This window comes from Cucurbita pepo, chromosome LG12 (assembly GCF_002806865.2).
Source record: "Cucurbita pepo subsp. pepo cultivar mu-cu-16 chromosome LG12, ASM280686v2, whole genome shotgun sequence".
In the NCBI taxonomy this organism is placed as follows: domain Eukaryota; kingdom Viridiplantae; phylum Streptophyta; class Magnoliopsida; order Cucurbitales; family Cucurbitaceae; genus Cucurbita; species Cucurbita pepo.
The window spans coordinates 4,367,894-4,439,982 of record NC_036649.1 but is presented as its reverse complement, the minus strand read 5'-3'; the positions used below and the strand labels follow the sequence as shown (position 1 = coordinate 4,439,982).

Here is a 72,089-nt window from a genome sequence, read left to right as displayed (position 1 = left end):
AATTAGTATATGGATATTAATTAAAAAAGAAAGTGAAATTAGAATTTCAATTATTTATTCAACTTTTTTAATCATATGTTTGGATAATTCTTTCTTTGCTCTATTATTTTCTTCTTTTTTTTTTAAATTTTTTGCCCCCATTACCAACTTCATCTTCACCTAAATTAATAAAAATATTATTTGTTTTTAATTTATATATGGTATATTGTTGAGCCATGGTTGCACTAAAGTTAAACATCATTTCGTTTAATTTGGTTTGATTTGATTTGTTTTTGTTAGTTTACGGTAATCTATTAATATTTCACTGTATTGATTTTGAGAATCAGTAGATACTTAATCTTTCGATTTATAAACATTAACTTTTTTTCCTTTAATGGATCGTGACAGTAGGATGAAAGTCTCACGTCCAGTGATTTAGGGAATGATCATGAGTTTATAATCAAAGAATACTCTCTCCATTGGCGAGGCCTTTTGGGGAAGCCCAAAATAAGTTATGAGAGCTTATGCTAGATAATATCATACCGGAAACCATTGTGGAGAATCGTGTTCATCTAACAATGACTATCGTTAAAATCAAATTTTGGGAAGCCCACAAGTTTTTTACTATAGTTTTGATTTAATTTCCTTAAAAGAAAAATACATTTTTTTATTTTTCAAAACATGAATTAAATTTTAAAAAAATATATTTGTAAAAATAGCTAACCCACATTATATGTTTTAAGGGAGAATTTCATTAAAAAAAATAAATAAATAAATTGGAAAAGTGTCTCGAGACAAGTCTCCATTATAACTGTCAACCTATTAAGCAGATGAGTCCTAGTAGCAAACATTTATTATAGACTGCCAAAAAGGTATAAAAAAAAATGATGAGATATAATTGAAATATAATTGATATTTAATATACTATCAAATAAGTGATTATTAACATCACATGTAATACAAATTACACTGCCTTCATTCATTCACTAATATATGAACTCCACCTTCAAATTTATAACGACCCTAAATTTCTACATATTCGGAGTAACTATTAACTTCTCATTCTCATCTATCGGATAGAAATATAATCCTCAAGAGGAACTGATGGTGTTACTATAACACGTGCGGAACCAATTTGGATCTTAGGCACTCTAAGTACATCAATTATAGTAAATTAGCTAGCATGTTCAAAAGCATTAAAACTCAATGAGTTTGAATACTAACATTTTGTAGTTCAAATTCTTTTTTACTCACGAATCGATTTCGAACCACCACTAGTGTATTCCCTACTATTCTCCGGCCTTCATCACTCTATTTATAGAGTCATATTGTTCCCGCAAATTTGAGATTACCAAATTTTTAAGCTCAAAATTCCACTTCAAATTTGTGGGATTATGTGGCAAATATGCAAAGTTTGGTTAAACCATACATTCACACTCAATATTCCACTAACTCAAACATTGATTTTTAGATGGGTGAAGTCAACATTTTGACTTTGTTTATTTTAATTCAACAATTAATTTAAATAATTAATTTCAAATCAAAATAATATTAAATGATTAATTAAATAATTTAATTAATATTTAACATTAAATCAAATAATCTCATTCAATTCCAACAAATATTGATTATGAATCCCTATTCATAATTAAAATATTTAAATCTTATTTAAATATCTCAAATTCTCTCTTTTTGTTTAATTCATAATTAAAACAAAATACGGTTAGATATATTGTATATATTGAGCGTATATTTCCTAATTTGAATTCGAACACTTCAAACTCACTCGTCACATTGTCCTAAGGTTTAGTCCGAGATTAACCGGCTAAACTCATTAACCTTGTTAACCAACATTCGTTAACTACTAGGACACTCCACTATAGCCTAGTAGTCACACTCCCCTCACTATAGATATGTTTCTATCCATTTGATATAATCATAATTAGTAAGTCAATCCTTCACAGGTTGTTCGTAACTAGAGCTGGGTCAATTTACCATTTTACTCCCAAAATTACTTCTTGTTCCTTAAGTCCCACTGATCCTCTAATGAACAATTGGTTTGTGGTCCAACCACCAAACCCTCGGGCCAATGAGAGGGTGGGGCCCCTTTTCAAGACTTGGAGTCAGTACTTAAGGGAACAACATCTCTACTATCCCTAAAAGCAGGTAGGAGTGAATTCCATCTTACACCCTATATCCCCAGCTATTCACCCAGTATTACCCCTGAAATGGGAGGCTTATTGAGTCGGCGAACTCGAGCCGCTCTCACCCATGCAAATCTAAGAATAATTTCGAATAAACATGAGTTCATAGTTAGCTCAGGATTAAGATCGAGTTACCTAGGTCATCGAATGAAAAAATCAGTCTCAACAGTAAACGACATTATAAAGTGAGAGTGGTTTTCTTCATGGTCTGATCTTATGCAATACTCATTGCAAAGGACACCCCCACTCACATGTCTCCACATGTACAATTTAGTGATCACATTGTTTATATCATATACAAAAGTGGGCCGCATCCATAGTGTTCTGGGAATAAGGTACTCAGCCTTATCTCTGTACTATAGATCATTTTGACTATATACTTGAACTTTATCCACTCTTATGTCTCTGCATATAGTTCAAGTAATCATACTATAGCCAAAGTGTTCTTAGTTTATTAGATTTAGATTAATGATCGTAAAATTCACTTTATTCAATAACAATCTTTACTAAATAAACAACAATAATAACTTTATTGAAAATAGAATATGTTTTTGTTTACAAACTATGAGTTTTAGCGAACATAAAACCCAACCGGACCATTATCTTTACTATAAATGTTGGAAAACATTTAAAATATTTTCTAACTCTGGAAAACATGGTCTGCCTTAGGTTTTGCAAATGAAAACATTGGAATTCAAAAGAATAAAACCAATTATAAAATAAACTAAATTTAAATGATGAAATGCAAACATCCTATCCTAATCTTAGACTAGGAATTTAAATATGTGACTAACCTATGCACATACCACTGTCTCTATTCGCGATACCGTTGTCATTCGTACATGGGTGTCTTGCCTTTACCTAACAAATTATATGGCACACAACGTAAGTATTTCGAAGAATACTCTGTAAGTGACCCCACTATAGGATCTATGTTAATGCAAACACATGCAATCATGCTCTTGGGATCTATCTCTATCTTTATCTTTAGGGGTGGCCTCTAGTCTCAAACTACTATGGATGTGTAGTATTTCCCTCCACACGACCCACACATGCGAGTGTGAATCCCCAGGGGGCTCGCGAACCGAAACTCGAGAACCCGTGTCCAACCCGCAAACCGAAAATTTGAAAACCCCGTGACCCAGTCTGACTCCAATAGCCCAATACCCGCGCCCCATATCCCATGACCCAACCCACCTACAACAAAACCCTACAGCTCGTCGCGGTGCCAGACCCGTGATCGATGCCCTACCCGCTGACAACCCGTGCCTCGACCCGGCTTTAACCTACACACACGACTGCTCCTGGTTGCGCCACGTATCGACATCTAATGCGAAGACCCTCTCGGCTCTGGCGGCTTAAACGGCTTGGCTGAGGGTTCTCGACTCTCGTGCGTTTTTTAGCTCGAAAACTCATTTTGACCTGTTTGGCATCATTTTGACCCTCTCGGACCTGATTTCGACCTCATTGAAGGTAAGTTAGGTCATTTTAAGGTCGTATTTCACAATTTCAAGTTGGAATGTGTTTATGTTTGTGAAATACTAACAAAAGGTCTTGAACGATCCAATAAGAACCAACCACCGACGATAGCGTAGGACGTGTACGAGGAGCTAGGAGTTTACGTGATAAATTATTAGGGAGTACATCGGCTAAGATCTACCAAGTAAGTGGCCCTACCATCGTAGGTTATAGCAATTGAATGTTGTATGTTGGCACGTGCTCGTGGTTTTGCACGTGTCATAAATTGTATGTTTAGATTGTTACGATTTAACACGTAAATGTATGCAATGTGAACGTATGCGGTTTCGGAACGAATTGATATGCATTATAATGTGATGTGATATGTTATGTTTAGATCGTTTTATGTGACCGTTGAGGTAATTACTGTATAAATCGCACGTTATGAAATGTTATGTTAAAAGCATGGAATGTTATGTTATCTCCTAAATTGTATATATACAACATAATATGAATGACATGAAATCACGATAAATGGCATGAAATGTTGGGATCGATACTAGTTGTTAGNGGACCAGGTTCCATAACCTAACAATTCTCCCACTTGTCGACTGATCCAGTCAACTAAGAATTTCATTCTCAAAGGATCACTGCACCATACCAATTAAGGCTTTGCATAACCTTAATTTTCCAACATCAACACATTTTGTCAACATGTATGCTGGATTCTTTGTGCTCTCTATCTTCTCAAAACACATCACCATCTTCCACTAACCTCCGAGTGAAATGGTATCGCCTTCTGTGTTTTGAATGATAGACCGGGTTCCTCGCCAACTGCATGAGTCTCAGGAGTTTCTTGAGTACCTGCTACAACATCACTATGTGAATCTTTCAGCAACTCAACCTCAACTCCCACTTGCTTCACCTCTGGTTTCTTAGCAAGAGTCTCAGGAGTTTCAGAGTATCTGCTACAACATCACTATGTGAATCTTTCAGCAACTCAACCTCAACTCCCACTTGCTTCACCTCTGGTTTCTCAGCAAGAGCCTCAGGAGTTTCATGAGTATCTGCTACAACATCACTATGTGAATCTTTCAGCAACTCAACCTCAACTCCAACTTGCTTCGTTGTCCCGGTACTTTTCTTCAATTCTCTAACAGTCTTTGTGAAGCTAACTCGTTTATGTTTGCTCATAACACAGTTCTCACAATGACTCATAACAATCTCCGCATCAAATACACCTTGTTCATAGCCGACGATTTTTCGTACATATTTGATTGCGTCTTCAACAGACCTGACGTTGTCTTCTCCTTGATAATGTTGAACGCCACGTTTCTGGATAGCGTCAACTGAATCAGCCCTAAGGCTTGTCGATCCTTGAGCTTCCACTGTTCCGTGGTCATGGTATCCGGCTTCACCCCCAACAGAGGTTCGTGAAGATCTTTCTAGTACAGATAATCTTCAATCTGCATCTTCCAGAAACCGAAATCGGATCCATCGAACTTCTCAATTCCAATCTTTGAACTTTTCATCTTCACAGATCGTGGTGAATTTCGCCTCGCTCTAATACCAGTTGTTAGCTCTGATACCAGTTGTTAGCTCTGATACCAGTTATTAGGATTGCACAACAACGCACACGCTCGATCTAGATGAACACAAAGAACAGGATAGAGAAAATTGCAAGGAGAACTCTGGCTAAAAGAATTTTTTTTATTGATGACTTCAGGTATGTACAACAAGAGAGTACAGATAATAGAAAGTACATTGTCAAAGCTCTCCCGGATCGGATATATATATGGTTTAATTTACTATATATAGCTTTATCAGATTTAGCCATCTACTATATATAGCTATTTACCATATATAGCTTTACCGGATATAGCTTTACCATATATAGCTTTACTATATATAGCTTTACCAAATATAGCTTTACCGGATATAACCGTTGACCAAGCTATAAATAAGTATCAGGCTCCATAGCCTAACNTTACGTGAAATATAACCCTATTAAAATTATGCATGATATGAGAACTGTCAAATGAAAAATGAAAAATGATATGATATTAATTGATATGATATGAATGAAAAACGATAGTTGGGTTATATTTAATAATGTTGAAAAGGGAAAAATATTGGGACCTCATGAATTATGTGTGCTCATGCATTGGGGGATACCCCTATTCTATAACGAGGGTACGGACACGTACACCACTAGGCAGGAGAACTATCATTATGTTTTACATAATGTTGTCATGACAGTTACTAATTCTAACGGTTTTGGCATAAAGAGCTACTAGAGCATGCTCGCCTGACAAGGAAAGAGGCCCAGCGGTGTGCGAACTGACTGGTGAGTCCATACTCGCACGTATGGGCTGTGTGTAGAGTATATTATACACATCCAAGCTGCCCGTTAGGATAGTGCCGTAAGAAAATAGACTGATATGATAGGTCCCGTCATTGTATTCACATGTTCTTGTTGCATAACCCTGATATGGAATCGCTTACTGAGTATTCTTAAAATACTCAAGCCTCATGCTACTACATTCTCACATAAAGGCAAGGCACCCCTGTGAGGCCGACGGAAGCATCGCAAATCCCGTCACCTTGGCACATGCATAAGATAGATTTGCATTTCAAATTTAGTAGTATAGGTTAGTATAGGTTGAATTGTATTTGCATTGATAGTATAAGTTAGTATAGGTTGAATTGTATTTACATTAATAGTATAGGTCAGTATAAGTTGAATTATATTTGCATTTAAGAGTATAGGTTAATGTTGCATTTATAATAAGAGTCGTACTTCCGCATTAAATGAAATGTTAAATGTATAGTAATGACCGTAGGTTAAATAGGGAAATTTAGAATGGTTACAAAATCGAACATTTTGCTCAAAAATCATGATACTTCGAAATAACCCATTAAATAAACTCCGCTACATATAAAATTTTAATAAAAGGCTTATATGATATTCTAAGGGTATATGCAAATTTTGGTAGACATATGAAAATGTTTAAGGTATAAACGAAGGAGATAGGTAAAACGACCAAAACATCCCTACTATGTCCTCAAGCTTTTCATGATCCAAACCAACTTCAAATGTATTAAGATTTTATATAAGACTTATTTTCAATGATATACGGGATTAGGTGAAGTGAGTATACTTAAGACCTAAACAAAGAATAAGGTGAATAATGACTAAAATGCTGTCTGATATTTTCAAGACCTAAATAAACTCAAAATATTATGAAACTATATATGAGCTTCATTTATGACCTTAGAGATTATCATGCCATATTTCAAAAGCCTTATAACATGTTTGAGACATAAACCATAACTTAGAAGAAAAATGACAAGATTATCCCGAATATCTCTTTTATAAGAATACCGTGGTTTTTATGGTTTCAAAGTAACATGATGCCTACTTATGATAGTACGGACTTATGCATGAAAAGTTTACATGTTTTGATTCATGGCTTACCGGTTATGAATTATGCATTGGTTGTGCCTCAAGCCTTAAAGAAAGAATTCTTAGAACTAGGTACCACTCTTCCTTCATGTCTTAAAGACATTTCGATGGGCGGTGCAACATGATCTCGTGACACAGACTACGTTGTAGGGAACACATGAAGTCATAGACGTAAGTATTTAGGAACGCATGAAGCCCTGAATATAGGTATGCATAATGTATCGTAGGGAACACATGAAGCCTTGGATGTAAGGATTCATACTAGATCACAGGGAACACACAAAACCCTATGCATAGGCATGCACATTGTGTCGCAAAAGATGCATGAAGCCCTAAGCACAAGTATCATAACTCAACGTATGTCACGGGGGATGCATGAAACCTCTTACATAGACAATGTTGCGGGGTATGTATGAAACCTTAGACATATGTCAATATTGAGTTGTTCACTGATCATAGAACCCAACAGGTCACCCAAAGGAGTGTCTAAGGGACAAAAAAACAAGATCAAAGAACCAATAATAAAAAATCATAAACTAAGAACTTAAGAACACACAATCTCAGAACCAAGGTCCTCACGATGGAGTTNTGAACTAAGAACTCAAGAACACACAATCTCAGAACCAAGGTCCTCACGATGGAGTTCATAACTTAAAACAGGACTAAAGTTCTTAGAAAAGAACCAAGATGTGTATCATGAACAAGAAAGAGTACGAAACCCTAGCATCTATCATATATATATATACCATTAACAACCTACAAGTATTCACTCCATATTTTTTTTAAAAATCAAATAGTGAGCACACATTATTTTGAAAATTTGGTAAATAAGGAGAGTGGTCATTGTGATCAAAGTCCTCTCGTTTTAATTATATTTATGTTATGTGTGCAGAAAAGGAAGGGGGCAGTTCCACGCAGCGCATGCAAAGGTTTGGACAAGGACCTTTCATCTCTTAACTCACTTTACCACTCCATATTTTAATTTGTGTAATATGGTCCCTCACTCCCATGCCTGCCTTCTCATTGCTGCCCTAAACCCTAATCCTCTGTTCTTTATATCCTTTCCTTTTATCCCCATACACACAATCTACAACCTTTTCCCTTTCTTCTTTTCTCACCCCTTTCTTTCTTTTTCTCTCAATTATTTCCTATCATATTGCCTTTTGAGCCGGTTCAGCATGTTGCTTGAAAACAGGGTTGTGGGAGAGCAATACATGCGTCGTGCTGCTAGGCGAAGCAGTGGAGTGCTGCAGTCTAGATGACAAGAGTCCAGTAGCCGAAAGCATCACTAGCTTACACTCTAGCTCGAGTAGCATGGGACACGTGGAATCTCGTGTGAATTAGCAAGGACCACCTTGTAAGGCTAAATCTCGTGTGAATTAGCAAGAACTTCGAATAGCGAGTTTATCTTTACCGAGTAAAAACGCCTTACCAAGACCTTTGGATAGAAAGTTAATGGCCCATCTAATTCATATAAGTTATGTAATGGTTAATAAATTAATTTCAAGAATCAAATTCTTTTGAACTATGGGAAGAAAACACTTAAATAAAGTTATTGAATTAAATATAAGCTTAGCTGGAATTGTTGTTTTCACAAAAATGAATAAATTAGTTTGGATAATTGAATTAAAGAAATTTGCATTCTTTGGTTAATAAATATAAAATGTTTGGAAATGGCCATAGGTCTCTTGAATCGGACCTCTGTGCTGTAAACCTGTCCTAACCTAAGAGAGGGAGTGGGATCACTTAAGTAACCTACTCGGGGTCACACTTCCAGGCTCAGAGTGATTCTATTCTATGGCCATGTAGAAGGGTTTGTCAATTAATATTCCATATTCCATAGATGATGTTAAAACTATTTAGATGTCATACTATTCCAACGAATTTTATTAAGTAGTTCACCTACATAAATATCAATCATTCATTATTGTGACGACCCAAGTTGACTAAGTCAGAAGAATAATAAAGTTACTCCACCTCGAGCTGAGATTCTCGTCAGATTCTCGTCTAGTTTATCTATGACGCTAGAAATGGGTGAACCACCTTCAAACTCAAAGTGGGTTTGTGATAGTCATGAGATCCGCTCAGAACTTCGAGGCCTTTCCAGAAGCTTAGATAGATGCAAAATTAGGCCGGAACTTCGTAGAGCCTAAAGCCTCTAAAAATTCACTGAGCATTGGGTCATCTTTGTGAGATCTCACATCAATTGGAATTTTTATAAGTGACTCACTGAGAATTTTTATATTCGCCCTATTTTACATTACTTTTTCAGGTGTTCATTGGTTGTCGATTTAGGTGAGGGAGTGTTCGGGAGATATTCAATCATAAGGGGGTCATCTTTGTGAGATCTCACATCAATTGGAGAGAGAAATGGATCTCACATCAATTGAGGAGGGAACGAATGTATTCTTTACAAGGGTGTGGAAATCTCTCCCTAGCATACATGTTTTAGAGGGTGTGGAAATCTCTCCCTAGCATACATGTTCTCTCCCTAGCATACATGTTTTAGAAAGGAAAGCACAAATAGGACAATATCTATTAGCTGTGTGCTTGGGTGGCTGGGTGGCTTGGGTTAGAGCTATTACACTATAGTGTCTGTCCAATTTGTGTATTTTGGGTCTTTTTGAATTTGTATCATGATCTCGTTCCTCCTTACCAATTTGTAATTGGATTTTAATTGTGGTGTGTTTGTTTTAAATTGTGCAAGATTTTACCATATTTTATTTGTATGATTGTTTCTATCTCTAGCACAACTACTTGAAGAAATGGGGAGGGAAGTGGGACAAATAGCTGAGACAAGGATTCCTCATTCCTCTTAGATAATAGGTATGGGTATTCCTATGATTGGTGTAGTCTATATACATGAAAGTGTAAGAGAAATATGGAGTGTTCATTCAATAAAAATTGTGAAGAGAAATATGGAGTGTTCATTCAATATATTGATCAGATTCATAAAGGAAAACAAAAAAAAATAAACAGCTCAAACCTTGACGTGGTATTTATCTATCAGATAACCAAAAATTTGAATTCAAAAAGAAAAGAAAAAAGGAAACTAGTCCCACGTTACAACAGAACATGTTTGTTTGAAATATAATCGTTACAACCGCCTTTTATTAAGGTGATCGGCGGGGTAAACTGCGTCGGTTTATCGCCTCAGGGTGTGCAGAATGTACTCAGCATAAAGATCCCTGCAAATTTAGTCAAAATTTAAAAATCTTGTAAGAACAAAGATTGAAACGAAATGTAAAATGCATTGGATCTGATTGAAAGACTTACATTGAGTACTGGATAGCTTCAAGAGCAACGCCTGAATGTAAGAAGTCATTAACTGCCACCTCCTTGTTTTCATTCTTTTTATCTGTGATTCAATTATGTTAAGAAATTTGCAGACATGTATGTCAGGTCGGAGAACAATAATCTAGATTTCGTAATAGATTTGAAAGGATACAGTCTTCGAAGAAGCGACGAATCTCAGAGAGACGGTGAGGGGGAAGCTCTTTGATGTCGTTGTAATGCTTGTATTCTGGATCATCAGCACAGACTGCAATGATCTTATCATCCTTCTCTCCCTGGATCAAAAGCAACAATTTCGTTAAATTATTTGACTGAGAGAACAGGCTTTGTTTCTTTCCATTGCATCAAAAGTACCTGGTCAATCATGGGCATTAGTCCAATGGCCTTGGCTCGGAGAAAACAGCCAGGAAGAACTGGTTCCTGTACAAACAAATCAATGGACCTTTTGTAAATTGCCACAGTGAATGAAGCCAAAACTTGCTGCAGGTAGGAAAAAACAGCAACACAAATGCATAGTCCAAAATTTCTTGGATGTCTTTTCGGCTAATCCAAAAGTTGGAGACAAATTGTGATGTCTTGCATTCTAGGATTTTCAGAAATATTCAGTTTGCCTCTTACAAGAGAGATTGTAATGCAATACCAAAATTTATTTGATTACGTTATAAGATCAGTTTGAGAAGAATATCAACTGAATGAGCAATGTTCAGAGTATAACCTGCATAAGTACTAGAACATCCATAGGATCATTGTCTTCGCACAGTGTACGGGGGATGAAGCCATAATTATGTGGATAGACCACTGATGAATACAGAATTCGATCAACCTGCTCATTATGAACTGAGTCAGAACCTTCAAATAGGAGAATTTAAATCAAAACAAATTCCTAACTTTTTTGAGATCTGAAACGTTTCATGTTTTTTTTCTTTTTTGTTTTTAATATCTAAGTGACTTGTCCAACATCATCATGGACACCCCACAATTAATTTCACAAGACAAGATGTTCCAACTCTTATTAGGGATGGTATCTATTGATATCACGTCCATACCTTGATCAGCCCAGTCTTTTTATCAAGTTCATATTTGACTTTGCTTCCCTTTGTAATCTCAACAACCTGTGTAGTTCCATCAATCAAGACACATTGAAAACATTTGAAATTTTTCTGAAGAACAAAAAAAAAAAAAAAAAAAAAAAAAAAAAAAAAAAAAAAAAAAAAAAAAAAAAAANGAAAGGTAACCCCAACTAAAGTAAATGGAAAAGGACAAAAACTCTTGTCTAGAATGATAAGACATTGCAACCTACTCTCTTTGCATTCCAAGCTTCAATGCTAAAACGAGACAAATCATAAGGGCCACATACTAGAGGTTGTTTTCTAACGGATCAGCTTTAAAGTTGAACAGCATTCACAGATCCATAATTTTGGAAGAAATTGCAACCACAGTCATCCACAAAATCAAACCAAGAAAATGGTTTCTACACAACTATACTTCTGTTCCTTCTAATGCATAACCTCAACGTATAAATCTCCATAAATTTTGAACATAAAATGAGGAAGGAAAAAACATACACAGTTGAAGATCTTAGGAGCATCAGGTCCTGCCGTAAAAAAAAGGAATAACGAAATTAAATCAGAACAATGATGGCCGCAATCAGAGTAAGGTCACAACAGATATGCAAGTACCAATCTCAAGATCATGCCAAGGATGAGCAGCAACCGATCTTCGAGAGAGCGAAGAAAGAATCCGTTCATTCAGCTTCGGAACTCGATTCTTCTCACCGACGGCATTCTCATTAGAAGTCATATCTAACCAAAACACATAAAATGAAACAAAATCAGTACGCACAATCATATACCAATATCAATAGGCGATTGATTTCTCTCGCGATTGTAGAGCAGAGAATCGTGGAGTTGAAGGTCGAGAAAACGAACGAATGAACAATAACAGAAGCAATCGAAGGCGCAAACAACAAGGAAGGGAATGAAAAAGGGAGGTACCTGAAAGATCGAAGGAGAGAAAAGGGAGATTGGAAAGGAGATGAAAGAATGCGAAAGAGTTGGAATGAAAATGGAGAAGGAAGATTGAATATATAGAGAAGAGGACGAAGAGGAAGTCAATTCGTGGGGGAGAGAAGGAAGCTGCCTCTTACATCTGTTCCCTTATTAGACGCTTCAAATTTGATAGGTTTTCCACACGTGGGAAGAGATTGTCTTGCATCTCTTGTTTTTTTTCCTTTTTTCCCCCTTTTGCCCCTGTTCCACGCGGATTATAAAGATAGAATAACTAAGAAAAGTTTAAAAGAATTGAAAGTTATTACTTATACCAACCAGATATACCTCCTTTTTCAGCCGCTCAATCTTAGGTGTGTCTTACTTGGAGAAATTCTATGTCGGGTAACCTCTTACAAAAGAACAAAAGAACAACTCGTATTGGACTCGTGTTGATCTCTGGAAATAGTCTTAACTGTTAATATGTGAGGAATGTAGATAGTGTGACATGCAACATTGTCCCTATAGTGTCACAACATTGTGGATATTTAGTGTCACAAGAAGATTGTGCACATCTCTCATCAGTGTCTTGCGAAGGTTCATAATATCATGCTTCAACTGTCATTTGTAACAATGTTATGACGTTGTCCTTTAGACCAATTTAAGTCGGCAAAAATAAATTATCTCCAAAATCTTAACCGTTCATTACTAATTATAAGTAGATCATCACTACGAGGAAGATGCTGATGTTATCTATATCGCTAATGCACGAAAATTAAATTGCTTCATTCAATTTCAATTGAGTTTTCTTAATAATAACATCAAATATTGTCATTTATTCTAGTTGAAAATAAGTATTTTTAGTACAATAGACCAATTTAGACCCATTTAGACCCATTTATAAAGATTTTAAAAAATAGGTTCAAAATTTATTTATAAACATTAATTTCAGACTCTATTTGAAAATATTTTTAAAATTTAATCTAAATTTTAGAAATTAAGAAAAATTGGAATACTTATCGGTATTTAAATTAAAATGTGTATATATAAGAAAGTGAGGGAAAATAGAGACCATTTTTTTAAAATGAAAAATAGAATGATTATAAAGGAAATGACAGCTGGAATTTGAAAACAGCTTAAAAATGCGAATAATATACCAAAATAATATTACATTCCCTACCTAGTGGATCAGACGTGTCCTTCTTATCTGGAAATTAATCGTATAAGTCCGTTTTTTGTATTTTCCAGCTCAACCATATCTTTATATCAAATATACTTTTTTTTATTTATTATTATTTATTTATTTCTGGATAACTAAAAACTAAATTTAATTATAAAATGTAATTAATATTTTTTAAAAAATTAGTTGTAGATATAAAATATTATAAAAATATTTAATTTAAAACATATACATTTAATAATATTTTTATTTTATTTTCTCAATTTTTCTTTCAATGTCAATATACTTTCATCCTTAGTGTGACGAGATAAATGCTTAGGATTGAGTAAAGAAATAATTAAAATATAAAAAATAAATCAATCCAATTTCAATAATGCACGTAATAACGCGGAAGCAAAATCCAACCTTAACTTTTTCATGGTTTTTATATGATATAGGACGACAACTTTGAATCTTTCTGTTTTTATCTAAAAAAAATATCAATTTATTAATATGATGCAACTTAAAATGATCTTTCATGCATAACAACATCATCGTTAACATACACAACGCGTATGCATATTTTCATTATCATTACCATTACGTAATTTAAACATAGATATTATGGAACAATTTGAAATTTCATGAGTAAAAAAAATTAATATCAACCTTAAGACACTGCATAATACCCCACACTACCCTTATGTCATTGTGCAAAGTCATTGCAAATATTGTCGATGTGAGCCCATTATAGTGTCTTTGTTGTTGTAGTGTCGTTATACCAAGCATATCGCTCAGCCCTGCAGATCCTAGAATCAATTGATCACCATATGGGTTGTTCGCGTCGTGCTCGAGAACTGCTGCTCAGCCCTCGACGTCCTCCTTTTCTCTGCATTTTCTTTTTTCTTCCTTCTTTCTCCTTGATTTCGTCTCCCTTTTCATGGGCACTACAACTACCCATCGACCGCCACGAGCATCAGTAGCTCACTGTCATCGCCACTGTGCCTGCTGCTGCAGCCGATGCCAGGACGGCCACTAGGAAGAGTGAACAGTTAGTTTGAAGTTTGATATTTTAGCCTAATCTTAATTATGGATTCAACTTACCACTAATGATTATCTATAACTTTTAATATAGTAACCAAGGTACCAAAGTAGAAAGTTGAAGCAGCAGCAACGACCTAGGTTGCGAAAGTAGAAATTGAAACCACATATTCCATAAGATATGAGTGATAAAGTCCAATGAATTTTGGAATCGTTATGCTTAGATTGATTCGTAGATTGGGTCAGAGTTGTCCCGATATTTTTAGTAACGATCAAGGGAAGCATTAGAGGTAAGAAACTTTTCTATTGAAACTAAACTATTTTATTTTCTAAAATACAATATATGAGTTGTTATATGAATGTTTTTGTATGTTGTCATGCATATTGGGCACGAAAATAATTGTTTTTGTGATCACATGTGTGCCTGCTATGATTTTTTAATGAAATAAATTTAAGTTATTTGGAGTTAAAGTTTATATTATTTTATACAATTAGATTAGTAAATTTCTACGGTAGAATTCTAAATTATGATACGAGACTTTTTAGGTATAACGAGATTTCAAGGAGCAACTTTAAGTTAGTATCAAAGGAGCATTGTGACTTCAGCTTAAGCCAAACAAATATTAGCGTAATAAATTAGATATTTTTGGTTAGTTTGAACATAATATATGGATTTGATGGCATAAGCATATGTTCATTGGCCCACCATTTATTTGACTCATAAATTAAATACGTACCTCTAGATGCCATTTGGATGGCAATGGGGTTTTGGTTTCACTACTTGCCTGCATGTCTCTCACACCTTTACTAATAATATCTTCTTTTTCTCTACACAATAATGGATCTCATTCTTATATCTATTTTATTTTCATTTATTCTTTAAACCACTCTTTCAAATAATTTAAATATCTACCATATAATTTTTCAAACATAAAAAATTTAATAAATCACGAAAACAACTCAACAAAATTTAAAGTTGTCCCACATCGGTTAATTTAGGGAATGATCATGGGTTTATAATGAAAGAATACACTCTCGATTGGTATGATGCCTTCTTTTGGGAAGCCCAAAGCAAAGTTAAATAGAGATTTTGGATAATGCCTTCTAGATATAATATAGTTTGGGAGGATCAAATGTAAATAATACGTTTTTATCATAATTTAAGGATGTAGTTGGAGATATTTTATTACATAAACTAAGACTATATTTATAAATCTAGTTTAATGTAGATAAGATATTACAAAAATAATATTTTAAAAGTATTTACATTTGAACCAATTCAACGGTCTAATAATTACAAGTTTTATTTTATTTTATTTTATTTTATTAAATTTGGAGAGGGGTCTAATAATTTATAGAGTTTAAAAAGAATGATACGAAATTAAAAAGTCTAATAAAAATTATATATATAATTTCCGCGTCGGCGTGTTGAGTCATCCAATATGGGAGTCCAAGTCAGGCATAGGAGGAGTCCACCTGGCAGCCGCGATTTGAGCCTTAAATGTCGATTTCAGTCCAACTCATCTACACCTCATTTATGCTTCAAAAAAGCCCATACATCTACGCCATGTCCCAAAATATAGGGTTTAAATAAATAAATAAATAAATTAATTAATTAATTAATATTTTCTTAAATATACAAGTACTACATATTGATTTCATTACTCCCTTTTGAAATGATTCATGCTTAGGATTATAATTTGAATTTCGACACCTGATAGCCTCAGTATTTCTTTACATCTCCTACGACATGTTCTCGTTACTTACTTTTTACTTCGAAAAGTGAAAGTTATCCTAAAAATTCAATACGAGTCATTCCAACATGTTTTTATCCTTACTCACGTGCATCCAACGTAAAATTACTTCAAGCAAAACACGCTTAACTATGAATTTTTATGATTGATCCAAAAAAAAAAAAAAAAAAAAAANACGTGGTAACTTTCAATTATTTTAAGTATTTCTTAGTCATCCTATTTTCATGATCGCTCTTATTCAAATGCCGTTTCGGTTTATTCATGCATCTTTCTTTTGCTCAAGTGTCACATGTTCACTAGCTTCCGCCTTACTTCATTCTCGAACTACATCTTACTAGAAGAGGTACCACTTTGATACCATTTGTAATGACACATGTCCAAGATTTAGATAAAGATTCAAAATTTAGATTCAACACTTGATGGCTCCGACATTTCTTATATCCTTTGTGACGTTACTTACCCCTTGTTTTTAAGAGCGAAGTTGATAGACCAACAAGAGTTCTTCCAAATGTGGTTCCCGCTTATTTAATACCCCTCCTTGCTTATGTTTAAAAATGGACTATCTTTAATTTGTACAAATAATGAATTTAATACAGGTTATGAGGAAAAAACACGAAATAGAATTATGACAAATTAGAAGTAATGCTTTTTAAAAATGGACTAAAAATGGACTATACAAATAATGAATTTAATACAGGTTATGAGGAAAAAACACGAAATAAAAGGGCCCAACCGGGTTAGAACCGGTGACCTCTTGATCTGCAGTCAAATGCTCTACCACTGAGCTATGGACCCATGGTTGAGAACAAGTTAACATTTTATTGTAATATTTTTTAAATTTGGGTGGTGATAGATAAGTGGATCCCACATTGGTTCATAAATTAAATCCCTATCCATAATACATACTTTTATTTTAAATTTAAGAAATATTTCATGTTTTAAGTTCATTTTCTTTTTATTTAAACAAAAAAATAGCATAAGATATGTAATAAATTATAAGTCGATAAACTCTTAATTTTATGTTACAAAGTTACGTACAAAATTTAACTTCATGTTATTTAGATTTTATTCGGAAAGGTTTGTAAATCTTTAAAAATATTAAAAATAATCGAAAGTTCAAAGATTTATCAAATATAATACTTTTAAAATTGAAAGACTTATAAAACATAAAATTGCAAGTTTAAGAAATTTATTAGACATTTTTAAAATTCAACCGCCCTATCAACTTATAAACTCGAAAAGATTATAAACTAAAATTTTAAATTGAACCTAAACATTCAAATCATGCCAAGAGAAAATTATACTAATTTTGTCAGATTCATTGTTAACTCTAAATTGATCTTTTGAAATGTTTGAGCGACCATATTGGAGATAATCAAAGTCACATTTGAATCAAACTATGGACGACAAAAATGGGTTTGATCTTCCCGGCGGTCCCGAATTTTCCTCGATTCAGCTGCCAGAATTGCGGGCAGTACACATGCTTCATCGGCGTCGACATCCATGCCGATGAGTTCATCAACGATCTCTCTGCTGGGTTGGATCAGGTGAAGTTCAAAACTCTTAATTGTTAATGTTTTCTTTTGGGGCTTTTGACATCTAATGGGATTTCTTCAGTTACTTTGGACTTTTTGTAGCTTTGTTTATGTAATTTATTGTGGTTTGCTTTGGATTATGGTGCAGTAATTCCGGCTTTGGACTTCAATGATATGAGTTATTGAAGAGCCACATGGGAGAGATTGTGGCCTAAATTAATAAAGGCCTCTGTGCGTGAATATAGCTACAACCCGAATTTCAATGGTTTGAATATTGACTAAAAAGCCGAGATAAAAGAAAATAAAATAAAAGTAAAATCAACACCACAAATAAATTTTAAAAAAACAACTTCCTTGTTCAAGTTTATTACAAATAATAAACCGGTCTAAGAAACATCTATAAAATAAAAATACAAAAGAATACAAAAGACCTGAAGTACGTAGATAAACTAACACCCCAGACAACTCTCTCTATGATCACGCAGCTTTCAAACGCTCCCACCACTTTGACTTATAGCCAACGAACATTCGAAAAAGAAAAGTAGAAAGGGGTGAATATAAAAATACTAAGTAGTGTAACAACCCATCTTTCCTTATCTTGAAAAGCGAACTATTACATACGAGAATAAAAACTCCCATACTAATTACATTAAAATATACATGTATTGGCATACAATTTTTGAATCAAAATTCATTTATAACCCAAGGGTTTAACAAATGCTATAAATGTCATGAACACTTGCTCTCATGGGTTGTGACAACAAGTAGTTTGTGAGATAAAATTCAAAAATCCAAACAAAAATAACTAACTCTCCACCAACGCACGCTCTGAGGAAAAAAGGCCATATCAGACAAATCTTCGTCAACCAGTTGACAAGGAAAAACTCTACTACGATCAATCCAAAGAGTGAAGAATTCGATAAACAATCTTTAAGTTCAGATAATGATATGAGAAGATACCAAATATTACTAGTTTTGGATCAAAACAACTCCAAGCATGTTGCTTTACTTGTTGATTGCCAACACTTAGTAGCCGAGGCTTGAGGCGAGCACAAAACTCAGACTTCACAAATGAGAGGCCCAACTTGGTTGAATTTAAGCTAAATAATATCATTTAATGGACCATATTTTTATCTCATTTCAACTACCATGTCTGTTCATGCATATGCTTTTCTACAAATATGAAAGGGATGAAAACACCACCAAGAGAATAACACACTTCTACTCCCATTAATTTCATTCCTCTTCCAACTCCTAAAAAGTAAACTGGGTATTGTAAAATACTCCAGATCTGGTTCAAACACCACGATATTAAGAGCAGAACAAAGACTTTAAACCAAGAATATCAAAATATGGAGATCATCAAATGCATATTTTCTCAGCTAAACAGCCATAACGACCTGAAATCGGGATTCGGGTTCATCTTCTACAACATCTATTTTCTCCCTAATAACTAAACAGTCCAAGAATAACAGTCCAAGAATAGGTCATGCATGAGAGGATTACAGTAACAACTTACAGTCAGTCATGTTCCCAACAACACTTCCTGATACGGATCAGAGATGGGAGTCTGTTCAAATTATCAACTTCAAATCAAATCACAGAGCCTTCTATAGAGTTCTGTTCTTGCAACTGGAAAACATCCAGCCAGTAAATCAGTAATCAAAATAAGATCATAAACATAAACTGAAAGCCACATCATGAGGAATGAATGATAGTAAAGTATTATTATCATCAGCAGCCAAGGGAATGTCTTCATTACTTCAGTAGTTTCTACACGATTAATAAATCTGACACTTTAGGTTCCTAGATACTGGAACATGCATTAGAATGCTAAACTTAGACCATCTTCATTAAGAAACTAAAGTCTTGGAATAGGTAACAGGATAATGGCTACTGGGGTACTGAACAATTCTTACAAAAAGGCTAATTTAGGTAATCTTCAGTTCAGATGTATAAGTTCGAATGTACCAATCACATAATGTAGGCATTTTATAGTACACACGCGAAGAATTAAAGTGGGAAAGATAGATTGACGAGGAAGGTTAGATATACATGCAGCAGACAAAGGTTTCCTTTGCTCGTTTGCATGCTAATCAACTGTCAATTTGTGGCTTTCTGCTCCAGGCGTAGTCTTTTTTGATCTCCCTCCTCACTGTGGTTGCTGGATGTTGTCATTCTCTTTTCCTTTGCCTCCACTGAACATCTTTTATAAGGTTTGAATCCTGTTCGACAACCCTTGGGGGTTCCATTTCCTTGTCCAATTGTGAGAATTTTTCCCTCTCCATTGTTGTCACCTGTTGCTGATGTGTATCTCTCCATAACTTGATCTCTAGAAGGTCCACAAATCTTGCTGTTAAGGTCCATAACGGATGCACAACTATCTTTATCTATAATGTTACTATCTTTCTCAACATTCTCATTCTTCTCATTCTCGTTTTCTACATCATATGAAGGTGAAAAGCTTTGAGGCAATATGTCACGGGTGAAGAGAGCTTGAAAAGCCAACCGCCCCTGTATGATATAAATTACGAGAAAATGTAAGCATTATAAGAAGAAAACTGCAACAAAATACATTGAATAAACTAACATACCCTTTTTACCTCATCAGAAACCTCCTTCCAAGATTCATTTATGTTACTGATGCATCTACTGCGACGATTACTGGACTCGGAAGCTGGACAAGTCATCTCAAGCTCTTTTTCCTCCTTTTCTTCTTTATCATTATTTTCTGTCGCATCTATCTCTTGATCACTTCCAGATGGTGTATTGGAACCACATGAGGAGCGATCTACTTGTTTTCCCCTCTTTCCCTTGTTTGAATCATGAAACTCATCCTCAGCAGGTTTCTTCTCGTCATGGGCAGGTTTCACCGTAGCATTTGCATTTGCATTTGCACCTCCACTACCCTCAGAATCAGATGATGAATGAGTAGGTGACTTGGAACCTGAATGTTGAGCAGTTAAAGCTTCTGATTGTTCCGCATCAATTTGCATGGAACTTTCTGCTTTGTCCTTGGACTCGGGATTTGGACAGGTATCTGATGGTTGTGCCACAGGAGCAGATATAGCAGAACTGGTAAAGGCAGAATGAAAAGGGGCACATAAAGGTAGCAGTCCATGGGCCGCCCACCATGCAGTTGCAGCTGCTACAGTTGCTGTAGCAATGGCTTCCATACTTGGGGTGGAGTTCATTTGCTTGGTTCTAAAACTTTCCTTATCACACATGGGAGAATCTACAGAAGCTTCAGGATTCACATAGGGCCAACATGTTGCTGTCAAACTTGCTATTGCATGGGCTGCAGGGTTTTGTTGAAGGGTAGACACAACGAGATTTGAAAATGAGGAGGACATATGGAGAAGTGACTTATAATTTTCTTGGTTAGGGGGAAGTAAGGTAAATGGAGTGGGATGAACAGTTGGATATGATTGATAAATGCACCTAGGTGCATTATTTTGACGTTCGAAGGAAACAGAATCAGATGGATTCCGATGTATGTTATGCTCTCCTGGAACCTCCATTGCTGGATTAAAAGAGGATTCCTGCAGCGGAGTGTCTGTTACAGACTCTTGAACATTTGCTCCCAAGCTTCCATCGACCACATGCACAGGCACATGCCTTGGATAGTTATGAGCAACTTGCATTTCATCTCCAGACAGTACGCAGCTTAAAGCTTCTTTCTTTTCAACAGACACAATTTTTTCTTGTGAAGCACTTGCAATCTCAAATTCTGAAACCTTGCCCCTGCCTTTATCATGGAGTGGCTGTTTTGCATCAAGCTAAGGTAGTATGACATTACGATTCAATATAAGTTAAAAGAACATATAAGATACATTTGTTTCACATTGCACAATTACCTCTTTAAATGAAGGCACAAACTCCCTGAAAGCACATAAGTCGTTCAGGTTCAGTTTAACTTGCGCAGGTACAGAATTTTTGTTTTTCCAAGAAAAGAAGTTAGCTTCTCGTGAAAGGGTAAATACTTCTGAGCAATTATCGTCATGAGTATCCATTTCGCTAGTTGCTTGTTCTTCTCCACTAGTGGCCTAATAGTATGAGTAGCAAAAGTGAAATATCAATACATATTAACGCATTGGAAGAAGATAGAAGAGTGCACCACACCTCATTCAGTGGCTCTTTCTCCAAATCTAAGATTTGTTTGCTCTGTGAAGAAGACACCAAAGTCAAGAGCTTCCCATCATTTGCACCCAACTTTGATATAGGAGTTTTCCTTGGGTAAGGATTACTTGGTTTCCTCTTCGGCCGAGGTGGTGGAATATCTATATCAAGAGTTTGTCCTACAGGAATTCCCTTAATGAGTGCTTCCTTTTCCAACTGGGAAAATTAAATTAAAGAAAAAATCAGAATCTCAGAAAATAAAACATATCTTCGCCCAATATCCACTCAGAGAACATTTTTAAAGATATCCATTCTTGTAGTGGGGAGTTGAACAATTGCTGAAAAATTATATTGAACTAGGAACTTTGTACATGATCTAGGACGCAAGAATCTAAGAAACAGATAGTGGCCTGATTTGATATGTTCATATAGAAGTTCAGGCTCCAGAAGGAACATGAAAATGGTAGTTTACATGCACAGTCCTTTCAAGGATAAGGGACCTTGTAAATTTAACCGTCGAAATTGTCTTCTACTGTAAAGAGTGCAAACTTTTGCCTTGAAGTTGGCAGATAAATTATATTATTAGAAAGTATTTACAAAACAAAAAATGAGGCTATCAAAACCTCAATACACTTTCAAAACAGTTCACCTCATTTTAGCTATCCAAATAAAACATGTTGTCAAATGTCGAGAAATGCCATCTACAAATAAGAAAAAGATGGAAGATAACATAATTATTGCCAAAACTGTGACCCACTAGTATTTACAGAAAAAGAAATCCAACACCCACTCAAGCTTGAGCGAACTTATATATCAATTTGTCAAACTGCCCCTTTGAAAGCACATCCTTGTTGGCTTCGTTGCCAGAAAATAAATGATACACATAACACAGGCATTAATCTTCTCCTTTATCAAATGGCTGTCAGTCTATTATGCTTGGTCCTATATTTTATGAAATGCTTGTCAATTGCAACATGTTTTGTTCTATCATATAGAAGTGGACTATGAACTATACAGATAGCAATCTTGTTTGAAGTAAATATGTACAGGTGACTTAGATAGAACTTCCATTCTTCAAGTATTCTTCATCATAATATTTGCGGTGCCAAAGCTGACAATTCAAGTTTCGTAATGCTCCAGGCCATTACATCTCATTCCCTTATTGACATCACATCAGATCTCTTCTCACTCCATCCCTCATCTCTCATACCGTCATCACTCCCCATCTCTGGCTTGAGTCTGTCAGTCTCATCTTTGTTGGGCCTCTATTTCTGGCATTAGCTATGTCTTTGTCATCGTCTCTAGCTTCGTCTCCATCATCAATCCTCTGGGAAAGACCCAAGCATGAGCCACTCCCTCCAAGGCATCAATGACCAGATCTTCACACTCCCTCGACTCAAAACCTCTTCTTTCCCTCTAATGCCTCTTCTTTCCTCTCCCATCTCTCCCTACCTTGGACCCTCTCCATGCGTTTTTAAACTCACTATTCCTAAATAACTCCTAATAACTATAGTCAAATGTGGTGGTGGTTCTATCATCATTGATATTTTCTTCTTCTCTTAACTTAAGCTTACTCGGTGATTTAGATACTCGTACCATTACTAGCTATATTCATCTTTTTCTTCTCAATTTTCCTAGTGTTCATGTTCCACTGAGGAGTTGCGATGTGAATTTGTGGTAAGAATTATTCTGGAGCATTGACGACAATTGAGCCAAAATTGCAAGTCCAAAAAAAAAAAAATGTAACCATCGAGGCTTAAACCAAAAGATCCAAATCACTATGAATTGCCTAATAAACCCAAACCAAACGGTTTTTCAAGTAGATGGACTTCAGTTTGGTTCAAAGTTTAAAATAACTGAGAAACTCGGTTAGACTCTCAGTTTAGACTAAAATCAATATGCACCCCTAACCTCAAGTATGTCTCCAAGCACATGCTCACAATTTCTTTGCCCATCAAATTGCGGGTGGTAAGCAATGGTTGGAATCAATGGAATGCAAAAGACCCAAGGAGCTGAACCACATCTCAAACAAATGTTGCTACTATCATTTCACTAAATAATGTTGCCACACTGGTCTGAAGTGTGCATACTTTTCAACCTATAAGCCACTGTGAAGATGGCATCATTTCCATAGATTTTGAAAGGCCATCCATGAAATCCATCAAAATATCTTCCTAGATTTTAGCCAACATTGGAAGTGGTTGAAGAAGACCGGGTGCACACATGCCAAGGACTAAGGTTTAATGGAATAAAATACTTTTATTCCAATAATTCAATCATCAGATACATACTCTTCTTATATAGGTGAAAAATTCAAATCTGAAGGGATAGAATCAGGAAATAATACAATAAAATAAAATAATTATCAAAATATTTTAAACCAACATGTTAAATCAATACTGAACTCAAAAACTTAAGCAAACGGATTACACTAAATTTAACTATAACAAAATTTTAACACTCTTCACTTGTGGGCTTGGAAATTTGTAAAAACCTCAGCAAGTGGAAATCAATATTAAATGAGAAGGAAACAACTTAAAGGAGCTGGAATACAAAACTTTAAATGGATAGGTTACTGTAAATTCAATTATATTAATACCTCAATACAAGGTGTTGTTAGGCTTCCAAATTGTACAATGTTTCACATACATGTTAATATTTGTCTGCATATCAATCTAGTATAACACTCTCGTGAGCCTCGTGTAAGTACGATGTTACTCCCTCCCAATATAGAATCATGGTACATGTGTAGTACTGCAAGAAGTAAGGTCGATGTCTTCAACAAGACTAGGCAATCTTTATGGATTAAGGTCCCCTTTTTAGTGTGTATTTAGATATGTTGGCCAAATCTTCTTGAGGTTGTTAGTTATCTGAATAAGTTTTGGGTCATTTAAGACCTCACCATTAGACACTTTGATATCAAGAATGGTGAGAAACTTGCCAAGTGAATGACTGGGCAAGGCGTGGTCGAGCATAAGTGGCATTGTTTTCAAACTCAAATCATATTGAGTCTTGAAGCCATTTCCCAACAGTTCAGAAACCTAGCATTATTGACTAGTTGTAGAACTCTAAACTCTAGGAGGTACTTCAATGCCTGTTGATCAGTCCTTGGAATAAACTTTCGGCCTGGTAAGTATGTTCTCCATTGTTGAATTAAAAGGACCATCACCATCAGCTCCTTTTTGTAAACACACATCAATTGAGCTTAGTGTAACAAATTTTGAATGAAATTGTGATTATGTGCTACACCTATGATAAAACTATCTCTAATCCGGTATTGGATTGCATCAATCTCAATCATGAAAGGCAAGCTGAAGTGCAGAAGAGCCAACATAGGCAAGTTACCACCCCACTGGGAGTCTTTCTAGAGGAATTGGGTGCAAGGAGCGACAATAGTATTATAATTTGAAACAAACTGTCAATAGTATTCCATGAGATTTCAGAATCCCAAAAGCTCTTTCACATTAGTGGTCATTGAAATTGCAGCATCGACCGTACCTTTTCTAGGTCTACCTCCATTCATTGTGCTAACACCTACTCACCAAGATCCTCTATGAGCTCTCTTGCCAATCGAGACATTCTTCAAGTTCTCATAAGGATTGTTCTCCTTGTGGATTAAAAACTATAGTCGGTGATATATGGACATAAATCTAGGTTGTAAATTAGAATATCAGAAAAGATTACTAGGAAGTACTTGTGTAAGAAGGGACTAAAAAGGATAGTTGTGAGTGCATTCACGAGATCTATTAAGGTTGATATAATTAAATTTACGTAACCCATCGGCCTAAGCATTTGGGTTCAGTGGTGATAACAATGTATCACGAACACCTATAATGTCATTTCCTCCCCAATTATTTTTTAATTAATATTTATTTCCATTGGGCCTTATACAAATTTTCAAGCTCACAAGTGAGGCGGGAGTGCTAATCCATCAACTTAGGCTTTTCGGTTCAATAGTGATTTAACAAAAAACATCACAAGACATTCATAGCTTCTTTCGTCATTTGGAAGACTATCTTAGGTATACCTTCTTTAATCACTCAAATCCAATGATAACCCAACTTGATGTTGTTGAGCACTTGATAAAGCTTATCCAAAAACTCCTCAACCACTGGTATTGGAACCTATCAGGGGTAGTTGATGTTGTTGAGCACTTGATAGTTCACACAAATCCCCAACTCCCACCAATTTTTCACTAGGATAACAAAGCTTGAATACAATTTCAACCGTCAATATTTCACTTAATGAGCCTTTGAATTTTTGTTTTCTATACATGGGGTAGTGTATGGTCGGACATTAACAAGAGTATGCCTTCCTTCATCTACATGCGGTGGTTGATGTTTCTTCAGAGTGCCATTCTTAGCTGTGGTTGAAGGGTGAGCCATGTTCAGTTAATAAGGAAATCTACCTCTGGGAAGGAATAAGGTGGACTGAAGATACGACCCTCTCAAAAATCAGGTTGCCAATTAAGACTAGTAGCTCAACTAGATCAATTATGTTCTTCCTAGGTGCAAGCTAATCTTTTTAAGAAACTTATATCCTTGGTTGTGACAGGGCAAATGAAGTGTATTACCTGGCATGCTTGCTTGCACGTCCAATATCAACAACTGTCACATTCAACTAATCATTTCCAAGCAAATCAGCTCCATAGTAGTAAAATAAACTAGGATTCCAACGCTATCAACAGCTACTAACTTGAGGTTTTTTTCAGCAATGCCTTTCAGACTACACAAATAGTAACCCTTCTCTAAAACTGTTCTCACTTCAGTCAGTAACGCAAATGAAAAGAAAAAAAAAAAAAAAATGAAGATGATTAAGACCCCCTTCCATTTATGCATTATTGGGGCCTATCATGTGGAAAAAAACTCTTAAAATTTTCTGCGAGTGGCCTCTCTGTTTTTGGTTTCAATGGTTAATGTTGTTGCCTTCTGTTTGCTCTCGGGGACTGTACAAATTAAAGGGTTTCAGAAGTTCATTCCACTGTATGGCCATTGTACCAATCATAAGTTAAACTTTGGTCATATTTTTATGAATTTCTCCAAAGAGATGACGAGTTGGTGTTCTTGGCGAGAAAATAGTTTTCAAATTATGGAGAAATTCTATTTTAGACACCCTACTGTCAAGACTACTTAACTTCCAAAGTGCTATGCTCTTTTTCTAGCCATCAAACCTTTCACAAGGTTTCTTTGATACCAATTTTGGTGTGAACCAAACGAGAGAAACTTTATAAATGAAATCTGACATGTCAGCAGATAGAACACTAGTACTTATACTAGTTTACGCCAACTATATCCCTACTAACCCCACATCAGCTAGTTTATGCCAATCAAATCCTAACTAAGTCACCGGCTAGTTTATGCCAGCCAAATCACAACTAACCTAACAGCTAGTTTATCCCAATTGAAGCCTAACTACCAATATCTAAACTGGGTTGAAAATTCATGAATGTGATCAAAGCACTGTGGCACGTATATAGATATTGTCTCATACACAATATTGAGCAAGGGAGGGGAACAATATCAAGCAGGCACTAACTGTAACAAACAAAATCTTGTGGAAGCACATTTCCAAATGTAACCAGAAAACTGAAAGGTGGACTTTTTTTTCAGATTAGACAACAAAGAAAGGATCGTGTTTGGAAAAAATATCTGAATAGGTAATTAGTCATTTAACTTTATTTTGACTCGACTGTATTAGATGGCACGCTCTAAAGCATTTTTTCCCTAGTAATTGTTGGCCTGAGTACCAGAGAGAACCATCTTAAGTTTAGAAGACATCGTCCTGAGTTAAGAACTAAGAAACGGCTACTTTCTCCAGTATTCTTCATAACATTTGGCAAACTCAGCATGCCAAACATAATGAAATGGTCCCTGGAGGAACTAGGTGCTTCACTTGCAGGTATTTTTTTAATCAGTACTTCACCTTAAATGCTATTTTGGATAATACTCTCTCTAGGGGAATCTAGAAGGAGTCACTAGGGAGGGAGTGAATCCTTGTCATTTTCTATGTGAGTGGGTGGTAGAGTTGATTTACCTTAAAAATGCAATAGGGGACATGGTGACCAACACTCCTCCACCCTTGGCATAAATTGAACATACTAGTTGGCCTGCCACCCCTAGACCAAGAAAACTGCCTAAATTCAACAAAAGAGGATGAATCATTAGCAAACCCATTAGTCGGGTAGACTAGTTAAATCAAGGCAATATAGGAGAAGGGCATTCATGAGTATCCACATGAATGTGTCATCCGAATCTTGTAGGATTAGGCACATGTCCCCGTGAGTTAGATAAGGTGCATAAGCTAGCCTAGATACTCCCATCTAAAGGAGGAAGGAAAATAAAATTAAAAAAGATAAAGGTAACTTAAAATAATAAGGGGCAAGCATATACAGTGAGTTTCAGTAAGTTAAGGATTGGAGACCCATCAATAGCACATGAACTGTTGAAAGCAAGCCATCACAGACTCAACTGACTCTTGACCACTTTCTATGCAATTGGATTTACCTAAAAAGGCATTGTTGGGAGGGGGAAAACAGTGTTAACTCTCCAGTACACTTAGGGCAAGGTCAGCCTAGGTGAATCATTCAACTGTGTTAACTCTCTGGCCATTTTATGTGGGATAGGCTTACCAGCATTGTTCTCCTTCTCACTGAATGAAGGTTTCTATTATAGAAAATAGCCCCAAGATGGTTTATCTATCTAATATTGGGTCGATATGAGCATAAGTACATCCTAACATCATTTATGGGGAGCCGGACGACAAAGCCTCCTCCTCAAATAAAGATGTCTCTGACCATTTCAGCGTACCGTCCCTTCTTCTCACTAAGCCACTTCGTCCGCGCCCTATTCGTCATGTTCAAGCTTTCAAGCCCGAGAATAGCCAGTTGGAAAGACTGTATGAAAAAGTGTTTCTAACCGGTAAGGAATAAGTTCACCTTAAAGGACCTGTATCTCAAAACCCCCGGTCTAAGAAATTCTCTTCACCAGTCTGAAAAAGCAGGGGAAGCATTGGCAGCTAAGGTCTCAGTCAAGTATTCCAAGCGCAAGGGTCACTTCACGATATCAAGGATGTTCCGGGCTTTCGGTCTAGTCCAATCGGCCTAAGGCCCATCTGCTATTCCAGTTTAGCAGACCTAGCAATCATCCTAATCTTTACCACTCCTCCGGTAGCAAGAAGAAGCTGATAAAGATCATCAAGCAAGGATGGTTGGCCACTATCTGTAGATACCTTTACCAATTCAACAGTCATGAGGATGCCCTTATCCAATTTTGTAAGAATTTGAATCACTTGCCAATTATCTCCCCATGTATGAATTAGAGATGGTAAAGTGACAAAATTTAAGACAATAAGAATAAAGCGATGAGGAAGCAGACTTTACCAAGTACATCAGGAAAGTTTCACAAAAATAAGTCGGAGCAAGGACACTGAGTCCTGGAACATGTAAAGATTATGCGTATATATATTGGATAGGAATATGCAAAGATTATAATTAAAAAATAAAAAGGAAATCATTTGACTACAAATTTGATTGGCTGAACTCAAGTTTCATGCACAAAAAACCTTTACTTAAACTGCTAATAAAAATATAGTTGCGTATAGCAAGCCCCAAACTTTTTAAAGAAATCTTTTCTTGCTTTGTTTTTCAAAAGAATAAAACTATAAAACAAATCTTTACGATCACAGAAATAAATTTGAATAAACAAGACACAGTTGGGAAGCCCCAACGTTACCACAAGATCAAGGCCATAAATGAGTTAGGAAGATATATTCAATTTCATCACTAATGTGGTGGCGCTGAAAATGGCTATTGAATTTACCATGTGTACTACAGGTTCAAAAGGAGACAAAACTATATCAAATAGAAAACAAATTTGGCACATTTATACGCTAACAAAGATTTAAAAAAAAAACACTCGATCATATTCCGTTCACTTGAGTCATATATACATTGGTGTGCATAAAACTTGAGTCCTTAAACCAAAGAAGGTAAAATTACAATAAAGAACAACCAACTTGTGGACCCATGCGAACAAACAAAATGATAATCAACTTTAATATGTTTAACTCACTCATACAATCCTGATAAGAAGTACCCAAGTACCATTGGATATTTTTTTTCAAGAAGAAACTATATTTTTAATGAAAAGAAAAAAAAAAAAGTTCATGGATACAAATCCAAATTGGAGAAAGCTAAATAAAAATTAACAAGGCACAAATGCATCCAATCAAGAGAAATATTGCTAAAAGAATAATTAGCAGACAAAGAAGACAAAGAACATCCAAGAGAAGCTTTAATCTTGGCCAAATCAAGATGCTCCCTCCAAGATAAGCACATATCTTCAAGATGAGATACTAAAACCTAACGCAATCTAGAGTTGATACTTTTGGATCTTTAAACAACTCTTCACTTTTGTGAGTTGCAATTTACACATTGTTGATGTACAACATTACTTACCCCCAACATTTTTTTTCCTAGATAACAAGTTAAACTCATTTTGTTCGAAAGTAAACTCCAGACATAAATAGTTTAAACATGTAAGAGATAACATCAGTATCCTTTCCTCACGGCCTCATTGTAAATTGAGAACCTAGGTATTGTCGGTTTGTGAAATTATTAATCTCATGCTGTCGTCAGCACATCCTTTGTGCAACTAAAAGTTGTCCTTGCATTCTTTAAACCATTTGAATTGTGCATTATTTACCGTTAACTTGAAACTTTCAGTAAGCGTTTGATAATACCCAACAATCGAAAAAAAACATCAGAACTCTAGCATCCCAAGCCAGAGGATTTAGTCAAACGAAGCCATCATCTTGAGAAAGAGAAGTCATGCGACAACTTTAGGTTTGCATGTCTTGGAGAAAAGGTCTTCTTGTTCATCCTTTTTTTAGTTCTTTACTCTTTTCTTTATTTTTTTTTTTTACTATGCTATTTGAATGTCTATCTATTTAAATGAAANACAATTTCATTTATATTTGAAATTTACAAAAAGGATGTAATATCCATAATGTTTACAAAAGACTTTTTCAATTTACCATGAGGATGACATAACTATAGGAAGCAAAAATATTAAACAGTTTACACCAAGATATAGCTGGGTAAATAACATTTTCAAAGAGATTTGTATAAGTATGTCTTTTTCGTGAATACTTTTTTATTTCTTTGTTTCCACATATTCCAAAAGAAAGCCATGATGATATTTTCCATAGATGAGACTTTGCATCAATCTTGTCAAACTAATTTTAGTCTAGTACCCATACTACAGATATGGCAACATATATAATCAATATATATAATAACAAGCATACAGGATAAGGCAACTAGGCCATAATGCCAATGGAAATACCTGCTATCCTAAAAAAATGGAAATACCTGCAAGAAATGCTCAGACATTCTACTGATGTGCAAGCAAGATTATGAAAAGAAACGCAGAAGTTCTACTGATGAGCAAGCAAGATTATGAACCAAACAACTGGACCAAAAAAAAAAAAAAACACAAAAGGAAACAAGTTCGCCATAATACAATATTTCATAAAAATGAAAGCATTGAAATCAAGGAAAACAAGCCAAGAAGAAGAAAAACCAAAAAATAAGTAGAGAAGGTACACATTGACCTTTGAAAAGAACTTCTGTGCATGACTTCGTATCTGGACTGCAGTTTTGGTTCCAATATGCTCTGCATATAAAGGCATACAAAGGAGAATCAGGAGCCTTTTTGAGGGACAATATAAACTTGATAGCATTCATATTAAAGGATCCAGATCAAATTAGCTCAACAATAACCATAAATTAGTATCACAGAACATAAAATTTTTAATTGAAGCAAATTCTGATTAATGACCTGTATGGTAATTAAATTTTGCATCAAATATCAGAAAGCACATAATTCATCCAACCAAGGTTACAAACTAAGAAATCAACAAAAGTAAAAAAGGAATGCTGACAGTTGAGCAAAATATAACCTTCAATTCTCTGCCATGCTCGCCCATAGAGCTTCAGCGCCTCTAAAAATCGATTGTGCTCCTCCTCCGTCCAGCGCTCTCGTTGCTTTGTTATAGTATATGGCTTCCTGGTCTATCATATGTAGACCTCAATTATAAACAGTTTTCATTTTTCATTTCCTTCCCTTTACTTAACTTCTTCTCCTTAATTATCTTTTCCTTTTCTGTGAGAAGGGGGAATGGATTATTACCTTAAAAACCAAGTCTTCTCCTGAGGAGTTGGGTTCCATCGAAGGACCTGAGCAGCAACCGCTGCTTCAAATCCTCTCTAACGAGCAAGGGGTAAAAAGAAAACCTCCTTTCATCATTGTTAGGGATACAAAAAATTATAAATGGTGAAGCCGTTGTTTCTTTTGTCACCGGGCTCCTTGACGCTACTGCAAAATAGAAAAAAAGCGACAGCAATCGGAAGCGATCCGTCTCTTTTTCAAGTAAACAAATTAAGAGTTTCGTATTTAACTGCATCAGTAGACTTATAGTATGTAAAATTTTAATATAGTAGGAAACATCAAAATAAAACTTCATAGAAAATATTTTCAGAAGCCACCGTAACAAGATAGAGATACTTCGCCGAAAAAGAACTTAAAATGAAAATTCCTTATTCAGAATCCTCACCAAAACGAACTGGAAGACGCCAAAACCTTAGAATGTAGAAAAGAGAGAAAATTCTAATCAGTAATCAACAAACTACTTTCTCCAACTCACAGATATGCATCGTTACAATACCGATCTGGTAAAGTCAAGTTAACTATCCATTTAGCTGCCGAGAAAACATTAGAAATCGAATGATTAAAAAAAACAGAGAAAGGAAAAATCAACTAACTTAAGCAGCAGCAAGCAATTCAATCTGCAAAAACAAAAGCCTAGAGATTAAGAACTCCATCCGTTTCTAAAAATTTTCTCGGCAACCAAACTGAGAGTAAGGATTAAGAAGAAGCCCTAGAGAGAGAGAGAGAGAGAGAGAGAGAGAGAGAGAGAGAGAGAGAGAGAGAGAGAGAGAGAGAGAAAGAGAGAAAAAGAAGAGTACCTTGGAAGAAAGCCATGGTTGGAGGTAATTCGGAAGGGAACAGTGGATAGTCCGATCATGCATGAGAGTGAAATCACTAGAAACTCAGCAGAAAACCCATGGTTTGTAGAGATTAAGAAGGTGAATTGAAGGAAAAAAGTAAGAAGAATCTGAAGAAGAGGAATGAATAAACAGAGAGGGTGGGAGTAGTAGCAGAGAGTATTGTTTTTGTTGTCTGTTTCCTTTTTCTTCTGTATGAGAGACCTAACGCACCGGAAGTTACAGTTTTGGGCGTCGGAGCAATCTCAGCCACTACAATTTCTTCTGGATTTTGCGCCGTTTAAAAAATAAAAACCAGCGAGTTTTTAGTTTTTTATTTTTTGAGGCTACAAACAAGTGGAAGAAGGCAATAGAGAAAGGTCGTTGCATTGGATTTTGACAAGTGGCACAAAACTAGTGGCTGTGGATGCTAAAAGCCCACCGATGCGCTTTTTCCTTTCTTTTCTTTTTCTTTTTCTTTTTTTTTTCTTTTTTTTTTTTTTTTTTTTTNTTGTTATTTGGTCCTCCAATCTCGTCCACAAGTTCTAAGCTGAGGCTGAGTGCTTAAAAGCGTCCCGTCCAGCTGTCTTTGGTGGGGCCCGCGTACACGTGGCGACTATTGTAACCGGAAGTTGCCGGTCACGTGTGGGTTCGTAGTTGGTGGTATGCCTTTTTTTTTCTGACGTGGATTCATGAAACCGCTACGTGGCGTTTTTCTAGAAAGGGGTGAGGCGTACGACAAGTTTCCGTGGTATATGAGGGGAGAGAGCTTCCCCACCGTGTATTTCTACTAAGCTTGGGGCGTACGGTGCTGAAACCACCATTTGTTAGATTTCATTTCCTTGTTTATTTTTCCTTACAGTAGAGACCAGTAGACCTAAATTGTTTTTTTTTTTTTTAAAATAATATTCTTTAACTTTATAGTTTTAATAAAATAACAAACAATAAAAAATATTAGTTTATGAGAAAAATCCCTAATATTTTATTTTTTAAAAATATAAATATTTAAGCGGTAAGAATGAGAAATAGCATTGGGATCTCATATTCATAACCTTTAAATAACCTTTAAATACGAGAGAAGCTATCAACTAATATCTACAAATAAGAAAAATATAAACTAATTAAATATTGAGAATAAAATAAAATATAGTACCAGTCAAATATAGGAAAGAATATTAATTGATTACAGAATATCTAAGATATCCCTCAAATTGGAAAGAAGAGTTACGAATGTCTAAGATATATTTTATAACTAATATATTATAATATCTCCTAAAGAATATTGATATTAACTGATTACGAATATCCGAGATATATTCCATAACTAATATATTATAATATCCCTTAAATTGAAAAGAAAATTAATATTAACTGATTACGAATATCTAAGATATACTCTATAACTAATATATGAGATATATTTCCTAACTAATATATTATAATATCCCCTTCAATTGGAAAGAATATTAACCGATTTTAGATATATTCCATAACTGATATATTATAATATTCCCCCAAATTGGAAAGAATATTAACTAATTAGGAATATTAGGAATAGGTAAGATATATTCAATAACTAATATATTATATATCTCAACACCTCCTAAGTTGGAGAGTATAGGTAAGGTGTGTAGGTCAATAACACTTTTTTTTTTTATAAGAATGACGGTGTTCCAAATAGACCTATTGCCAAGAAGATTCAAAAGATTCTAACACTTTTTTTTTTATAAGAATGACTGTGTTCCAAATAGACCTATTGCCAAGAAGATTCAAAAGATTCAAAAAAAAATGTCAACAATAAAATTCGAACTTAGTAGATCAAATTGATTTCAAACCTGTCACATTATCCACCAAGCATATCAACATTGTTGGAAAATATTATTTTAAATTTCATAAAATATGTAAGGGTCAAATAGTCAATTTGACTTCGTGTGGAGATTAAAGGAGATCGGGAATAAATCTCGGCCACAAAATCTTTTGTGGGGAGACTATAAATACCCACAATATATTAGGTAAAAATCAGATTCGTGGATGAATGTAATTCAGATCTCAAATGAAGACGTTTTCCTTAGAAATCCGAACATCATATTTGTCATTTCTAAGTTTCTGTCAATTTTTGTCCTGAGCCATTCAATCAAGTTTGGATCAAGTTCGATTGTTGAGTGACTCAATTTAGAACAAAGTTTCCAAATCTTGCTTCTAGATCTTCGATCGTAAGAGGTAATTTAATTCGAGTCTTATCTCTTGGTTGACCCGAATTTTGTATAAGGAGGTGATAGTTACTCTCATTCAAATTCAAGGGTTCTTACTTAAAAAAGCTTGTATCGTTGGGCTGAACATTAGAGTTGCCTTATCACTTTTGTTTTCCAGTAGTGAAAATATAGTTAAGTTAAACAAGCATAAACAAGTATTGGATACAGTGCTGATGTTCTCGACACATTGCTGATGTTCTCGACATATTGGTTTGATTTTTAAACTTTCAAAAAATTATTGAATTTACAAGAAAGATGCAAAACCAAAAATAGATTGCCTTTCATTGGTTTGAAACTCAGAATAGATAGCTTTTGATGTATCTCAACAATAAGAGTGTTTCAACAATTTCTTTAATTTTTTTTTTAAATCTTTTCCATTAGTACAGGTGTACATCCAACCCGACAACCCAGACCAACTCAACCTAAATTACAAGGGTTGGGTTGGGTTATTTTTCTTGGACCCGAATTTATTCGATTTGGTTCGGGTTCATAGGATAGAAACCTCTAGTTAGACCCGAACCAAACAAAAACTTATAAAATACATTATGAAACTTAGTGTATTAATGGATGTATCAAAGAACCTACGCCCTTCTAAAAAGGGGATACAACATGCCGAACCTTTGCAATGATGTGACACAATTCACGAAGACATATCTTATTTACTAACAAGATAAAGTCAAACGGACCAAAATCATGGGACTGTTGGAACCTTTACAAGTGCCCTCTCAGCCATGGAAAACATGTCTTGGACTTTATCATACACCTTCCCAGGGGCAGAGTTTTTTTTGGTTTTTTCATGTTGTCGAAGAGTTGAACATGGGTTTTTTTGTGTTGTCAAAGATACTACTTATTCAACAAATTTGATTGATTGATACGAGTTGATTTCGAATATGGAATTCAAAGGGATCAAATAGGAAATGATATTCTGAATCATAAAGGAAAGAATTAAGACAGATACCGATGAAACTTAAGATATTAAGCATAACAATTTTTAGGAGAGATTGAGTCCATTCTAGTAATTGTGGATAGGTTTTCCAAGTATGCCACATTCAACCCAACGCAAAAGTTTTATGCTCTGTCTGCCCAATTATTCTTTCAACATGTTCTTAAGTTGCGGGACATTCCCATAAGCATTATCAGTGATTGCGATGCGAGATTTACAGGGACCTTTGGGCTGAGCTATTTAGGCTACTGGGGTTGAGCCTAAACATCTTCTCGAGCTAACATTTCCAAACCCTAAACCCTAAATACTTAATAGCATGCTTGAGGAGTTCTTACATCACTTTATTGATGCATGACATAAAAATTGGGTACAAATGTTTAACGTTGTTAAGTTTAGCTTCAACTGTCAACAAAGCTCATTGATAGAGAAGACTCCCTTCGAGATAGTATGTGGCAGACAACCACTCATGTCCCACGTCATTGACCACCCATATGTTAGGAGAAGCCCGCAAGCATATAACTTCACCAAGGAGTGGAAGCAAACCTCTTAAGTGGCACATGCGTACTTAAGAAAGTTTCACTACAAATGAAGAAGTGGGCAGACCAAAAACAAGTGGGCAGACCAAAAACGCAGACCATTGAAATTTCAGGCCAGTAACCAAGTCTTGATCAAGCTTAGACCAGAAAAGTTTAGATTTCATAGGAATAGGGATCAAAGACTAATGCGGAAATATGAAGGGCCAATCAAAGTCATCGAGAAAGTTGGGAGTGTTAAACGTAAAATAGATCATAACTGTATATACTAAGATAATCTAAGATTTACTAGTTGTTACCAAATCTATGATTTGAAGGGTTTGTTACCAAATCTATGATTTCATGGTTTGTTATCAAATCATAGATTTGGAATGTAATCTTCATTATACACATCTATAAATACATGAGGTCGTGACCCATATAGGTCATCGTGTCATTCAATCTAACATGGTATCAGAGCCAAGGTTTATTTTTTAAATGTCTACCATGTCTTCTTCCTCCTCTCCATCCACCATCTCCAACACCGTCTCAACTACCATGGCGACTTTTGGCCCAATCCCTCTACACCATGTCACAATTCGTCTAACCAAAAACAACTTCATCATATGGTGTGCCCAGCTCCTCCCCTACCTACGGAGTATGAAGCTTATGGGCTACCTCGATGGCACCAATGTTGCACCTGCCAAGCTGGTCCCTTCCTCAACTGCTGCTGGTGCTGAGCTGGTCTCTAATCCGGCCTATAATCAGTGGTATGATCAGGATCAACAAGTCCTTAGCGGCCTTCTCTCCTCCATGTCTGAGGAGATTCTTCATGATGTGGTTGCCGCTACTACGTCCAAGGAGGCGTGGGATACCCTGCAGCGGATGTTTTCATCGTCAACTCGTGCTCGCACTACTCAGATTCGTGTTGAGCTCGCCACGTCCAAGAAACGAGATCAATCTGCTGCAAATTATTTTTGCAAGATCAAAGGGCTAGCCACCGAGCTGGCCGCCGCCGGCTCTGCCTTGCAGGATGATGATGTGATCGCGTATCTTCTCGCTGGTCTTGGCCCTGACTATGATCCCTTCGTCACCTCAATGACTACCAAGAGTGAAGCCCTCACCCTTGATGATGTGTTTGCACATCTAATGACGTATGAAGCTCGCCAACTACAACACCAGGCTGAACTTCAGTTAAATCTTGGATCTTCTGCCAATTATGCTAGTCGTGGTGGTCAGCAGAAGAATCGTGGGCGTAGGGATCGCGGTCGTGGTCGTTCTCAAGGTTATGCACCCTCTCGTCCTGCTGGTGATCGTCGTGGCCCTTCTGCTCGTCCTTCCTGCCAGATCTGCGGCAAAGTGGGGCATACTGCTATCCGCTGCTGGCATAGGATGGATGAGTCCTATCAAGATGAACCTTCTTCTGCTCCTCCTACGGCACTGGCGGCTACTTCCTCTTACAAGATTGACCCAAATTGGTACAGCGACACAGGCGCTACGGATCATATCACCAATGACCTGGATCGTCTCGCTGTGCGTGAACGTTATCATGGAGGTGAACAAGTTCAAGTCGGCAATGGAGCAGGTTTGCGTGTTTTGCATACTGGTCATTCTCTAATTAATACTGCTACTCGTCCTCTTGCGTTGCGTAATATTTTGCATGTGCCTGAAATTTCCAAACATCTTCTTTCTGTTCATAAATTTTCTCGTGATAATGACGTATTCTTTGAATTCCATCCTTGGCATTTTTCTATAAAGGATCGACAGTCGAGGAAAAGTCTCCTAAATGGGAGGTGTGAATCTGGTCTTTATCCTATTAAGCCATCCGATGTCGATAATCTCAAGCACGCCTTGGTGAGCAGATCTACTACTCACGCCCAATGGCATGCACGTCTTGGACATCCTTCATCTCAAGTAATAAAATCCATTTTGCGTCTAAATAATATTTCGTGTGCTAGTGAGTCATCTTTGTCAGTTTGTAATGCGTGTCAGTTAGCAAAGAGTCATCGATTACCATATACTAGTTCTTCCCATAGGTCTTCGTCACCTTTGGAACTTATTTTTTCGGATGTTTGGGGCCCTGCACCTCCATCTGTTGGGGGTTTTAAATATTATATTAGTTTCATTGATGATTTCAGTAAATTTTCGTGGATCTATTTGATGCATGATCGTACAGAAGCTCCTCGTATATTTTTGCAATTCCAAGCTCATGTTGAGCGCCTCCTAGATACTAAAATCAAGTGGGTCCAATCTGATTGGGGTGGGGAATATCAGAAAATTCATAACACATTTTTTCGTTCCCTTGGAATTGGTCATCGTGTTTCGTGCCCTCACACACATCAACAAAATGGGTCTGCTGAACGCAAGCATCGTCATATTGTTGAAACTGGCCTAGCCCTTCTAGCTCATGCTCATGTACCTATTAAATTTTGGGACGACGCGTTTCTTACAGCCACATATCTCATCAATCGTCTTCCTACTCGTGTCATCGATAAAAAATGCCCCTTAGAGCTTCTTTTTCATACCCCACCAAATTACTCCTTATTAAAAAATTTTGGGTGTGCTTGTTGGCCTCATCTTCGTTCTTATAACAAACAAAAGCTCTCTTTTCGATCAAAGAAATGTGTCTTTCTAGGCTACAGTTCTTCACATAAAGGGTATAAGTGTCTTGACACCGATTCTGGTCGTGTCTATATGTCTAGAGATGTCATATTTGATGAAAATGTTTTTCCATTCAAGAGAGCCTCACCTAATTCTTCCCCAATCATGCAGTCGACGCATAATGCCCCTGATTTGTGCACCTTGCATTTGGGTAATAGCAGTACTAATTTGGAGAATGATCACATGCATATGTCTGGGCCTACTAACTCTTTGGATGCAGAAAATTTGGTGTCTACATCAGCTTCGGAATTGCCGCAACAATCCTCCGCGTCGCTGCCATGCGAATCGGCGTTGGTTGTTCCGCCAATGATTGAGGCCTCGGCTCCTCCGCCAGCAGATGATATTGCGCAATGCCCGGTCGAATCCTCGGCCGCTGGTCAACCAACTGCTGTAGCATCGGTTGCTCCCCTCGCAACGGCTGATACGGCCGTCCCCTCAAATGTGGATCCTGCACCTACTACTCATCCGTATGGTACTCGATTGAAGCACAATATCAAGAAACCCAAGGTGCGTACAGATGGAACAGTAACATATCTTGTAGCTCGGTCTTCTGCCTCTGAACCTACTTCACATATTACTGCTATGGAGCATCCCCTCTGGCGTCAGGCAATGAATGATGAATTTCAGGCACTTCAAAAAAATAAGACATGGCACTTAGTTCCTCCTCGTGCTGGTCTTAACGTTATTGATTGCAAATGGGTTTTCAAACTCAAGCAAAAGCTAGATGGCTCTATTGATCGCTACAAAGCACGCCTGGTTGCTAAAGGTTTTAAACAGCAGTATGGCGTTGATTATGATGATACCTTTAGTCCAGTTGTTAAGCCCACTACCATTCGGCTCTTATTATCTCTTGCTATTTCTCGTGGTTGGGCTATTCGGCAGATTGATATTCAAAATGCTTTTCTTCATGGCCTTCTTAATGAAGATGTTTATATGAAGCAGCCCCCTGGATTTGTGGATTCTCAACACCCTGGTTATCTCTGCAAGCTGGATAAGTCGCTTTATGGCCTTAAACAAGCTCCGCGTGCCTGGTTTTCTCGCCTTAGCTCCAAACTATTACAGCTGGATTTTACACCTTCAAAGGCTGATGTCTCTCTTTTTATTTTTAACAAAACGGGCATTCAGATGTATATCCTCATCTACGTTGATGATATTATTATCATCAGCTCATCTTCTACGGCTACTGAGAAACTTCTTACACAGCTTCAGGATGATTTTGCCGTCAAGGATCTTGGTATTTTGAGTTATTTTCTTGGGATTGAGGTCCGCCATACTTCTAGTGGACTTATTCTGACACAACATAAATACATTCGAGATTTATTAGCCAGAACCAATATGCTCACCTCCAAAGGTGTGCCCACACCTATGCTTCCCAGTGAGAAGTTGTTATTGAATGGTGGTGAAAAGCTCTCACCTGAGGATACTACTCGCTATCGAAGTGTCGTTGGTGCTCTCCAATATTTGTCTCTGACACGTCCTGATATATCCTTCTGTGTCAACAGAGTGTGTCAGTTCATGTCCTCTCCGACTTCTATACATTGGGCGGCAGTCAAACGAATTCTCCGTTATCTACATGACACTATTGATATGGGTTTGTGTCTTACAAAGTCCAGCACTGATTTGTTGAGTGCCTTTTCAGATGCTGATTGGGCTGGGAATCCTGATGATCGTCGAAGCACTGGAGGCTATGTGATCTTCTTTGGTGGCAATCTTATCTCTTGGAGTTCGAGGAAACAATCGACAGTTTCTCGTTCTAGTACGGAAGCCGAATATAAGGCGGTTGCTGATGCCACTGCCGAATTAATTTGGATCCAAGTCCTCTTGCGTGAGCTCGGGATCTCGCAAGCGCGAGCGCCTAGCCTATGGTGTGACAACATTGGTGCCACCTACCTATCCGCCAATCCAATCTTTCATCGACGGACGAAGCATGTTGAGGTTGATTATCACTTCGTTCGTGAACGAGTATCGACTCGTCAGCTTGATGTTCGACTCATATCTTCCAAGGATCAGCTCGCCGATATCATGACAAAGCCACTGCCAGCTCCTTCTTTTAGCTATTTTAGGCGCAATATGAACTTAGTAATACATCGTCCAGATTGAGGGGGGTGTTAAACCTAAAATAGATCATAACTGTATATAGTAAGATAATCTAAGATTTACTAGTTGTTACCAAATCTATGATTTGAAGGGTTTGTTACCAAATCTATGATTTCATGGTTTGTTATCAAATCATAGATTTGGAATGTAATCTTCATTATACACATCTATAAATACATGAGGTCGTGACCCATATAGGTCATCGTGCCATTCAATCTAACAGGGAGGACCTCATACCGTCTTCAACTACCTACATAGATGATGACTCATCTTGTTATCCATGTAAGTAACTTGAAACGGTACCACCCAGATGATGACGACCATCAACTCAACGAAATGACACAACTCCCAGTTACGATGAAAGACACGAACAAAAAAGAAGTAGAAGAGATTTATGTTGCGAACACGTCGCATTGGCAAACCAAGACGAAACGTATAAGAATACTTGGTTAAGTGGAAAGGACTCCCCATGGCATGCCAAAACCCTTGCCTTCTATCACTTTATCGCTTTCCTTTACTGCCTTTATGATGTATAGTTTCCCTATTGTGTTTTCTAAGTGTATGATCGTTCAACAGAATCATGTATATGCCTGGTAGACATGAAATTTCCCAGAATATACTATAGGGGGATGCGACTAGTCGTCAACTCCTCTCACCTAGATTTTGTATGATCATTCGGTGAAATCACGTATAGGTCTGCTAGACCTGAATTGCCTCAAAATGTACAATAGGGGGATGAGACTAGTTGTCGTATTCTCCCTACCCAAAAAATTTGTATCCTATTTAAGTCGATGTGTTGCCTTTTGCTTGTTGACATATAAAGTTGCTTTCAATCTTTCTCTCTCAATAGTGCTTTCAAACTCTCTTTCAAAATCTCTCTGACCCCATTTTCTAAAACCTTTTTTCAAAATAGGGCCAAAGGCTTGAGCATACGTTACCCGTCTGTAGGTGTCACGACCTGATTATCGAGGCTTCAAAACTCGGACCGTGACTACAAAGACGAAGCGAAAGAAATTTAAAAGAAGGGTAGAATAAAAGATAAAAATCCAATAAACTTAAAACAAAAGAAAGAGTAGTGTGTTTCAAATATTATAAAGGAACAAATATAAAAGGGAATACAAAAGATTACAAAACGACTGAAAATAGTCTGACACTCCGGAACAATCGCTTCTGTGGACTGCACAGCTCTTGAACGCTTCCCCACCTCGACCAGCAGCCTGCGACCACCTGAAAAAGGAAAGAAAACAGGGATGAGTATAAAAATTATACTCAGTAACCCACCTACTTGTAGGCTCTCATCGCAGGCTTAACAGATTCCCACGGGTTTCTCATGGGCTCTAGTACTTCTGGTTCTAGTCTTATCCACTTGGAGCTATGTTGGTTCTCCGTTCTTTCATTTAAACCCTAAGAGTTCCTTTATACCAAACTATGTATGACTGGTGACCTTCGAGTAGCTACCTCAACATGACTCTTGAGACTACTTGGTATTTGATCTAGGGTGAGATGCAACCACCTAGGTGCACAATAGTCCCCCTCATCGGGAAGGGGCTATCCTCCCTTATCCTATCTAGTTAAATGGTATGTACGACGTGAGTCTAACGTTTTCCATGCTAAAATGGCTAGGAGTATTCGGGTCCTGATCAGGAACCCCATGGTACCCCACAAAGCTATGATACCATTCACACAATTTGCAGCCTAAAGGTACTCCTGAGGTAGTTCGTATGTCGTGGTGGTCTGTTAGACTCCCAGGGAAAATGTTAAGTCTATACTTAGTGACTTATCACTCTAACCACAAATTCCTAGACTTACCATAATAGTGGGTCATGAAAATTAACAGAATGTGTACACAAATATCATCCAGCATCATTAGACATAATTCATGCAAAGTAAACATACATGCTCAATGAGGCGATAACATCGATCAAGCTCTCAGAGCATAGAGTTCACAATTTTTCATCTTCATTTCAGCATGAAGTAAACATATACATTTGTAGCGGAAGCTTAAAGCATAATTGCAACACTCAAATAATTCTCATAATGATTCCCATATTACATTCATACTCATAATAATCAAATTACCCAAATTCATTCATGGAAAGCTACCACCTAAGATAAATTCACTAGCATGTACAAGTATTTCTTCCTAAATACCTTGTGGTGACTTACATGATTGATGCATACCCTTTCGTCTAACATTTTTATGTGAATAAGCTGTTAAAAAATACTGGTTTTCCTTAGTTAGGTCATATTTCACATAAAATATGGTAAAAATTGGAATAGGGATGAAAATCGGGCAAACAGAAGTTGAATTGGGCCAAAAATGGACTTACACGCGCTCCCAGGCACTCTCTGGAGCCTAGAGGAGCCCTACTCACGGCTGTCACGTGCAGAACATTCCTGTAGTCACAAGTCACTGGATTGGTTTGGGTAGCGGTTCGAGTCAGCTTAATTGGACTGTGGGTCAGTTAGGCACCGGATTACTAGTCTTCACGAGGGTAGCGAGTCAGGTCGAGGGTTGCGTACGACGCGTGTCGCAATTTGGCTTAAGCCGAGTCGCTTCACTCGACGTCTAACATGTTTCCGCCACCTGCCCAGACGCATCACTCCTCTCCCTGGAAATCGCAACGCAAAATTCGATTAATTTTTTTCTCTTTTCTCATTTTCATATCTTTTAATTTATAACTCAATTCGATTCAGTTTCTTCAGCAAAGTTGTATATCGTAAATCAAGCTACGTCCTGATATTTTTTTTTCTTCTAGAATTTTACTTCAATATTGACCGATTTAAGGACGTCAGAAGTAGGTACATTCACTCTTACCATTCTTGAAATGAACTCTCGGAACAACAGTTTCTGGCCACGATTTCAACCAAGTTCCTTCACGAAATATGTGGAGAATACTTCCTAGAAGAACTTATCAAAATCTCAGGCCTTAACTCGTAACAAATAGCTCAGATCTATGGAAAAATCATGAAATATTATCTTGCAGATCTTCTGAGTTTTTAAGGGAAAATGAAGCTTCAGTCACTCAAATCTCCTTATTCCTTCTTAGGAGGAGTTCTTGCCTTAAGAACTTGGCTCGAGACGACTTCCAGTGGTGGTCCGGTGAGTTTCCGACGGTTCTTTCTTCCTTCTCTCTTTAAGTTCTCTCAACCCTCTCTCTTTGTTTTTCCCTTTTGCAGTAATCTATCATGGTACTCAAGACCCCAATAATGGGAAAAAAGACCTATTTGTCTCTTTGTTGTTCGATTTTTTTTTTTTTTTTTTGGGTGCTACAGTAGGTTCCACCACCCTAAGTTGGCTTAGCTCATTCAGTACTGAGAGTGAATGTTGCACAATCATCAAATCTCCATTGTTTCAAAAGTGAAAAAATTTATCTTATTTTTAGTCTTGTGTCAGTATAATGGTCCATGATCCATGATTCAATGCATCTATGGGTCGTACAATGCATCCTAACTTAATATTTAGAGGGTTGTTTGGTAACTATGGTTGTTGAAGAATTCTATAAGGCGTAGGCATTCATCCCAACTACCTTCGAAGTCCATGACACACACCCTCACCCTCAGCATACGTTCTAGTACTTGATTGAGTCTTTCTATTTGACCATATGTCTAAGGGTGGAAGGTTGTACTAAACCTTAGTTACATCCCTAGTGCTTTCTATAGACTCTTCCAGAAGCGAGGGGTGAACCTTGCATCTCAGTCTAATATTATAGATACAGGTACTCCATAAAGTTAGATAGTTTCTTCCATGTAAGTGGGCGAACTAAATATGTCGTCTTTCTTGGGATTAAGTGGGTGGACTTTGTTAGACGGTCGACAGTGATCCATACGACCATAAACACTTTCTTGGTCTTAGGAAACCTCGAGATGAAGTCCATAGTAACATCCTCCCACTTCCACTAGGGAACATTTAGGGGTTGCAAGAGTCCTAAAGGGTGTACCTCAGTGCCTTAATCTACTAACAGGTCAAACATCGACTTACATATTCAACAATATCCCGATTTATCCATGGCCACCAAAAGTAGGACTTTAAGTCCAGGTGCATCTTGGTATTTCTATGGTGGATAGTATATGGTGAGTCGTGAGCCTCCATGAGCAACTCCTTTAATAAGTCCTCATTGTTGGGGATACATAGTCGACCTTTCCACAACAGACCCTTGTTTGTTGGCATAGAAAATCCTTTCAGACAATTTGCTTCTGGCTGTTGTAAACGTACAAGTTTGCTTCTAGTGTATCTATTATGCTATTGAGAATTATTTAGAGTAGTAGTCCCACGTTGGCTAATTAAGAGGAGGATGGAGGGTTTATAAGTAGGGAACACTATCTCCATTGGTATAAGGTCTTATGGAGAAATGAAAAGTAAAGTCATGAGAACTTAGGCTCAAAGTGGATAATATCATACATTTAGAGGGTCATGGTTTCTAACATGGTACAAGAGTCATGCCCTTAACTTAGCCATGCCAATAGAATCCTAAACTGTCGAACAAAGAGTGTACTTTGTTCGAGTGCTCCAGAGAAGGAGTAGTCTGCATCATGTATAAATGGCAAAAACTTCCATATATTAATATTGTAACTTAGTTAAACATGAGAATTCTTTCCGACATAAGTTTTAAACTAACTAAACTTGGGTAAATAGAAGTCGTATTGACCTCAAAAGCCTTAAATAAGGTAAAAATGGCTTTAGGAGGGTCGAAACATAGGAAACAATATATAATTGTATTATGAACTGCCTAAGCCGAGCCACAAAATTGAGCCGACAGAGCTGTGAGTCGAGCCGATCAAGTTGGAAAAAGGGATATAGGAATAGACAGGAATAGATGAGAATAGATAGAAGCTGCAATACTTTATTAATGTCTACTGACTTGATGCCTAGAGGGTTACACAATTCTAGTATTTATAGTCTATACACTGGACCAGAAATACTAAATCATCAAAATCTAGATAAATTCAAATCTACTAACAATCTCTTAAAATCTTGGCAGTTTGAATATTTGAATCATATCTCAACTACTTTAAATCATATCTTCATTTTGAATACTTTGAATCATATCTCAACACTCCCCCTTGATTCAAAGTTGCAGATGTTAAGTATAGAGCTTTTCTTTTGGCAAGGCCTTCGTAAGTATGTCTGCTTTAACCCGTACAATGTCTGTCTTAACCTGTATACCTTTGTTTCTTTGTCTTCCTCTATGAATCCCTCTGGCGGTGTTACATAAACCTCTTCTTGTAAATCTCCATAAAACTTTTCGTTTGGTAGGTTAACCATATCTCATGTTCCATCTTTCTTAACGAACTGCATCTCTACTGCCATGGCTTTCTTCCCGTCTTCTTTTTCAATTGCTTCTTCATAATTCATAGGGTCTGAAATAGTAAGAGCAAACTGACATGATGCATATATGTCAGCTAAAGATTTATACTTCCTTGGAGGTGTCTCATCCGAAAGTTCTTTAAGAGAAGAATTGTTGTTCAGTGATGCTGAATATAATGAATTTGACACACTTTGTGTTGCAATGGATGCACTGGGAGATGCACTGAAGTTGACCCTTGTCTCTTCATTTGGGGAAACTTCAACTGTAATCTTTTGCTGCTCCTGTTCTTTACTCCAATCCCAACTCACGTTTTCATTAAATATTACATCCCTTCTAACTAAAATCTTTTCACTAATGAGGTTGTATAGTTTATATGCCTTTGATTGAGTACAATAGCCAATGAAAATGCATTTTTCAGATTTTTCATCAAGCTTTTGACGAGTTTGAGGATGTTTCAAAGCATAAGCAATACAACCAAAGATTCGTAAATGACTTACCGATGGTTTCCTTCCATGCCATGCTTCATAAGAAGTTCGATTCATAACCGCCTTTGTTGGTGAAATGTTTAATAGATAAACAGATGTTGTTATGGCTTCTGCCTGAAATTGGTTTGGAAGTTTCCTTGCTTGTAACATACTTCTTGCCATCTCCACAATAGTTCGATTTTTTTGTTCAGCGATTCCATTTTGTTCTGGAGTGTAGGGAGCTGTTAATTCCCTTTGGATGCCTACTTCCTCACAAAACAGATTGAACTCTTTAGATATGAACTCGCCACCTCTGTCTGTGCGAAGAACTTTAATGTGACAGCCACTTTGGTTCTCTACCATAGCTTTAAAAATCTGGAACTTCTGAAACGTTTCTGACTTATGTTGTAGGAAGTAAACCCAGCTCATGCGACTATAATCATCAATGAATAGTAAAAAGTATATACTCCCACCCAAGGACTTCGTTTGCATTGGCCCACATAAGTCACCATGAATTAGTTCTAGATAATGTGAAGCTCTTTTAGCTTTTCCAACATGAAAGAACTTCCTAGTCTGCTTGCCATAAATGCATCCTTCACATAAATTAGTTGAGTCAATTCTTGGTAATCCGAAAACCATACTTTTATCCCTGAGTATTTTCAAGCCGTTCATATGAAGATGTCCATATCTGAGATGCCATAATGTTGAATCATCTTTCATGCCAGCAGTAAGAGCAAAATTCTCCATGTTAGAAACATCAAGTGGAAACATCTTATTTGAAGTCATGGCAATTTGAACTTTATGGCCTGATTTCTTATGTGTAATGACACATGTGTTATCATCAAATAGAACTGAGTGTTCTCTGGTCATCAATTGTCCAACACTCAATAAATTGTACCCTAAATCAGGTACAAATTGAACATTATCTAATTGTTTTATCTTACCGTGACTGGTTTCGACTTTCACTGTACTTTTTCCTTCAACTTGCATCTCTTTTGTATTTCCAAGTTGCTCCTTAATCTTTTGCGTCTCATCAAGCTCTTTGAATAAGAATTTGGTGCCTGTCATATGGTTCGAGCATCCACTATCAACAAACCATAAGTTACCTTCTTTCGGATTAGTATCCATGCATGCCACAAATAGCTTTTCTTCTTCTTCTTCATTCTTTGCTGCAAAATTCATTTGTTGATTTTTATACCAACAATCAGATTTTGTGTGCCCATACCTTCTACAATGGTAACATTGTATGACATTCCTTTGTTCATTGAATTGTCTCTGTCCATCACTTCTCCACCTGTTATCACGACCACCATGGAAGTTGCGAAATCCTCCTCTTCCACGACTTCTACCTGCTAAATGAATATTTTCTCTTTCGTTATTGGTTGTCTCCTTCACTTGTAGTGCCTTTTCTTCGTTCCTTTCTGATGCTCTATTGATTCTTGCCTCATGAGCCTGAAGCGAGCCCATCAGTTCATCAACGGAGAGTATGGATAGATCCTTAGCTTCTTCTATGGCGGCCACCACATGGTCAAACTTTGGAGTCAAGCTTCTCAACACCTTTGCAACAATTGTTTCGTTTGAAATTTTCTCTCCATAGGTACGCATCTGACTGACTATTGCCATTGATCTTGACAAAAAATCAGCAATTGATTCGCCATTCGTCATGAGTAGAGTTTCAAAATCACGTCTTAGAGATTGCAATTTCACTGTCATGACCTTTGAGTCTCCTAGAAACTCCTTCTGTAGAATTGACCATGCCTGCTTTGATGTGGTTGCTGCTGCAATTCGTGAAAAAATAGTCTCATGAACTGCTTGCTGAATAATGAATAGAGCCTTGGCATCGTTTTTCTTGGTTTCTCTTAGTCTCTCCTTTTCTTCTATTGTGGGTTCTAATACATCAGCAAACCCGTGCTCCACCAAGTCCCATAGCTCCTGCAATCTGAGCAAGGTCTTCATCTTGATGCTCCACCACTCGTATTTCTCACCATTAAATATTGGTAACAACGGTGCAGAGGAAGAAAAACCAGCTACTGCCATTTTTGTTTTGTGAAAGAAAATAATCACTCGCCCTCGTGTCGAACGAACTTGGCTCTGATACCAAAATTGNAGAGATATAGGAATAGACAAGAATAGATGAGAATAGATAGAAGCTGCAGTGCTTTGTTAATGTCTATTGACTTGATGCCTAGAGGGTTACACAATTACAGTATTTATAGCATATACACTGGACAAGAAATAGTAAATCATCAAAATCTAGATAAATTCAAATCTAGTAACAATCTCCTAAAATTTTGGTAGTTGGAATATTTGAATCATATTTCAACTACTTTAAATCATATCTTCATTTTGAATACTTTGAATCATATCTCAATAGATCAAGCAATCACACAGCCATAGCTAAGTCGCAACTGGAATGGTCACGTGGCGGACACGTGTGCAGCTGAAGAAGGCGCGGGTTGAGGCACGGGTAACTACCTAAGCCGAGCCACAAAATTGAGCCATCAGAGCTGTGAGTCGAGCCGATCAAGCAATCACACAGCCATAGCTAAGTCGCAACTGGAATGGTCACGTGGTGGACACGTGTGCAGCTGAAGAAGGCGCGGGTTGAAGTCGGGTTGAGGCACGGGTATACGGGTCGTTGCCAGGTTGGTGCACCATTGGTTGAGCTGGGCCAAGTGAACGCAGACTGATTATTTGCTCTGAGACGTGACTGGGCTAGGGTGTACGTATTGGGTCATTGCGGCACTGGGCAAATGAATCGAAGGGTTTATTCGTGGGTTGTGCAGGATCCGAGAGTGTTGGCGACGATTTGTCTTTTTTACCCGAAACAAAAATTGAAACCCTCACCTCTTCCTTTTATTTTTTTCAATGGAACTCTGATGATTCCGTCGCCGTTTTCACACATTTCCACTACGGTTCGTCCTCTGAAAATTTATATGACTCAATAGTACTACTCTATTCTTAAACCCCAAAAAATATTTGTTGTAACTTTGAGATCTCTACAACCAACTTTTCCGTTCAAATCTTTCGATTTCTCTCTCGATTATTAGGGTAGACTGCAGAATGGGAAGATTTTTTAGTTGATATGATGAATGGCATGAGCGGGTACATTCTTTTTGTAAAGTCCGGGCTGACTCGATGACTACATAAAGAAGGGTAAAATTTTAGCGAAGTAAAACCATTAAAATTTAAACATAATTTATATTATAACAAATTAGTGCTCACACGTTAGTAATTTAAAATACGACATAATGGTTAAAACACAAAATAAGCAATGAACACAAAACATTTTAAAACAAAAGGGTTGAGAACAATGGGTAAGGCTTGTTTATGGCACCTACTCCAAAGTCCGCTCCCGACCTCAACCAGCTTCTTGTTTACCTAAAAAACATGAAAAATAAAGTATGAGTACAAAGACTCAGTAAGTAGAAAACTTGTAGGCTCTTAATCCTGTCTTTGATATGCTAGGGTACCAAACTCTTTCTCTTCTTGTTCTTGTTCTTATTGTGAGTACTTAGGCCCTTTAATTCTATTCTTGACGGGTGGGTTCTTATCATAATCTATCCTAAGGATCTTAGTCCTTATCCTGAAACCTTAGTTCTAATCTAAGGGCCTTACTACTATGGTTCTTGGTTCTTGGTTTTTATCCTTAGAACTGGGATCTTGATCCATGTTCTAATCTTTGATCTTTGTCTTTTTCTTGGTACCTTCTAGGTTCTTATTCTGTTCTTCGTTCATTCTCCTAGACACCCCCCTAGGATTTATGGTACGACTCATGAGCTTGACGACCTGTTTCTAAGGCTTCACACATTCCAAGCGACACAATCTTAACCTACGTCCAAGGCTTCATGCATTCCAAGCGACGATTCTAAACCCGCATCTTAGGGCTTACCCTTCGATACAGTCTGAAAGCCTATGCCCAAGACTTCATGCGTTCCAAGTAGCATAGTCTAAAAACCTACATCCAAGGCTTCTTATGTTTCAAGTGATGCAGTCTAATTCTGCATCTAAGGCTTGCCCTATGATACAACCTGAATATCTATGTCCAAGGTTTCATACGTTCCAAGTGGCCTAGACTAAATACCTACGTTCAAGGCTCCATGCTTTTCACGCAGCGTAGTCTGAAATCCTGCACCCAAGGCTTGTCCTATTGTACAACCTGAATACCTATGCCCAAGGCTTCATATGTTCCAAGCAGCATAGTCTGAATACCTCTGCTCAAGGTTTCATACGTTCCAAGCAGCGTAATCTAAGTCATGAACATACTTTATCGTGGGAGGTCTTAGGAGTTTTCTTGAGTTTATGAGTTTTAGGACCTTGGTCCCTTATCCTTGAGTGGTACCTAGCATTCTTCTTACCTTGGTAGTTGTAGAGCTTGTGTGGTATTGTTCTTCGTTCTCAATCTTGTAAGTTTCTAAGGTCCATAATTCCTTGAGGCATAAGTTATAACATGCATTCATAAATATATGAACCAATCACAATAGAAAGCATGAGTTATTCTAAAAAGCTATATAGTCATAATGAATTTTTCAGAGGGTTCTAGAAGGGTCTTGAGTTTTGAGGTGTTTCCTTTAGACGTCTCTTAGATTCTATATTGGTTTAGATTCTAAACTACTCTAATCAACTTGATCTCAAACATATCTTCATGTACTTAAGAATAGGCCTTATATAAAGTAGTACGACATTCGAGCACGTACAGACCTTGAGATATCATAAATAGTCCTAGGGGCATTTCGGTCATTTTACTCCTAAATCTTGGTTTTGCTACTTAACGTGTTCTAATGGCTTTAAAATTTTGCAACATTATCAAATATCATAAAATAAGGTCTACTATAGAGTTTCATAGCATTTGAAGTTCATCTAGGTCATTAACCAAAGGTAAATTACCTTAAGGGTATTACGGTCATTTTACACCATTTTTTGGTTTTAACCTTATCCAATGACCACCAAATTTCATATATAATATCAACCTGTTATAATATGCTCATCACTAAATTTTTATAGGTAGAAGAGTTCATTTAGTGGGTTATTTTAACGTTACTTAAATCTCGAGCAATTTGATCGGTTCAGGGCCTTACTCTCGATTCTTTGAGTTTTTCTTTATAAAAGCTTACATCATACTTGGATAAAGGTTCATAATAAAATCCAAACGATTCCTACGAGTTTTCTTACGAAAAGAACAAGGTGGCTACTTACCTCGTCGTCGACATTTGGAACCTCTATTCTCGAGCTTCCGGTATTTGAATTACCTTAAATTTTCTTCCACAGACTCCTTATTATCCTAGTTTCTTCTAGTGGATTGTAGCATAAGATATTCGCCTCCGAATTTCATCCAAAATTAGTTTTCTTGCTGGAGCAAAAATAGGAGATTCTTTATTGGGCATGCTGTTCTAGGGGCTTTGAAGGCCCCATTTCTTTATGTAACCTCTTACTTATTTTTCTCTCAAGCTAAAGGAATTGATTTGGAGGAACAAATTTGAGTGTGGGACCTTCATTTTGAAAAAAAATTTCTCACTTTGCAAATCACCGGAAATACAAAAAATTGATCTCTTAGGTAGCTTGTTCTATGATGTTTCAGCTCTTTATTACCCAAAACAAATTTCCTTCAATTGGGCACGTTCTTAAGGTTATTCCTCTTCGTGGTCTTCTATGGATTCATTCCTTAGAGGTGCAAAAGTTGATTGAAATTGTCCTTGCTCGACGAATTATCGTGTATCCTCAAATTGGATTTTCAAGTTTTCTTTGAAGCTCTTCAATGACAGGTTTGATTAGGGGAATGCTTTCTAGGCGTTTTTTGCACTCGATTTCTTCATAGAACTTGTGGGTAATCTTGTTTAGAAATTGTATGAACAATTTTGAAAGGAAATTATGGAGAATTTCCCTCCAATTTGGAAGAACTCCGATAGGAAACCCAAAATCTAAAGCTTATTTCTTGCAATTGGGAGATTGACTCCACTCGATTCTTGTTTCATACTATTGATCCAACTTCAGACTCTATAGGAAATCTTTCCCAAACCTCCTATTTGGAAATTTCATTTTTTTTGGAATCCACCTGAGTTGGAGATAACATTTTCTAAATAATTAGTGGAAAATATTCTCTCCCATCGGCCAACTAACTACTTCCAATACTTCCAATTTGAACTTGAATTTGGTAATCTGTGAACGGAAGAGATCCAACGGCTAGATTTTGAGATTCAACCGATTCCGTGTAGGAGGTTATTGCGGAGGTTTCAATTTTAGGCGGAATGGTATATCTGCAATTACCCATAATTTCAGGGTATTTGGTCATTTCCACTTTCCTAATATTTTATTATTATTTTTTTCAAAAATCTAAACTTTTTTAAAATTATTTCATCTTTTGTGGTCATTTTTATCCGTCTGGAACATCTCCAAATTTCTTCTAGATAAAGAATTAAAAATCCCAAAAATTTCTTTTTCTTTTACAAAAAAAAAAACTTTAATTCCTTCAAATTACTTGTGACATAGGAGTGACTTGGTTAAGACCTCCAGGCTTAATTCCCTTAATTTCCTTCCCGGCATCCTTAGCTCTTATTATAGGCCCTTATTCTTATTGGACCTAATTTCATTTATTTTTGTGTGCTGCACTTTTAAGAGAGTGGTGGGCGGTTGGGTAGGTGGGCCGTTGGTTACCCATGGAAATCAAGGCCTCGCTCTAAATCGCAAGATTTTCGATCAGATTTGAATTTTTTTTTAGAGGATTACTTTAGCATATACGTGGATGTCATGGACACATATAGATCGACTTGGATTTCAAAAGACAAAATCGAACTTTGATTAAGATCAAATAGTGACACCATCTAAACGAATCAAGTAAGTGATCTTATCGTTGGAATTATGTAGTTGAATTATGTATGATGGTGCATGCCCGTGGACCCTGCATGTACCATATTGTTTGTGCTATGTGTATGTGTTTTATGTAATGACATATGATTCTAAGTTATGTATGCATGGATCATTTGAAGATTGTTATGCTATATTATGTACCATGTCAAGGATGAAAGGAAAAAAAAGAGGGATGTTAATGTTATGCTATGAATCAAAATCATGGAGCCTCATGTATGCATGTATGTCATGTGCATATGCCCTATTATGTTATGCTAGTACGGATTTGTATCTTCGATATTTATATTCGTTATGATATCATGCGAGCCTTTTCTTTTCTGCGGTGTCCAGTGATGTGTTAATGTGTTATGCCCGACCAAGTTAGGCTCAGGAGGGACGTATACGAGCCTTCTTGGTGGGTCCATGTGTGCATACGTGGACCGTGTGTGAGGAAGTATTACACATCCAATCCTGCCTGAAATTGGAAAGAGTCTAAGATCATGTTACGATTTTAAAGGATAAGTCTCAATCATGTTATGTGCGTGATTGTATTACTAGTTCTAACAGTAGGATGACTTATTAAGTATTTATTAAAATGCTCAAGCCACGTGTTACTCTTATATTTTTTAGATTAAGGTAAAGCTCCCCTACGAATGACATAAATGCTGGAACAATCATGGAAGTCAAGATAGTGCAATAGTATGCATTGATTTTATCATTTAATAGTTGATATGAGTTTTTTTTTTGTTAAAAAACTATGTTATTTCTATTTTTCTTGNAATAGTATGCATTGATTTTATCATTTAATAGTTGATATGAGTTTTTTTTTTTTGTTAAAAAACTATGTTATTTCTATTTTTCTTGTTTTAAATTAAATGGGTAAGTCCATGGCTTCATTTGCAAATGTTTTATTTTAAATTTCCCCATATGTTAAATATGGCTTCATCATATCTTGAGAACGAACACTACCGCTACAAATTCCAAGTCATAAATTGGGTAATTGTGCTCATATTCCTTAATTTCATGGGAAGAATGTGCTATAAACTTTCCATTTTGCATGAACACACAACCATGTCTTTCCTGAAGCATCATTATAGATGCAGAAATTACTCGAGTTATCCAACAACCTAAGTACTAAAATTGCAAAAAAAAACGTAGTCATTGGTTAAAGTGGTCAAAGGGAAGCACAAATTCTCCTCTTACTATAGTCTCAAAATGAGGACTCTTAACCCTCAACGTTTCAAAGTGGTAAATTTCATACTTTTTGATCATAATTATCAACGGTATAGATGTAACTTATTACAAAAACATTATAACTCTATATTGTCATCCACCCAAAAAATTTTACCATCAAGAATAAACGAATCTTGATTCTTTTTTAATATAACATGAATTATAACATTTTTGTGATAATTTGAACGAACTTTATATTACATGATGTCTTCGTGATATCATGTAATTTATAAGTTCTTGGGAAGGTAGATTTGTTTTGAAACTAGATTTCCAAAAAGGCAGTCTTCTCTCCAGTGAATTCTGTCACCATGTTCCAACCCAGACCTCGGGATTGGAACTTGAAGCTATAATCGAAGCAGTATCTAACCACCACATGAAGCACAGCCTCTGAACTTGCAACCTCAGCCAAACACCAAGCCCAGTCCATGCACATCGTCAGCCATCAACTTAGAGCCTCTGTGCTCTCGACCCAGGCACATTCCTGCTCAGCCCAGACACGTGGTTGAAGATCCACATGAATTCCAGCCACGAACACGTGCGGCCTAGAACACTGAAGCCTTGCAGTCCCCTCACTTGTCCCCTCCACCAACCTGCGTGCTCGACCCAACCCGGTAGCTTACTCACACACTGACCCGCGTATTCCCAACGCACGTGGCTCAGTCCAGCCACTCTCCCAGTCACGACTTACGCTTTCGCTCAACCCCTGCAGTCAACTTGTGCTTGGATCGGTGGCTTCTTTTCACTCGAGCTTGGCTAATTTGTCTCTATTTGGTATTTTGGGCATTTTCTTATCATTTTTGACCCTTTTGAAGCTTTTTTTATTTTATTTTTTTATTTAAAAGTATTTTAGGTCAAGAGCTNTTGACCCTTTTGAAGCTTTTTTTATTTTTTTTATTTTTTTATTTAAAAGTATTTTAGGTCAAGAGCTAGTAAACTTGAGTAGAATAACTTACTAATAGTAACAATTGTTAGACAGTAGAAGAGTTACTANTCACTCATGGAGCAACATTAATAGAATTGTCAGTAGATTTGGCAGAATGAGTTATGATGGAGCAACTGAGAGAATTTGATTATAATTACTTAAATAGAGATGGTTTTTTGGGATAGTTAGAGTACATTTAGGTATTTAGTTTAGCTACTCTGCAAAATTTGTGGTCAGTTTCTATTTATACGGTTATTTGTAAGGCTAACTTCAGTATTCAATAATTTATCGCTGTAAACTCCAATAGTTTATGTTTCTGACTTAGTTATTCTTGTGTCAAAACCTAACNTGGCTGGAAACTCCAATAGTTTATATTTCTGGCTTAGTTATTCTTGTGTCAAAACCTAACCGTTAGTGGTCTTCAACTTGAAGAGAAAGTTTAGAAAACTAGTTATTGCATTCTCGGTTATAAATATTCATTAAATGTATGCTCCTCTAAACAACAACAAAGAGAATTGATCTAAACAACAACAAAGAGAATTGAAAAGTATAAGTGCTCAAGGTTCCTCTATTAAAATCTTTCTCCCCTCAAGTTATACCCAACATTTGGTATCAGAGTTAGGATGCCGAAATAAATGTCGTCATCATACAAAGCACTGGAGAAGATATGACGAAGATAAAGAGCGGAAAGGAGAGGAGTGTAACGCTCCAGTACCCATTACTCATGAAGAGTAACNCCGAAATAAATGTCGTCATCATACAAAGCGCCGGAGAAGATATGACGAAGATAAAGAGCGGAGAGGAAAGGAGTGTAACGCTCCAGTACCCATTACTCATGAAGAGTAACTATGCAGCACGGTCCATAAAGATGCGTGTCAACTTACAGGCACAAGGTCTGTGGGACTCTATCGAGCATGGTGACGTTGAGGAGCGTAAGGACAGGATGACTCTTGCGNTATGTGGGACTCTATTGAGCATGGTGACGTTGAGGAGCGTAAGGACAGGATGACTCTTGCGGCCATCTACCAAGCAGTCCTGGAGGACGTTCTTCTCATGTTATCAGAGAAGGACTAGACAAAGGCACCCTGGGAGACACTACAAACTAGCATGTGGGTGTGGAACGTGAAGCAAAGATGCAGACCTTGAAGAGTGAGTTCAAGGCTATCTACATAAAGAACGGTGAGTCAATAGACTACTTTTTCATGAAGTTGATGATGATCGTCAGCGACATCCTTTCATTGGGCGACATGGTGGAGGAGATCTCCATCGTCAAAAAGTTCATTCGAGCTGTTCCCCCAATATTCATGCAGATTGTTACCTCCATCGAGCAGTTCAACGATCTCAAGAACATGTCGGTTGAGGAAGTTGTTGGTCATCTTAAAGTTCATGAAGAGAGACTTTGTGGCTACGAAGACAAAGAGGATGAGAAATACCTCTTACTCATACATGAGGAGTGACTCACACAGACCTAAGGAAAGATGCGGCTGACTCTTCCTCTTCAGGTACGAATGGATATGGCAGCCACAACAAGGAAGTAGTAGAGATGGTGTGTGTGGGCGCGGTCGTGGGCGTGGCCACGGACGTGGTGGTAGAGGAGGCCATTACAACACCTCACAAACCCATGACAATGCCAACCTCTGAAGAACAAGAGTATGGTCAAGTGTTACTCTTGTGAAAAATATGGGCATTATGCGGTAGAGTGTCACAAGAAGAAGTGCGATGAGGAAGCAACACTCGCAGGATCAAGAGCCCACATTGATGTTGGATGAGAAGACGTCCAAACTGTTGATGCTCAACGAAGAGAAGGTTATGGTGAACCTTCTCACAAAAGGAGAAGATCGAGTGGAGACTAGCATGTGGTACCTTGACAATGAAGCAAGCAACCACATGACCGAAGATTGAAAAAAGTTCATGGAGCTTGATGAGAAGCTCATTGGAAACGTGAAGTTTGGTGATGGATCAATTATATCGATCCAAGGCAAAGGATCCATCTTGTTCCAATGCAAGAACAACGACCAACGTCTACTGACCAAGGTATATTATATCCCAAACTTGAAGAGTAATATTAGTCTTGGTCAGATGACAAAAGAAGGAAGCAGAGTGGAGTTAGCTGGCTCGTTCCTCAAGATGTTTGACAGAAAGGAAACCTTGATGAATGTAAAATGGTCGCATAACCACCTGTACAAGATACTATTAGAGACCAGCCAACACATCTCTCTATTGTCGGCACTTGCAAACCTAGCTTGGATATGACATGCAAGACTTGGGCACGTGAACTTTCAGTCACTCAAAATGATGGGAGAGAAGAAAATTGCTACAAGACTACCCAAAATGATACACCTGAACCAACTATGTTAAAGTTGCCTAGTCTCCACACAAGCAAGACTTTCGTTCTCAATTTAAACCAGGTTCCGTGCTGAGCGACCACTACAACTAATTCATGCAGACTTGTGTGGCTCGATTACCCCATCATCGATTGCTGGTAACAAGTATTTTCCCTTATTTTTTGACGATTATAGCCATTGTATGTGCGTGTTCATGGTCAAAGAAAAAGGAGAGGCATTATGTTCATTCTAGAAGTTTAAAAGACTTGTTGAAAACGGGTTTGATAACAAGCTAAAAACCTTGCGCACCGACTGAGGTCTCGAGTTCTTATCCCAAAACTTCTTACAATTTTGCAAAGAGGTAGGTATCAAGCGTAAACTCACTGTACTGTCGACTCTATGTTGACTTTTGACAATCAAGAGGAAATCAATCAACTGAGTAAAAATGTGTCAAAGCTCAATAAGGAAATCGCTTCATGTGGCTGATCCTGCTGCAAGCGAAAAGTGAGGTGGCAGAGGCGATTAAGTGCATCCAAGCACGAGCGGAGGCCGAATGCGAAAAAAGATGCGAATGCTGCGCACGGACCGAGATAGAGAATTCTCCTCAGCGAGCTTTGGTAAGTACTACGACGAGCTCGACATGCAACAACAACTAACGGCGCCCTACTCCCCCGGTAGAACGGAGTGGTGGGACGCCGAAATCAGACCATTGTCGAGACAGCAAGGTCATTGCTGATGATGGTCGGGATGCTTGGGAGGTTCTAGGGAGAGGCGATAGTTGTGAAAATAAAAGCTCGCTTTGATACCAATTTGTAGAAATAAAAGCTCGCTCTGAAACTAACTTGTTAAAATAACATTCACGAAAATGTGAGGGAGATGTCGCAAGGGGAGAGACAATGAGACACAATTCTGAAAACCCTTTTCTATTGCTTTCGTACTTTTTGTTTTCTACATTTTTGCTGAGCGCTATTTGCTCTTTTTGCTCTGCTTTTTTCAATGAAAAACAAATTAATTTATAGTTTTTCTAAAGGTTAAAATTGGTTATCCCATAGCATCATTTTCTAACCCACTATTCCTGACACTTCAGTTCTCACTATTCCAACAAATAGTTTCTTTCCATATTTCTTTTGGCTATTCGCCGCCTGAGATTCAAAGCTTACAAAAATTAACAAAAATTAAAACTACCCTTTACATTTAAGTTTATTCCCAACAAAATTCTCCATAAACTTAAATGCTACATTCAATGATTTCACCTATGCCGTTTTCGTTTTTTCGAGCTTAGGCGTGGTTTCTTCCTTCATTTCTAACTCTTTCTTTTCTTCTTCCATTCTTATCCTCCCTCTTTCTTCTTTCTTTCTCAAATTGCCTTTCCAGCCATTAGAGCTCTCTCTCTTCGAGCTCGGGCTCTCTATTATCCGGTTGTTCATCTTTCTTCGATTTTCTCATCTCCGCTATCAGGATTTCACCACATCCGCTGCGCATCACCTCATTTCCAACAGTTTCCACCACCTCACGACTATCACTATCGTCTTTTGCGCCGCCGTGTCCTTTTGTGTTCAGCTCTTCATTTTGAGCCATCAAGAGAATGTCTCCATTTGTTGCGTCATCCAAGGCTAGGTTGATTGTTTCTTCCACCTTTTCCTCGGCTGAACAATCTCTTGCATAATGACCCATTTTGCCACAATTGTACAGATCTGTCGAAGTTACAATTATTTGCATAGTAGCCATATTTTTTTACATTTGTAACACTGGACGTTGGAATTATATCCTTGACAGCCTCCTTGATTGCGTCCTCTTCCACGCCAATTTGCTTGCCTCGACTGTCTCTTCTGCTTATATTTTTTTCATATCTGCTGTCTTGACCGCCTCGACCATTTCCGCGACTTCCTCGACCTCTACCTTGAATATTTTGAGAGTAGAGTACCTTTTCATCTTTTATTGATGCCTTAGTCTGAAGCGCTTGATCGAGCGTCTCCTCCTTCTTTTTCTTACGTTGCTCGTGTGCCTCGAGAGAACCGGCGAGCTCATTGACCGTGAACTTCGCTAGGTCCTTTGACTCTTTTATCGCACATACAACATTCTCGAAGTTGTCGGTTAACGACCTCAAGATCTTCTCCACAACCCGCATCTCGGGTAACATTTCTCCGTTTCGATTTAATTGATTTGCCACGGTCTGTACGCGCGTAATGTAGTCAGATACATTTTCTGACTCCTTCATCTTCATGCTCTCCAACTCGCCACGCAAAGTTTGGAGACGCACTTGCTTGGCTCGGTCGGTTCCTTTGAACATTTTTTCTAAAGTGTCCCACGCTTCTTTTGAAGTAGTTGCCCTTACAATCTTCTCAAAGCTCTACTCGTCAACAGCCTGGAACAGCATGCATAATGCTGCCTTATCCTTTGATCGCAATTCTTTTAGCACCTTGTTTAGTGCCGCCGTATAACTCGTGGTATTCGTTGGTTCTTCGAAACCTTCTTCGACCACCTCCCATGCGTCTTGAGAACCGAGAAGAGCTTTCATTTGGATGCTCCAATTCTCGTAGTTCGTCTTCGTTAATCGTGGTAGCGGCATTTGTCCCATCGTATTCGCCATCGGCTCTGATACTAATTTGTTAAAAATAAAATCTCGCTCTAATACCAATTTGTAGAAATAAAAGCTCGCTCTGAAACTAACTTGTTAAAATAACACTCACGAATCTGTGAAGAAGATGTCGAGAGGGGAGAGACAAGAAGACAAAGAATTCTGGAAACCTTTTTCTATTGCTATGTACTATTTCTTCTCTACACTTCTGATATGCTTTTTACCATCGAAAACAAACTAATTTATAGTCTTTCTAAAGGCTAAAATTGGCTATCCCACATGCTATCATTTCCTAACTAACGGTTCAAATAGTTNCCATAGAAAACATACTAATTTATAGTCTTTCTAAAGGCTAAAATTGGCTATCCCACATGCTATCATTTCCTAACTAACGGTTCAAATAGTTACCATTCCTGAAATATTTATTTGCCTCTCAATTTTCCTTTTGGCTTTTTCCTTCAACGACTGAGTTTCAAAGCTTACTAAAATTAACAAAAATTAAAACTACCTTTTTCATTTAAGTTTATTCCCAATCGTAATGATGACCATCTATCTTCTCAATCGGTTGCCAATGCGAAGCCTCGATGAGAAGATGCCACATGAGGCCTAGTACAANTGAAGGACTGAGTTTCAAAGCTTACTAAAATTAACAAAAATTTAAGTTTATTCCCAATCGTAATGATGACCATCTATCTTCTCAATCGGTTGCCAACGCGAAGCCTCGATGAGAAGATGCCACATGAGGCCTAGTACAACAAGATGCCAGCGGTACATCATCTCCGAGCGTTCGGCTGCGTCGCATACATGAAGGTAGCACGTCCCCACCTCGCCAAGCTCGATCCTAGGGGGCTGAAGGTCGCCTTCATCGGCTACGAACCTGGGAGCAAGGCATACAGGTTTGACGAAAGCACCTTCTGGCAGTAGAACGACGTGACCGAGGCAGACCAAAACCCAAATCAATTCACAGTGGAGTACCTCGTCACCGAGTTGGGAGAAGAAGGAGCGCAGCATCGGGAACCGTCACCGCCACCAGCAGCTGCACCCCTTGAACTAGTGGAGTTCGTTACACCACGGACTGCGGATTCGATGCTGGATGCTGATCATGATGATGATCTGGTGGCCAGGTACCGGGGAATGGAAGACCTAGTGGGAGGAGGTGAATCACCTGGACTAGCGGCGCACGAACTTGAACAAGAGGTGGCCAAACTGCATGTCATCAGTGCAGATGAACTGAACACCTTCGCCGAAGCAGAATGGAACCGTGCTGGCTGAAGGCAATGCAGGAGGAGATGGCGTCAATCATTGAGAACAAGACGTGGAGTCTGGAGGACATGCCGCCGGGACACCGAGCCATAGGGCTCAAATGGGTCTTCAAACTTAAGCGTAACGAAGAGGGATAAGTTGTGAAACACAAGGCCCGTTTGGTGGCGAGGGCTACGTCCAGAAGCAAGGAGTGAACTTCGAGGAGGTATTCGCGTCGACGGCAAGGCTGGAATATGTCCGCCTATTGCTAGCAATCACGGCACATCATTCCTGGGAGGTCCACTACATGGACGTGAAATTTGCGTTCCTCAACGAAGAGCTGAAGGAGACCTCTATGTCCGACAACCGTCGGGCTTCCTAGACAACGACAACCCTGACAAGGTATTGCGCTTGCACAAGGCACTCTATGGGCTTCGGCAAGCACCACGAGCCTGGAACGCGAAGCTCGACAATACCCTATTGTCACTAAAGTTCAAGCACTGTGCCTCTGAGCATGGCATGTCCACGCATGGCCACGGCGAGAAGCGACTAATCGTGAGAGTTTACGTCGACAATCTCATAATCACTAGAGGCGACATGGAAGTCCTCGAAAGATTCAAGAGGGAGATGTCAAAAAACTTCAAGATGAGCGATCTCGGCGTGCTCAGCTACTACCTCAGCATCGAAGTGGAACAGAGTACTACCGGCATCACTATTTGTCAAGGTGTGTACGCAAAGAAGTTGTTGGACACAGCTAGGCTAGCAGACAGTAACTCTATAAGAATGCCAATGGAAGCCCGACTCCAACTGAGGAAAGCCGGCACTACAACGGCAGTCGACTCCACCAATTATCGTAGCATTGTCGGGAGCCGACGCTATCTGGTAAACACACGCCCCGACCTTGCTTATTTCGTTGGATACATGAGTAGGTTTATGGAAGCACCTAGGGAGGAGCATCTTGTGGTTGTCAAGCGCATCCTGCGCTATGTGGCCGGAACCAGAAGTTGGGGTGTGAGATACTGCACAGGGAGAGGAAAGGAGAAACTTGAGCTGGTCGGCTACAGTGATAATGACATGGCCGGTGACGTTGATGATTGTAATAGTACCAGCGGGATGATTTACTTCCTCTCAGGCGACGAGATCTGCTGGCTATCAACTAAGCAAAAGGTAGTTGCTTTATCTTCTTGCGAAGCAGAGTACATTACCGCTTCGACGGTAGCAACACAGGGGGTCTGGCTCGTGCGACTGATGGAAGAACTCATCGAAAANGTGGACAACAAAGCTACGATCTCCCTGATTAAAAATCCAGTTTTGNTACCGCTTCGACGGTAGCAACACAGGGGGTCTGGCTCGTGCGACTGATGGAAGAACTCATCGAAAAAGAAGGCGATCCACCAATGATTTACGGGGACAACAAAGCTACGATCTACCTGATTAAAAATCCAGTTTTGCACGACTGGAGCAAGCACATAGAGATCNTGCACGACTAGAGCAAGCACATAGAGATCAGGTTCCATTACATTCAGGAGTGTGCAGATTGGGGGCTTATCAAGATTGACTTCATCCGAACAGAGGAACAGCTTGGAGACATCTTCACCAAGTATGTGGCGTGGGTAAAATTTGAGGAACTACTTTAAAAAATTGGAGTTCGAATAATAAGGTAGATATACCATAGGTTTTTTGGGGAGATTGTTAGATAAAAGCTTGAGGTTTCCTTATTTAGCTTTTACACGTTTCTACTCAGTTGATTGAATATTTTCTTTTGACCATTTGACAAACACCTCGAATGATTATTAAATAAATGAATATGATGACAAACAAAATCACACTTTCTTTCAACAAATCAAATCACAAGAAGGATTACCAATTTTTAGGTGGCCATTTAGGCCATTTTTAGGATAAGATAATTGTTTAAATAAATGAATATGATGAGAAACAAAATCACCACTTTCTTTCAGCAAATCAAATCTCAAGATTTCTCTCTCTTTTATTTTCTGGTTTCATTTTCTTCCAACAAATTTCCTTTGGCCATTTTTTACTTCGTCTACAATTTCCTCTCGATTGTCAAAAGTCAACACTCGAGAACAANCTTTTGGCCATTTTTTACTTGGTCGACAATTTCCTCTCGATTGTCAAAAGTCAACACTCGAGAACAAAATGATGTAGTCAAATGAAGAAATCATACCATAATGAACACTGCAATAAGCTTACTAAAAAAAATGATGTCTTTTGACTGAGCAATTCGATGAGAGGAAATCCTTTGACGGAGGAAAAACAACCGAAGAAAATTGTTGGAAGAAGAAAAGAAAGCGCAAGAAAACAACAGAAGGAGGAAGAGAACGAAATCTTTGGGATTTGTTTTCGCTGAAACACGGTACAAATGTTTCTCATTTGATTGACATATTTAGATAACAATTCTATGCTAGAAATGGCCGGAGTGGCCAACAAATCTTGGGCCGAAAGATGGCCAAAAGTTGTGATGAACTCTTTGGAACAAGAGAGCTCGGGCGAGAGCATAGGAGGATCCACAATAGATGATGGACCAAAGAAGTTTTTTTCTCTTGTTGAAATTTATGCGGATACACTTCAAGAAGAATTGGATTCCGACGAGTTAGTGTTGCTCTTGGCCGAAGTGCCGAAAACCTACCGTGAGGTAGCGACTGAGACGATATGGCAAGAGGCCATGCAAAAAGAGCTTGAAGCCATTGGGAAGAACAAGACGTGGGCACTAACTAACTTACAGCCCGGACACAAGCCCATTGGTTTGAAATGGGTGTTTAAGTTGAAGAAGAATAGCGAAGGAAATGTCATCAAGCATAAAGTAAGACTCGTGGGGAGGTTTTCACACATGTAGCTAGATTGGACACTGTAAAGTTGATTCTTGCCTTCACAGTTCAACGCAGGTGGGAAATTCATCACTTGGACCTCAAATAAGCGTTCCTAAATGGTGACCTCCAAGAAGAAGTGTATGTTGCCAAACCAGAAGCGTTTATCATCAAAATCGAAGAGCGGAAAGTGTACAAGTTGGCAAAGGCCCTTTACGATTTACAGCATGCACCGAGGACGTGGAACATATGTCTAGACAAGAGCTTAAAGAGTTTAAACTTCATGAAGTGCTCGCAAGAGCAAGCAATGTATACAAGAAATAATGGAGTTGAAACACTCATAGTTGGAGTATACGTGATCATCACTGGTAAAAGTGTGGAAGATGTCAAAGAGTTCAAACAGCAAATGATTAAAGAATTTGAGATGACTAATCTCGGGCTACTCACGTACTACCTCGAAATTGAAGTGGACTAAAGAAAAGATTGCATCATGCAAAAGCAATCGACCTATGCTGCTGTTGCAGCAATTTAAATGGCAGAGTGCAACCTTTACCATGTATCCCATGGAAGCAAAGTTACAACTTGAGAAAGATGTTGAAGGAAGCTTGGTGAATTCCACCGAGTATAGACGTGTCATTAGAAGCCTGAGGTACTTGACTCGTACTCATCTGGACCTTTCATATGTTGTTGGAAAAGCTCACTACTATGCATCATCATTCAGGTAAGCACATTCTCTGTTATGTGAAGGAAACCACAAGCTACGGGCTGAAGTATCAAAGGGGGCAAGATTAAAAAGAACTAGTCGGTTTTATTGATACTGATTTAGTTGGAGACATTGACGATAGAAAAAGCACCACAGGAATGGCGTTTTATCTCAACGAAAAATGGATCTCTTGGCAATCTCAGAAGCAGCAAACTATGACACTATCTTCCTGTGAGGCCAAGTTCATAATAGCAACTGAGACATTGTGCCAAGCATCGTGGCTGAGAAATTTGCTGAACGAAGTGATTAGAAGTGAACTAAAGTGGGTAACTTTCTACGTTGACAACAAATCTGCGATTGCACTAATGAAGAATCTGGTATTTCACGGACGCAACATACACATTGATACTAGCTTCCACTTCATCCGTGAGTGTGTCGCAAAAAGAAAAATTGTTGTGGAGTTCTTATGTACTAGAGAGCGACGTGCGGATATTCTAACCAAGACCCTAGCAAGGTTTAAGTTTGCAGAGATGCGAGAGTTCTTGGGAGGGAAGAATCTTGAACAAACTAAAGTTTATGGGAGAGATTGTGAGCTAGTAAACTTGACTTAGTGCAATGAGTTACTAACTTATGGAGTAACTTCAGGAGAATTGTTAGTAGACTTAGAAGAATGAGTTACTAGCTTATGGAGCAACTTTAAGAGAATTGTTAGTAGTTGCAAAATTGTGAACAAGTTTAGCGCTTTAATTAGAAAGATGATTAGCCGCTTTTAACTTGAGCAGAAAGTTTAGAAAACTAGTTAGTGATTTCTCCACTATAAATACTTATTAAATGTAGGCTCTTTAAACAATAACAAAGAGAATTGAAAAGTATAAGTGCTTAAGATTCCTCTATTAAAAATTTCTTCTTCAGTTGTTTGTTTCAACATATTTTGAGAATGGGCTACATTCAACANGTATAAGTGCTTAAGATTCCTCTATTAAAAATTTCTTCTTCAATTGTTTGTTTCAACATATTTTGAGAATGGGCTACATTCAACAGATAAAGCGTTTGTTTAGCCGATTTAAAATATTTGGGGCTAATTTGGATAACTTGGGAGGGTTGGGCATCAAATGAATGTCAACCCATAGGTTTAATGACTTCAACTTAGACCTACAAGTAAGTGAGTTGCAGGCTAGGTTAGACAATTGTATGTTGAATCATTAGTACGTACTATATGGCTCATTACGTGTTAATTCTTGTATTATGATATGCTTATGAACTTTATATGATGCATGTACTTCCAAGATCTATGTACATTATGATAATATATTCACGTTATGCCTTATAAGACACTTGATGAACCATGTATGATAAGTATAAATGATATGCCACACCTACATATGTATGTCTATAGGGAGGTCATGAAAATTATGGAAATATGATGTGCATCATGACCATGTATCATGATTTAAAATGCGGGACCTCATGCATGTTGTATATCACGAGCATGGGTTACTCTCCAATATGTTTTGTACAAATGCATATACCATGATATCCAGCAATGTAGGCATGTACTAGCCCATAATCAAGCCTAGGATTTACTTATATGAGCTCACCTAGTGGGTTGATGCAGGCGTGTGTGGACCATGTGTAGAGAAGTATTGCATCCAACCTTACCCTAAAAAAATCGTCATGAAAAGTAGGTTCCACTATGAACCATGTTGCATGTGATTGCGTTTCTCAATCCCATCAGTGAAATCATTCACTTTATTTTTAAATACTAAAACCACGAATAATATTTTATAGGTAAAGTCAAGGCTCTCATGTACCGATGATGACATTAGCTAAGGAGGTTATTGTCACAACCATACTATGAAGAGAGTAGGTTGTGACCCTCACATAGAGATAGACAAAACGATGACCTTCAGGTGGCGTCAATCCAGCCACATGACGACTAAGAAAAACAAGTGTCATGATGCGACCGAGGAGGATGTGCATAATCCAACACACCATATAAAGTGTACATTGAAACCAAGATGAGGCATTAGCAAAGTGGAGGCAAAAACTAGATAAGAGGGACAAGGATAGGCTTGATAAAAGTCAAGTAGGGCCCAGACCTTAACCTCAAAAGTCGAAGTTCCAGGAGTTTGGGCATGCAGCTTTGGAGTTAAGGCTATTCATATGAAAGACAAAAGCTTATCAAATTGGGTGTCAATCGAATATCGATGGACGCTCCACGAGACCATATGTTCATTCGTCGAAATCATGTCTACCTCTGTCAGACAAAAAATGACCTAGAATGTACCATAGGTGGAGGTATGGTATCAACTCTCCACCACCATTGGGCCTTGTAGCCCAAGTGAGGTACCACGTGGTATATACGTGTGTCACAATGTGGTAAGCTTTGCGAGATGCGTGTCTCGAGGAACTTCCTTTGAAAAGGGATTTTCAAGGACAATATTGGATAGCACGAGTGTGCCGACATTCTGTCCTAGCCCAAGTGTCGGAGGTTGGTATATACACCCGCTATCTGGTACGATGTTCGTAAATGACATGGCATAGACACGGGAGGGTTTGTGTCCCGATAGAACCCACATGGATGGATGTTCGAGATGTCTCGGTGATATGATCAATACATGGGTCAGTTCTCAATAAACATATTCGAGCTGTGTCAAGACATGGAATGACACCAGATACATGGGTAATGTTGTTGGGAACTCAGATGATGATGAGATGCATTGTTGTGTTATGAGAGACTTGGCCTAAAGTAGAAAGAAGGTTGAGTGTGTAGAGGCAATTCGGTTAGAGTCCCATACNAATGTTGTGTTATGAGAGACTTGGCCTAAAGTAGAAGGAAGGTTGAGTGTGTAGAGGCAATTCGGTTAGAGTCCCATACAATTGAACATGTATGCACGGGCGACATGTATAGCTGAACAAGCTTAAATTCCACAAGAGTTTGTCCAATTGGCGAAGGAGAACCTCGCATAAGTTCTAAAGAAGCCACGAAGACGGGCAAAAAATGTGGATGGGGCTTTAGTTACCCTTAAGACTTGTCATGAGTGTCAAGATCAATATATGACCGAGACACTATGGAGAGCCTATGTCTTGACACATCTTGACTTTCTCCATATGGGCTCTCCAACGTGGACATGAGCATTCTATCTCAAAATTTTGATAGAAGATGTTATTTTTCTACTTTCTATCATGCTATTATCATTTTCCACCCTTAGTAATCGGTAGCAGTGATCTTATTTCAAAGGAAAAACAGGGTCATTACAAAACCTATTTCTAATCATGATTTTAGTCGATCTAAGTCTAGAAACTCGTCATTACATTCGCAGCCAAGCATAGCTTCCAAACATGGTCTAGAATTGCAATAAGTTAAGAGTATTTTAAGAGTAACAAAAGCATAAAGTACACAGATTGGGATTGATTTAGCTAACAATTACAAAAGAAATGGGAAAAGGAGGGAAAGAAGTTACATTTTCAGCAAATATACTTGCCAATCAAGCTGCAATAAAGATCATTTTTCTTGAAAAGAACACCATAATTTGAACTCTTATTAGCCACACGGCATTAAATCCCTCTTCCAACACATCTTCTTTAGCTGCTCCCTATTACCTCATTGTAAGTTTCCCTTAGTTTCTGCAACAAAGCTTCCCTGCAAAAATCCATCAAATGTAAACAACACCATAATAAAAGTAACAAAAAAACCAAACATCATGGTATGTAAGAACTCACCTGTCTGGTCTGAAAATCAGATTCTTGTACGCAAACCACTGCAGAAGAATTTCATTACCAGATACAAATTTTAGGTAGCCACCCTTTTGAAATCATGAAACTAAATCATATGAAATACCCTTAATTTAACTCACCCCAGTGTAGCCAATGCCCACAAGCTCAAGCAGTCCAGGAATTAGTGGAAGCCTATCAATTGCCTGAAGCAAAAAAAAAAAAAAAAAAAAAAAAAAAAAAAAAANACCCACAAATTTAACCCAATTATTGGATTGATTTGAAAAAAGAAAGGGAAAAAGAGGCTCACCGAGACAACGCCGGCGGAGGCCCAAAGGGCAACAAAACCAGACACTGCAAGTGAGCTGACTGCATACTTATCGTCAACCTTATCCCACTGACAAATAAAAGTCAACCCAATTGTAAAGAAAATTGAAAAAATAGTAAGAAAAAAAACTAAAAGTTCAATTTTTTTTTGTCTTTGGCATACAGCTTCTTGAACTTTTTTGATGATTTCCGGCAGTTCCGCCATCTCCGCCGTGGCTACTTCAGCCGGGACTTCTCCGGTCGCCATGGCCATCACATTGCGAGCGATCTTCCGACCTGAAAAAGAAGAAAATTGTTAAGACTAGAGGTAAGAGATTAAATTTACTATGAACTTAAAGAATGTGCATCATAATTCTCACAATAGGCAGTGGATTTCCAAGAGCGGATTTGGGTCGACGGAGGAGGCGGTGACGGGAGAGTAGGGAGCGGCACGGTGGATGACGGCGAAGCGGATTGTCGAGGGGCCTTGGAGTCGAGGAGGGTGGAGGAGGAAGAGAGAGCGAATGTAGAGGAAGAAGAAGAAGCCATTGCCACTCAAAATGTCAGAAGAACAAGCTAAGAGCTTCCTCTAGAATGGAAAGTGAAGATTTGTTGTTGGTTTATTTGTTTTTGGGGGTAATTTTCAAGTTTTTGTTGGGATTTTTAAAATTTTTTTTTGATAATTTAGAGATGGGAATGTGGAGATGGAGGTGGGTGTTTGAGCTTGAAGATGGAGAACCACTGATTTCGTTATCAATTTGGATAATGTTGCGTGAGTGAGTAATGAGAGAGGATTGAATTGGATAGGGATTTTAAGGTGTTTGATTGGATAAAAGGGTTTAGGGCTGCCCATGAATGTCTATCTACGCTGACTAAATACTTTCTCTCTCACCCTCTCTCTCTCTCTCTTCCATAAAAACTTGGATAAATTAAAAATAGGTTAAAAATGCACGCACCTTATATCGATGGACACGAGAACCCTTTCAATATAGATTGATTTGATCTCGTTGTTTTGATGAGTAGAATGTTTGGTCACGGTCTTCAGTACTCATATTTTAGAGGCAATGACTGTTTCTTTGGAGCTTAGTATAATGCATCTCTAGACGTACTTCTTGCTGAGGTACATGGTTACCAAATGTTGTGATATGAATAAAGAAAGTTTCATGGGCAATCCGTTCTCAAGATCTAACTCGATTTAACTCTTTTGAGCTCATCTTTATAATAGGGTTTGTTCTTATAATTCTAATGTATCTTGATTAGATATTCTACGACTCTTATTTATCTTCATCATTATAGACCTATATCTTGTAGGTCCTAGAGGCGTGACCTTGGCGTCGATTCCAATCAATAGTTCTCATCATACCGATATAAGCTTGTTCTCGAAGTCTTTAGTAGGGAGTTAGATGGTCTCTCCCTATTAGGCCTCATAATGCAAAATTAATAAAAGAGGTTGCGAGCTTTAATCTAATAAATACTCATCTACCTATGTAGTTCTTGATATCATTTGAACAAGTTTCGGATTAGGGAGTAGTTGGAGATTCCCTAACCGGACTCACAATGCACTAATAGGTTCTTATAAGGTTTATAAAAATTCAGGTTTTAGTCATAGTTTTGTCAACTCATAAAGATTAACTACAGCGAAACCCTACCGATCAAATTGGTTCATTAACAAACTTCTAATAGTTCTTGTATAGTAATGGTAAATCAAAATAAGTTATAAAAAATATTATAGGGACTTTTAAACAATTGAGTGAGTTTAAGATTAGGGGTTAGTTGGTCGACATGTAATAGTCTTCTTATAACAGCATAATCATAGTGTGCATGAACATTTCCTAAAAAGGGATATAATACAGTAATTTAAACATAAATATCTAGTCTGCGATTCCTAAAATATTTCTTAAAAAATGTTCAAGATGACTACTTACCTTTATCCGATGTTTGGAGCCTTGTTTCTTGAGATTCTAGTACTCAATTTCCTCCAAATTTTCTTTGGTAGTTTCCTTAGTGAGTCTAGTTTCTAGAACCATTAAGAATTTTGAGAGAATCAGCCAAAACAGGGCCCAATTTGATGAAAAACTAAGGAGGGACAGAATTTTAGGCTGACGTGGCCAGTTCAACTGAAC

The 72,089-nt window shown here is 37.7% G+C and overlaps 3 protein-coding genes and 2 non-coding genes across 11 annotated transcripts; 1 reads left to right on the top strand and 4 right to left on the bottom strand.

Annotated features, from left to right (window-relative positions):
- Nucleotides 1-10,011: 10,011 nt before the first annotated feature.
- On the bottom strand, nt 10,012-12,538 carry LOC111806483 (soluble inorganic pyrophosphatase 1-like). The gene is made up of 9 exons (XM_023691822.1): nt 12,396-12,538; nt 12,081-12,203; nt 11,967-11,995; nt 11,448-11,513; nt 11,117-11,224; nt 10,756-10,821; nt 10,556-10,676; nt 10,384-10,465; nt 10,012-10,295 (listed from the first exon to the last, which is right to left on the bottom strand). The coding sequence occupies exons 2-9, from the start codon at nt 12,199-12,201 to the stop codon at nt 10,253-10,255; spliced, it is 636 nt and encodes a 211-aa protein (XP_023547590.1). The 5' UTR covers nt 12,202-12,203; nt 12,396-12,538; the 3' UTR covers nt 10,012-10,252.
- Nucleotides 12,539-17,063: 4,525 nt separating this feature from the next.
- Nucleotides 17,064-17,135, bottom strand: TRNAC-GCA. Its single transcript has one exon. It is a non-coding gene; the product is annotated as a tRNA-Cys (tRNA).
- Nucleotides 17,136-19,576: 2,441 nt separating this feature from the next.
- LOC111807810 (protein LHY) lies at nt 19,577-33,375 on the bottom strand. 7 transcript variants are annotated; one of them, XM_023693684.1, is made up of 10 exons: nt 33,021-33,375; nt 32,817-32,840; nt 32,609-32,634; nt 32,185-32,415; nt 31,955-32,066; nt 31,607-31,668; nt 21,998-22,210; nt 21,733-21,921; nt 20,470-21,654; nt 19,577-20,389 (listed from the first exon to the last, which is right to left on the bottom strand). In XM_023693684.1, exons 4-10 carry the CDS (start codon nt 32,221-32,223, stop codon nt 19,979-19,981), a joined length of 2,211 nt encoding a protein of 736 aa, XP_023549452.1. In that variant the 5' UTR covers nt 32,224-32,415; nt 32,609-32,634; nt 32,817-32,840; nt 33,021-33,375; the 3' UTR covers nt 19,577-19,978. The 7 variants fall into 7 exon arrangements, with proteins under 7 accessions (XP_023549452.1, XP_023549453.1, XP_023549450.1 ...); XM_023693685.1 differs by having other exon boundaries at nt 32,185-32,370; XM_023693682.1 differs by lacking the exon at nt 32,817-32,840.
- Nucleotides 33,376-37,768: 4,393 nt separating this feature from the next.
- LOC111807853 lies at nt 37,769-37,908 on the top strand. The gene has a single exon (XR_002816998.1). It is a non-coding gene; the product is annotated as a small nucleolar RNA Z247 (small nucleolar RNA).
- Nucleotides 37,909-69,276: 31,368 nt separating this feature from the next.
- On the bottom strand, nt 69,277-70,591 carry LOC111806605 (protein CURVATURE THYLAKOID 1B, chloroplastic). Its single transcript, XM_023691981.1, has 6 exons — nt 70,347-70,591; nt 70,151-70,263; nt 69,971-70,057; nt 69,804-69,866; nt 69,670-69,707; nt 69,277-69,589 (listed from the first exon to the last, which is right to left on the bottom strand). Exons 1-6 carry the CDS (start codon nt 70,513-70,515, stop codon nt 69,532-69,534), a joined length of 528 nt encoding a protein of 175 aa, XP_023547749.1. The 5' UTR covers nt 70,516-70,591; the 3' UTR covers nt 69,277-69,531.
- Nucleotides 70,592-72,089: the final 1,498 nt, after the last annotated feature.

Coding starts and splice junctions, on each gene's coding strand:
- LOC111806605 (XM_023691981.1), bottom strand. CDS start 70,515: ATGGCTTCTTCTTCTTCCTCTACATTCGCTCTCTCTTCCTCCTCCACC. Junction 70,264..70,346: donor TTGGAAATCCACTGCCTATT/GTGAGAATTATG, acceptor CTTCTTTTTCAG/GTCGGAAGATCGCTCGCAAT. Junction 69,590..69,669: donor CTGATTTTCAGACCAGACAG/GTGAGTTCTTAC, acceptor GGATTTTTGCAG/GGAAGCTTTGTTGCAGAAAC.
- LOC111806483 (XM_023691822.1), bottom strand. CDS start 12,201: ATGACTTCTAATGAGAATGCCGTCGGTGAGAAGAATCGAGTTCCGAAG. Junction 10,822..11,116: donor ATGTTCTAGTACTTATGCAG/GTTATACTCTGA, acceptor TTGTTTGTACAG/GAACCAGTTCTTCCTGGCTG. Junction 10,466..10,555: donor TCGTCGCTTCTTCGAAGACT/GTATCCTTTCAA, acceptor ATTGAATCACAG/ATAAAAAGAATGAAAACAAG.
- LOC111807810 (XM_023693684.1), bottom strand. CDS start 32,223: ATGGAACCCAACTCCTCAGGAGAAGACTTGGTTTTTAAG. Junction 22,211..31,606: donor CACAGAAGTTCTTTTCAAAG/GTCAATGTGTAC, acceptor TAATTTTCCCAG/TTGGAAAAGGAAGCACTCAT. Junction 20,390..20,469: donor TTTCTGATGAGGTAAAAAGG/GTATGTTAGTTT, acceptor TATATCATACAG/GGGCGGTTGGCTTTTCAAGC.